Raw genomic sequence first — 71,353 nt, 5'->3', positions numbered from 1 at the left:
GTCCAGCCCTTCTCACTCCCGACACCTCACATCGTGCCTGGAAGCCTGGCTTCCCAGACGCCTTGGCTCCTTGGCTGCCCTGCCCTGCCCTGCCCTGCCCAGGGCTGCCCCGTGCCTGGCTTGCTAATGCTTCACACTCCATTTCCAGCAGATTTGCAGCTGCTTCGGGGCAGGGGTGTGTCAGTGCCCGGCTGTGTGGGGCCCTCTCTCGGACACTCACACGTGTCCACTGCCCTTTGGCTTGGAGGATACTTCTGTGACCCCTCCCCTTCCTGGCATGACCAACTGTACCTCTCTCAGCAGAGGGCTGGTCAGCGGGGCAGCCTATTCCATGGGTGGATGCTATGCTCTGGACACATGGCTGTGAAAACTGGCTGCACAGCAGGGCTGGCCATCAGCAGGCAGCAGAGACCTCCATCCCCTGGGCTCACCCCACTTGACTTTGAGGCCAGGCTCACACTGGGCCATGGTGGACACCTCTCCCCTCCTTCCTGGGGATGTCCTCTGTCTCAGGGAGGTGCCTCCGGGGGCTGCCGGGCAGGCAAGCTGCACCATCCTCCATGGCCACCCTCTGTGTCCTTGGACCACCTGGCCTCAGAGCCGGGGGCTGGGCCGAACTTGTGCTGAGCCTGGGGTGCAGGATCCAAGTTCTAAGATCCCCCAACACTCGATGGAAGGGGGGCGTGTGGGGCTGGAGAGGGCACTCCCTATGCCCCATTAGGAACTTTCTCTGGGCCCCACTGGCAGGAGGCAGCTCCGCGGGGTGAAACTCCGTCTCGGCCCCGTGAGTCCTTCCAGGGTGGACCTGGCTGTTTGGTCAGCCCCGTGCAGCCCTTGAACATCGACTCCAGAGGCACCCTTGGTCTGGTCTCACTCTTACCAAATAGCATTTTGATGAGTTAAGTGTGAGAGAATTAAAAACAACCCGATTAAATTTCCTTTATAAATACACATGGGTCTGGAAATCAAGGGGAAAAGCGGCTTTGGGCTAATAAAATGCCGCGTGCGTTTTCCCCACAAGTGTTAGGGCAACACGCTGACAAGCCCCCAGAGTCCAGCCCCCCAGGTCCAGAGTCTCTCAAGGAGAGCTCTAAGCCCACTCCCTGGCCTGGGAGGAAGGCAGCGCTGACTCTGGGGCTGGGGGACGGGATGGCTTCCCCTCTCCTACCCCCAACCCCTATGACATCTGCGGGCGCTGCGTTCCACTTGACCATCTCATCCAAGACCAGCGGCCACGGCCATGGGTACACAGGAGAGTGAACCAAGGCAGGTTCTGATGTGCCCTTGAGACTGATGTGCCCGGGGGCCTTGAGACTGATGAGACTGATGTGCCCGGGGGCCTCCTCGCCTGCGGGAGAGAGCCGGGGAGGGGCTGCTGGGCACACGGCATGGGGGTGGGGTCCGGGGCAGTGGAACATTTGAGGTCATTGGAAAGGCAAACAGAGCCATTAACAGCTCCAAAAATAACCCAGCAAGAGAGAGGTCCCTGAGGGATCCTCCAAGCAGTGGAGCTTGGATAAGGAGGGGCACCTGTACTGGAGTGCAGTGGGCAGGGCCCAGAGCTGGCCTGAGGCCGCCCAGGCCCCCAAGAGTCTCCCTCAGCAGGCCTAGGTGCCATCTGTGAAATGGGCCCACATGAGAGCTGGTGGAGGGTGAGCTCATTCATTTACTCATTCACCCCAATTTAAAGAACTTGGGGCAATGCCAGCATGTAGGGCTGTGTACTGTCCCACGTCAGGCACTGTCCTGTGTCCTTTCATAACAGCTCTGGGGGTCTTTATTGGAGCATAGCTGACATGCAGGAAGCGGCCCTGTTTAAGGCGTGCGACTGTAGCTTCTGACATAGGTGTATGCCTGAGAAGCCATCACCATAATAAAGACTGAATGCCCACATCAGCCCACAGTCCCCCTGGGCCCCACTGTCACCTCCTCACCAGCCCCCAGTCCGGGAAAGCACTGACCTGTGTCCTCTCTCTACAGCTTAGTTCATGTCCCCTAGAGTTCTGTCCAGATGTAATCACTCAGGATGGACTTCTCCTTGACTCACAGGAATTCCTTTGAGATTCACCCTGTTGTCACATCCACCTCTTCTTCATATCTTCTCTTGTCAACAGTTCCTTCCCTTAAATGTTTCTGGTGGCTCGAGTTGGCCAGTGATAAATTTGTTCAGCTTTTGTTTGCCTGAAAAAGTCCTTATTTCACTTCTGCATTGAAAAGCTATTTTCACCAGGTGTGGAATTCTGAGCTCAGGAGGTTTTTTCCTTCTAGGACTCTCTCCACTGTTTTCTCACTAGCATTGTTTCCGACAGGTACTCTGCCATCCTCCTTATTTTCCTGTTTCTGCATTTGTGGTCGCTGTTGTTCAGTTGCTAAGTCGTGTCCGACTCTTTGTAACTCCACGGACTGCAGCATGCCAGGCTCTTCTGTCCTCCACTATCTCCTGGAGTTTGCTCAAATGCATGTCCATTGAAACAGTGATGCCATCCAACCATCTCACCCTCTGTTTTCCCCTTCTCCGTCTACTCTCAGTCTTTCTCAGCATCAGGGTCTTTTCCAAAGAAGTCAGTTCTTCGCATCAGGTGGCCAAAGTATTGGAGCTTCAACGTGAGCATCAGTCCTTCCAATGAATTTTCAGGGTTCATTTACTTTAGGATTGTCTAAGAGTCTTTTCCAAATGTCTCTTTGTTTGATGCTTCTCAAACGTGCCCATGTCCCTGGTTTGAGCCACTTGATTATGAACAGATTCTCTATGTGTTAAATGGTTGAATTTTACCACCATCCTTTCAAATGAAAAGTAAGTAGATAATCAGAGATGACGGGTACCTGTTCCAGGTGGGCAGGTGAAACAGACACAGCCTGGGCCATGTCCACCTGTTTCCAGCACCTGAATTCTTGCTGGTGCCAGGCCTGGCCAGCATGTTTGGATCCAGCAGAGTCACCCCACTCTGGGGCAGCAAGCCCCCTGGACTAGTGTTCCTGTGGCTGTGGCTGCAGTCGAGAAGGCCTACTGGGGTCCTCTGCCATCTGTGTGGCAAATTCCGGGCAGACACTTTTTAATTTTTAGGATGAGGTTTTCTTCACTCTAGAGTCCTTTTCTCTCTGCTGTCTGCTCAGGCCGAGCAGGGCAGGAGCCACTGTGAAGGCTCCATTTGGAAAATCAGAGTGAGCCTGGTGTCTAGCACCAACCCACATGGCCGCTGAAGACCCCCTTCCTCTGTTCCTTCTTGGTCTCCTTTGGGCTGACAGGCTGGAGAAACGAAGGCAGGGTGTCTGGGTCCTGTCCCTGTAGGACACCACAGGGCTCACGCAGGTGGATGGCAGCAGGCAGACCAGAGAGAGAGGCTGAGTCTGGATGCTGACAGGATGCAGGTGAAGTCACCAATTCCCTCACCAGGGGCTGTGGAAGGTCAGCCCTGTCTGGGGAACACATGGAGTCCTGGCCCTGAGAGGTGGTCAGGGGAAGCCAGGAGAAGATTCCCTGCAGAAAGGGGCAGTGAGGCCAGGCAGGCCCACAATACCAGTGTTTCTCCACATACTGTCTGATGGGGTGGGAGCAAGCACATGGGGGCCCAGGGGTGAGATGTTCTAGGCCCCACAGAGGGGCTTCCCAGATGTCACTAGTGGTAAAGAACATGCCTGCCATGCAGGAGACGTAAGGGAGGTGGGTTTGATCCCTGGGTTGGGAAGATCCCTTGGAGGAGGGCATGGCAATCCACTCCAGTATTCTTGCCTGGAAAATCCCAAGGACAGAGTAGTCTGCCAGGCTACTGTCCACAGTGTCACAAAGAGTTGGACACGACTGAAGCGACTGAGCATGCACACACAGTGGGCAGCCCCCCGTCCCGTCCTGCCGTTTATCGCTGAAGCATTGCCCACCTCTGCCGGCCAGCTTGAGGCCCTGGAGAGCCCGCCAGCTCCAGCTTCCACTGGCAGCCTCCATGTGAGCCGAGCGCTGAGAGCCTTTTTTTGGGCTGGATTGACTCGGTTTTCCCCTCCCAGCTGGGCCTGTTCCAGGGACGGCGAGTATATGAGGCTGCAAGAGAAGAGGCATCTTTGTTTCGTTAATTTTGCCCGTTGGAAAACTCCGGTATTAATATTTATGAGAAATGACCTAATATCCACACCGCCTGCCATGTGTTTGCTTAACATATTTAACGCGATTTGGGGGCTATGTTGACTTTTTAACTGCCTTGGTAAGGGCGGCCTGACCCGTCTCCCCCCACCACGGAGGGAAGGCGATGGAGACTCCACAGCCTCCGAAGTTCACCTTTCAGCGGCTTTGGAAAGGCATCCTGGGGACCCCACTTCCCTGGCCCTCGGGAGGGGGCCCTGCTTGGACGGCCGGCGCCAGGTGGGGGTCCGGTGGGCTCCCCAGACATGCGCCCTCCCAGCCTGAGCCCGACACACATGGGGCAGAGAGAAGGTGGATTTCTCCAGGAAAAGAAGGAAAAACATTGAACAGGGTCTGAAAATAGCTCCTTGGTTAGTTATAAGACAGCAATTTAAATAAGTACTTCCACCCCGTTTCTCTTGAACATAAAGGTAATTGTCTTTGCCCTGAAGTAGATGCCAGTTTTATCTTAAATTGATTTTTTTCTTTAACATCCTCTGTGCATTGCATTAGCTAATACGGTGCTGCAGGCCAGCCCCGTAGGAGTGGCAGGGACCATGTGCCCGGCCTCGGCTTTTAGACCTGAAACCAGGGAGGGTGTGTCTGGGGGAAACCTGCTCAGCTGGAGTCCCAGCTCTGCTGCTGGAAGCTGTGTGACTTTGAACAGGTTGCTTCACGTCTCTGAGCCCCAGGTACCCCTGGCACAAGTGAGAACAAGAATGATTTCTGGCCTCAGGAGTTGTCCTGAGGGTTTGAAACAGCACCTGGTCTGGGCTCAGCCCTTCTACCAGGTGGGTAGACCCACTTCTGAGCCGTTGTGGGGACTGGGGCCCAGTGTCCAGTGGTGTTGCTCAACAAAAAACCCCAAAGCATGCTCACAGGGGCCGTGCTGGGCCCTCTAACCCCCGCAGGGAGCCCGGAAGATGCATCGAAGCAGAGGCTGACTGCTGGGCTCTGCCGGGTAGTTGCCCTGGAGCCCCTGAGGTGGGTGGAGGGGGAGCTCTGGGCAGAGAGGGACCCTCACCAGGCACAGGCTTCGACTTCCAGGGCCTGGCCCCAGAACTTCGGAGATTACAGAGGACGTGCTTGCCGGGAGCCATTTGTGAGCTCCAGACACGTGGGGGTCTCTGCCATGAGAGATTGTGGGGCACCCCTGCTGGGAGACCCACATCCTAAGCACTTGCCTGATAGAAAGTAACAGAGGACCTCCCAGGTGACCCCTCCCACGTCACCAGGTGCTCCTTCCCTGGGCACAAGCCTCGCCCTCTGAGAGGCGGGGATGATGCTGGAAGTGGGGGAGGGCAGGGTGTCCCATGCAACCTCCCTGCTGGGGGTCTGCAGCCAAGGTGGGATCTCCCCGTGATCCCAGAAACCCAGCAGGGTTGGGGCTCCGTGTTCTGTCCCGGGAGGTGGGGGCAGGACCCCTGGCCAGTCCCTTCCTGGGTCCTGGTGTGGAGCTGAGTTCTCCTGCTGCTCCCACTCCACCCTTTGAGGCAGGCAGTAGCTCCGTTTTACAGCCTCAGTGCCGATGCATCAAGGAGTGACTCTGATGGAACCCACCAGATCCACCCCCTACCCACCCTCACAAATGCACCTGCTCATTATGTGGCCTCAGACAGAAAGTAGACAGGACGTCTGTCTCTCTTTCCAGTGTGTGGGTGAGGCGGCCTGGACTCTGTCCTTCTCCAGACCCCACAGTCCCAGCCACAGCTGCCCTAATTCCCCATTGACCTTCCTCAGCCGCCCCGCTGTCCTGTGTGGAGAAGAAGCAGCAACTGCAGCCCACCCAGGAGCCAGGCTAGGAGGCAGGGCCGACCCTGGCAAGGATATGCCCGGGTGCCAACCCTGTTGTGCTGGTCTGAAACGTGACCCCTCCATGCTCGTCCACAGAGCTCTGCCCCATAGGGTGAAGATGCAGCTCCTGGACCAGGCGCTGCTGAGAGACATAGCCAGCTGCCCGCCGGGCCTGCTCAAGGCTGCTGGGAGAGGACCCCAGCACGCGTGATCAATCAGTCCCAACGATTCTTGACACGCTTCTCGAGTTACACACCACATGGGTGATGTCATAGCAGCCGCCAGCCGAGGCAGCGGAGAAAGAGGCCCCTCTGTTTCAAACCCAAGCACAAGGACAGGCCAGCTTCTTGTCTCAGAATTCCTCCCCCTCAGCCTTGGGAATGAGAAGGCTCGTGCTGGAATCATCGTCTATGTCAGATCCTGGAAGTGATGAGTGCTTGCTGTAGAGGATGTGGGAAGTCTAGAAAAGCAAAAAGATCTAGAAAATAATAAGAATTCCACTCCATTAATACTGACTCCTAGTATCTTCCATCACATAGCTCTACTTACCTAGCTACTCCTCATCCATCCATGGACCCATCCATCCATCATCCATCCATCCTTCAATCTATCCGTCCATCCATATATCTACCCGTGCACCCATCCATTCATCTACCCACCCATCCATCCACCCGTCCATCACTGATCCATCCATCAATCCATCCATCAACCCATCCATCCATCCATCATCAATCCATCCATCCACCCGTCCATCCATCCACACATCCATCCAACCGCGGCACATATATACACACACAGATTCATTACATCCATCATCCATCTATGCATAATCCTTTCTTCCATCCGTCCATCCACTATCCATACACATATATGCTGATTCGTCCATCTATCCATCTATTCATACATCCTTTCTTCCACTCGTCCATCGATCTATCCATCTATCTTTTCAAATACCCTTTCTGACTGAACACCTCAGTTTTCCCAGATGTGTTTCCTAGATTTGGTATTTAACCAGGAAAAAAGCTTATCATAAGTACAATGTGCTGGTCACTGTGGGGTGGGAGTGGGGATGCTGTGGCATCTACAGTTTTGTATGCTTAAGTGTGTGTGTGTGGGAGGTGGTTGTGTGTTAAAGTGTGTGAGTGAGAATGTTGGAGTGAGTGTGTGTGAATGTGTGCAAGTATGCTCGTGTGTCTCCAGGAGAGAGAGGGGTGTGTTGTGCCAGGCTGGCAGACACGGGTGTGAACTCTGCCCAGGCCTTCCATGAGAACTCTGGGTCCCACCATCTGCCCAGACGTCCATCCGCCTGGCCTCATGGAAGCTGCCCGCTTCCTGCTCCAGTGGGCGCATCTGCATCAAGATGGATGACAAGGCTATGCTTGTCACAGAGCCCACTCTGCCACACATGGTCCATGTTAGCTGACCCCCTTGTGTCCACGAAGCACCTGGCCCTGGTGGTCAGTCCCGCCCCTCCCCCGCCAGCCCACCACCACTTCTAATTGGGCCACAAAGCTGTTTAATGGTGTCTGCGCGGCTGCAGGGCTGCTGGGGCAGACAATGCGCTATTCATGTCCAAACAGAACACGAGAGATCGGGCTAATATCTTTAAGCTGAGAAGCGAGGCTTAATTGGAACAGATGCTGCAAATTCCAGTGCAAAAGGCCAGCTCCTCTGTGATCGAAACCAGGTATGTGCCAGGGGTTCGTTTTAATAGTGGCTTTTATTTTTTTTATTGGCATATACAAAACTCACTAATACCCTGCACAGAGACGGCAACGACCTCTTGGCAAATCTCGGCAAGACGCCCACCACCCGGCCTCTGTGTTCCGGTGGACGCTGCTCTTGCCTCTCCCCTGGACTGAAGCTTCAGGCCTCCCGGGGCATCTGCCCAGCCCTGCTTCGAGGCTGCAGGTCCCACAGATGTGGCCTCCCATTGGTCAGGCTGCCTCCTCATCCAGACACCCGCCGTGTTCCCGTGGATGCACTGCTGCTCCTCCCTTTCCTCTTCTGAGAGTGCTTCAGCTTCTCATATCTTAAAGCGAGTCTTCCAGTTCAGAAGAAAGCGCCTAAGCCAGGGCTGATGGTGCTCACACACAGCTTCCAGTCCGCTGCTGAGCTGAACTGGCTTCATTTGTCATGCCTCCTGCTTTTTCAGAGAAACATGCCAGGCCTATGGCTCCCAGGTTCTCTTGGGACCCAGAAAGAGCCTGTCTCCTGGTTGTCCTAAGGCCCCCACCTACCTGCCCCATCCTGCCAGGCTGGATGTCAGAAGACTGCTAAGAGGGAGCCTCAGATAGGGACCCAGAAGCCACCCAAAGGGTGCGCATTGAAAGCACGCCTGGTCTGACGGTCGAGGTCTGGAAACTGCCTCAGGGTCCTTACAGTGCTGTTTCCATCACAAAAGCTGAAACAGGTAGGCTTTCTGGCTGGCAAGGAATTCCATTTGCTAGCACTCCTGAGAGCCTGGGGGAACGGTGGGTAGGATTTATCTGAACAAATGTCTCAGGAGGAAAACTTGGCTTCAGGTAGAACCCAACCCTTCCATTCATCCTTCTATCCACCCACCCATCCACCCATCCATCCACCCACCCATCCATTATCCATCCATCTACCCACTCATCCGTCCATCCATCACCATGGTCATCCATCCACCCATCCTTCCATCCACCATCCATGAATCCATCCACATATCTATTCATTCAATTAGTACTTACTCAGCTCCTACTAAGCATTCAACTGGTGCATGGCCTCCCTCCCTCTTGGATTGGTGCACATGGAGTGGCTGGGTGGCCGTGCTGTGGCTGGTGGCCCAGAGGATGCCAGAGGACCAGGAAGTCAGTGCATCCACTTTGCAGGGGCACAGAAGTGAGATGAAGGGGTCCTCTGTCTGGGGCCGGAGGCCAGCACCTGGAGGCCCTTCCTGCAGGAAAGGATCTCCATGTCCAAACCAAATCCCCCAAGAAATCCCTTCTCAGGCTCAGGGCTCTGGAAAACCTCCAGATAATTAGTGGGCAGAGGGGAAGGGGTGCTTAACACCCGGGGAAGTGAGAGTCAGGGGCCATTAACCAGAGGTGGGCCAGCCTTCCTGTCCTGCCCTCCGAGGGCCCCAGGCCAGGGAAATGCAGGTCAAGCGGGGTGGTGGCCCTCCTGTGACTCTGGCCCAAGGTCCCTGCCGTGGGAACCAGGACCCAGCGTTCCAAGAGCTGCAGGGTCCTGCTGCCAGACCCTCCTGCATTCAGGTAGCAGAGGATGTGCCCAGACTCACAAGGGGGATTATCAGTGTCACCCAGGCTCACAAAAGGGATGGTCAGTGTCACCAAAACCAAGGCCCAGGCGGCCCTACCCTTGAGCTGGCTGAGAGCTGGCCCCATGGTCCGTCATCCCTTTAATGGTCGCAGAGCCTTTCTGGGCAGCGGGTACCCTGCTTGCCTTGCTGCAGGCGTCCTCTGGGTGGGCACAGTGAGGGGGGCCAGGGAAGTCACTGCGGGGAGGGAGCTGGAGACCTGGGGAGCTGGGATCAGAACTCAGGCCTGTTCTCCTGGGGAACAGAGCTGCCCCTTTAGGAAGCTACCCCACAACACACATCCCCTGGGGGAGATGAGCAAACTATGTCCCAGAGACCAGCTTGGACTGCAGTCCCAGGTGTGAAGTGTTAAGGGGACTGGAGGACTGGCCTGCTAGGGAGAGGTGCACCTCCAAGGATGACAGGCAAGGAGGGCTCCCCCAGGAGAGGGGAGTGGAGATGCTCTCTGAGGCCACCTTCATTTCCATGTCTGTTTCCGTTAGAGGAATGACGGACCATGGGGCCAGCTCTCAAGGCTTCTTCAAGGACTTTTCAGAAGCATGGAATCTTTCCAGAAAAAAGCATGGAGCATAGCATGCCAGACCCACCCCCACGCACACTGTCACCAGCTTTTTCACACTGGTCACAAGGACAGCCCTCAGTCTCGTTCTGAGTCCACCGGGATCTCTCAGTGTGACTTTGACCTTCCCCAGGCCTGGTTTGCATCCCCCTGTTGGGGTCACATGCTCAGTTTCTCTTCGTGTGTTGCTTGAAGGGCATGGGCTGGTGTTGGCTTCCCCAGCTGTGCTGCTGTGTGACGTTACAGGTCAGTGGGTGTGAGTGCCCCAACCCCTGTTCTCACCCTATCTCCTGGGAATGGCATTCGGGGTCCTTCCCAGGTTCTGCTGTTGTGAATGATGCTAAGATGGACTTTCTTGCAAAGATTCCTTTCTACATTCACGTGAGCTTTTTAAGAGTGAGGTTACTGGGCAGGTGTATCTTCACTGACAAAACTTGCCAAGTCACTTGGAGGTGTTGTGCCAAGATGGGTGACTCCAGCTGTGGGTGGTGTACCTGAGGTCCCCAGCACTGGTGTCAGTGGCTGGGGTTTGGGGGGCCTGTCACTCCTATTTTGACGAGCATCTCCCTCAGGGCTCATGATGTGGAGGGTCCCTGTCTGGAGCTCAGGCACTCATGTTACTGCCTCTATAAAAGCCCCTGGTGGCCTTTACCCAATTTTCTATTGGAATGCTTGGTTTCTTTTTGCTTTCTCTTGTGTTTTTTTAAATGAAAGTTTTATTAAAAGACGACATACATGCAGAAAAATGCAGAAGTTGTAAGTGTGCAACTGGGTGAATTTTCACAAAGTGGGCACACCCATGTATTCAAAGCCCAGATTGAGAAACAGAATATTCTGGTATGTCACCTTGGGTCCTTCTCATCATGACCCTGTCTTTGGCGCCAAAGGTGGTTACTATCCAAATGTGACATCAGGGATTTGCTCTGCATTTCTGAACTTCAGGAAGGAGGAATTATCTGGCATAATAGCATGGGTGAGGCTCTGGTTTCCTGTTGGGAGTAATTGCTGGTGGGTTCTTGTCCCCCTGAAGCATCCTCTTGTTTAAATGAGAGGTTTATCCATCCATCTAATACTGAGTTGTCTCGAGTCTTATGGTATTTTGATGAAGGGTCTTATCCACAAACCTGTGATTAACTGTGATACTCCTGTCAGGCATGAACGTGGGGTGGGCACCCTGGGCCACACGTTCGGTAGGTTCTTTTCAGCCATCTCTCCAAGGCTTTGGCCTGACGTTGGCCCTTCTGGCAGTGCGGGAGTGTTCCTATTGCTCCCTGTTCTTGCCAACACTTGCCTTGTCAGTCTTTCCAAGTGAGCCAAGCCAGAATAGCTCATGGTGGTCTAAATTTGCATTTTCCTGAAGGCTGAGACAGCTGGGACTGTTTCATGCTTCTCAGGCATTTGCTGCTTCACCTTCACGGGAGCCTTGCTCACATGTGGCCATGTTTCTGTAAAGTTTTCCGCTGGTCTCTCCTGCCTTGTGCATGTTCCCTGTGACTCCAGAAGCCATCCTTTGGTCAGTGACTCTGATGCAAAGGTCCTGGTCCATGCTCTTGCTTCTCTCACTCTTGCAATCATCTTCTATAATGGATGGAATCTTCCTTCACAACATATAGTTCAGCTTATTCATCTTCTCCTTCTGATAGTACTCTGGGTGCTGTGTTCAACATCTTGGCCTGAGGAGGTCAGGAACATAGTCCATGAGAACACTAGAATCTTAATTGTTTCCCCTTTTCCAGTTAGAGCTGCCCTCCACCTAGAATATATATTTTTTTTGTATTGTACGAGGTAAGGGCCAAGTTTCATGTTTTTGCTGTATGCCTATCCAGTTGATCCAGCACAATGATTAAAAATACCATTCTCTCCCTCTTCTACCCCACCCTCTTTGTCAGAGGCAGGTGTCTGTATAAGCATGCACCTGTTCCTGAACTCTGTTCTGCTCCATGAGTCTGTGAGGATGGAACCAGCATGGAGTTGGTCAGTTGTAAAGAGAGATGGGCAGTGTATCAGTCTCCTACGCTGTATAACAAATACCACACCCTTAGTGGCTGAGAACATCACCCAACATCTCAGAGCTCCTGTGGGTCAGGAATCTGGGTACAGTCCAGCTATTCTCTGCTCAAGGTTGCACAAGGCTGTGGTCCAGGTGTCAGCTAGGTTGGGTTTCTTTCTGAAGTTCTGGATCCTCTTTGGAGTTCCTGGCTATTGGCAGAAATCTGTTCCCTGTGGTCACAGAACTGAGGTCTTTGTTTTCTTGCTGGCTATCTGATAGGGTCTGGTCTCAGCTCCCAGTCCTCACTAGGTGGCCTCCTCATCCTCAAAACCGGCAATGAAGACCATCCCTCACATCTGACTGCTCCCATGCTCCAAATCTCTTCCCCATGAACAGCCCTGCTCCCTTCAAGGACTCATGTGAGTAGCTGAGGCCCATGGAGGAAATTCCCCCTCTACTGGTTTAGCACCTTAATCACACCAGCAATTAAGTTCCTATTCTTCCCATGTGGGTTGTGTGTGTCGGGGCAGGTGACATGTTTCCCACTGTTCTACCCAGATCTGGGTGGAGGAACACATATCACTGACACAGCCTGGGCTCTAAGATAGTATAAAAAGTAGATGGAAATTCATTTGCTCTTGCAGCAATAGAATTGGTGGTTGTGAGCTAAGCCAATGACTGTCCAACCTCCCTTGCAGCTGGTTGTAGCCATGACAACGTGACCCATTGGAGTGGAAGTGAATAGATGACTTCAGAATTGTGCACTTCAGTATGTTCTGATCTTTCTTGTCTTACACTGCACCCCTCTGTCTTACACAGACATGGGGGTGCAGTCTTGAATCTTCCTGGATCAGAGAGCTATGGGTCACACCTTAGAGGTGGGAGGACAAAATAGAAGGAGCCCCGGTTCTCAGACAACTTCCTAAAGGAAACTTCCCTGCCAGTCATGGATGGCCTCTCTCCACCCCTGGGAGAATTAAACCGTATGTGTTTAAACTACTGTGCATTTGACTTTTTTGTCAAATAGTTTACTAAGCCCAATTCATACTCACAGTATGAATTAAACTCTGTAATGTTAAACCAAGGAGGGCATGGCAACCCACTCCAGTATTCTTGCCTGGAGAATCCATGGACAGAGGAGCCTGGCGGGCTACAGTTATGGGGTTGCCTAGAGTCGGACACGACTGAGCAACTAAGCATGGCACACAGCAATGTTAAACCATTTGCTTTGCTCTGATAAATCCAGTTAGGGAAATGACATTTTTTTTCCATTTGTTTGCATGTTTCACGTTATTGGATTTAATTTTTGTCTGTGTTATTTAAGAATTTTTTGAAAAATCTCTGTTCATAAATGAATTTAGCCTGTACTTTTCTTACATTGCCTTTTTAAAAAGATTGTTTTTAGATAGGGACCGTTTTTTTAAAGTCTTTTTTGAATTTGTTACAATATTGCTTCTGTTTTATGTTTTGGGGGGTTTTTGTCCACAAGACATGCAGGATCTTAGTTTCTTAACCAGGGATTGAACCCACAGCCCCTGGATTGGTAGATGAAGTCTTAACCACAGGATTATCAGAGAATTCCCTTGTATTGCTCTTTTTTGATTTTTATTATCAAAGTGATTTTAGCTTCATTAATGATTTGGGAGGGGAATTTCCTTGTTAATTTTTGAAATTGTTTAGACTTTGAACTTTATAATTACTGAGTATTTTGGAGACTATCCTCTAACAGTGCTGTGATTCTATATTTTGTATTATCTTTAATAGTAAGGGATTTTTGCTGATGTTTATATTTCTTTTTTATTAAGTTTAAAAAAGGAAAACTAAATTCTAGGGAATTCTTTGGCAGTCCAGTGGACTGAGCGACTGAACTGAACTGAACCAGTGGTTAGGACTCCATGCTTCCTCTGCAGGGGGCATGAGTTCGATCCCAGCCCTGGAACTAAGATCCTGCATGCTGCATTTCCCGCCCCCCCCACCCCGGTGTGGCCAAAATAAAACACACACACACACACACACACACCAAAAAACAAACCTAAATTCTAGACCTCTTTAGGATTTCACAGGATTCCCACTGAGGTGACTTTTCTGCCCCAGGATCCAATCCACTGTGTTTGGTCGGTCTTCTCGTCCTGTGCTGTCTTCTTGGTCTCCTCCAACTTATGACTCCTTTGTCTTTCCTTGCCATTCATGGGCTGCAGCACTTTTGAAGAGTACCAGTTAGGTATTTTGAAGAATATCTACAAACTTGGGTTTGTTTTATTTTCTCATGATTTTTCATTTGTAATGAGTAAATGTTTGAGGGGAAATACTTTGAAGCTATACAAATATCCTGTTTGTCCTTAAACTTTTATGTACGAATATTAGCTTTTATTGGTGAATCCTGCTTACAGCAATTATTACTGCTGTTTCCTAATGGTGATTTTTAAATTTCCATCAGTTCATTTTAAACCTATTAATTGCAATGTTTCTATAAGTAAAAGTTGCTATGCTTCCACTTTCATTTGTCTATTTAATCATATGTTTGTGAACTCATGGATATATTCCCCTCTGGGTTTTAATATAATACTATGATTATTTATTAGAGATTTGGGCTGCTGTCTATGGGGTCGCACAGAGTCGGACACGACTGAAGTGACTTAGCAGCAGCAGCAGGTGGCACAGTGGTAAAGAATCTGCCTGTCAATGCAGGAGATACAAGAGACACAGGTTCAATCTCTGGGTCAGGAAGATCCCCTGGAGAAGAAAATGGCAACCCACGCCAGTATTCTTGCCTGGAAAACCCCATGGACAGAGAAGGCTGGCAGGCTACAGTCCATGGGGTCGCAAAGAGTCAGATGTGGTTGAGAGACTATGCATACATTTATTATATTACTCGAATTGTTTCCATTTTGGCCATTGAAAGCTCTTTTGATAGGTTCCCACATCCTTTAGACATGCACCTCCTCCCCATTTCTTCTTTTATTCTTCAAGACTTTTGATTATTCTGGTTCCTTTGCATTTGCATATGAATTTTAGGATAAGATTGTCAATTACTGTTTCAAAAAAAGCCAACTGGGAACTTGATAGAGATTTCATTGACTCTCTGGACCAATTAGGGGAATATTGTCATTTTCACAGTATTAAGTCTTCTGATCCCTGAACATGAATGCCTTACCATTATTTAGTTCTTTAATTTCCTTCAGCAGTGTTTTAGAATTTTCAGTGTATAAGTCACGAATATCTTTTGTTAAAATTTGTTCCTAAGGATTTCATTCTTTTTGAAACTATTATAACTGAAATAGTTTTCTTAATTTCATTTTCAGAGAGTTCACTGCTAGTGTATAGAAATGTAATTGCTTTTGTATATTGATCTTGTGTCCTGCAACCAGCTGAACTTGTTTATTAGTTCTAATAGATTGCTTGCTCCTCATGATTTTATATATACAGGACTATGTCATCTGTGAGTAAATATAGTTTTGCTTCCTCTCCAAAGTGAATGCCTTTTATTTCTTTTTCTTGCCTAATTACCCTAGCAATTATCCCTAGTACAATGTTGAATAGAGGTGATGAGAGCTGCCACCCTTGTTTATTTCTGATGTTAAGGAAAGATTTTTGGTGTTTTAGCATTAAGTATGATACAGTCAGCAGAAACAAGACCAGGAGCTGACTGTGGCTCAGATCATGAACTCCTTATTGCCAAATTCAGACTTAAATTGAAGAAAGTGGGGAAAACCACTAGGCCATTCAGGTATGACCTAAATCAAATCCCTTATGATTATACAGTGGAAGTGAGAAATAGATTTAAGGGACTAGATCTGATAGACAGAGTGCCTGAGGAACTATGGACAGAGGTTTGTGACATTGTACAGGAGACAGGGATCAAGACCATCCCCATGGCAAAGAAATGCAAAAAAGCAAAATGGCTGTCTGGGGAGTCCTTACAAATAGCTGTGAAAAGAAGAGAAGCAAAAAGCAAAGGAGAAAAAGAAAGATATAAGCATCTGAATGCAGAATTTCAAAGAATAGCAAGGAGAGATAAGAAAGCCTTCCTCAGTGATCAATGCAAAGAAATAGAGGAAAACAACAGAATGGGAAAGACTAGAGATCTCTTCAAGAAAATTAGAGATACCAAGGGAACATTTCATGCAAAGATGGACTTGATAAAGGACAGAAATGGTATGGATCTAACAGAAGCAGAAGATATTAAGAAGAGGTGGCAAGAATACACAGAAGAACTGTACAAAAAAGAGCTTCATGACCAGATAATCACAATGGTGTGATCACTCACCTAGAGCCAGACATCCCGGAGTGTGAAATCAAGTGGGCCTTAGAAAGCATCACTATGAAAAAAAGCTAGTGGAGGTGATGGAATTCCAGTTGAGCTATTTCAAATGCTGAAAGATGATGCTGTGAAAGTGCTGCACTCAATATGCCAGCAAATTTGGAAAACTCAGCAGTGGCCACAGGACTGGAAAAGGTCAGTTTACATTCCAATCCCAAAGAAAGGCAAAGCCAAAGAATGCTCAAGCTACCACACAATTGCACTCATCTCACACTCTAGTAAAATATTGCTCAAAATTCTCCAAGCCAGGCTTCAGCAATACATGAACCGTGAACTTCCAGATGTTCAAGCTGATTTTAGAAAAGGCAGAGGAAGCAGAGATCAAATTGCCAACATCCGCTGGATCATGGAAAAAGCAAGAGAGTTCCAGAAAAACATCTATTTCTGCTTTCTTGACTATGCCAAAGTCTTTGACTGTGTGGATCACAATAAACTGTGGAAAATTCTGAAAGAGATGGGAATACCAGACCACCTGACCTGCCTCTTGAGAAATCTGTATGCAGGTCAGGAAGCAACAGTTAGAACTAGACATGGACCAACAGACTGGTTCCAAATAGGAAAGGGAGTACATCAAGACTGTATATTGTTACCCTGCTTATTTAACTTCTATGCAGAGTACATCATGAGAAACGCTGGACTGGAAGAAACACAAGCTGGAATCAAGATTTCCGGGAGAAATCTCAATAATCTCAGATATGCAGATGACACCACCCTTATGGCAGAAAGTGAAGAGAAGAGAAGTCGCTCAGTCGTGTCAGACTCTTTGCAACCCCATGGGCTGTAGCCTACCAGGCTCCTCTGTCTATGGGATTTTCCAGGCAAGAGTACTGGAGTGGGTTGCCATTTCCTTCTCCAGGGGATCTTCCCGACCCGTGGATCAAACCCGGGTCTCCTGCATTGTAGGCAGATGCTTTACCGTCTGAGCCACTAGGGCAGAAAGTGAAGAGGAACTAAAAAGCCTCTTGATGAAAGTGAAAGAGGAGAGTGAAAAAGTTGGCTTAAAGCTCAACATTCAGAAAACGAAGATCATGGCATCCGGTCCCATCACTTCATGGGAAATAGATGGGGAAACAGTGGAAACAGTGTCAGACTTTATTTTTTTGGGCTCCAAAATCACTGCAGATGGTGACTGCAGCCATGAAATTAAAAGACGCTTACTCCTTGGAAGGAAAGTTATGACCAACCTAGATAGAATATTGAAAAGCAGAGACATTACTTTGCCAACAAAGGTCCATCTAGTCAGGGCTATGGTTTTTCCAGTGGTTGTGTATGGATGTGAGAGCTGGACTGTGAAGAAAGCTGAGCACTGAAGAATTGATGCTTTTGAACTGTGGTGTTGGAGAAGACTCTTGAGAGTCCCTTGGACTGCAAGGAGATCCAACCAGTCCATTCTCAAGGAGATCAGTCCTGGGTGTTCATTGAAAAGACTGATGCTGAAACTGAAACTCCAGTACTTTGGCCACCTTATGCGAAAAGTTGACTCATTGGCAAAGACCCTGATGCAGGGAGGGATTGGGGCAGAAGGAGAAGGGGACGACAGAGGATGAGATGGCTGGATGGCATCACTGACTCAATGGACATGAGTTTGAGTGAACTCCGGGATTTGGTGATAGACAGGGAGGCCTGGTGTGCTGTGATTCATGGGGTCGCAAAGAGTCGGACACGACTGAGCGACTGAACTGACTGAACTGACTGATGATATTAGCTGTTGACTTTTCATAGATGTCTTTTATCAGATTGAGGAAGTCTCCTTATGTCCCTAGTTTGTTGAGTGTTTTTACCTTGAAATGGTATTAAATATTGTCAAATGATTTTTCTGTGTTTATTAAGATGACCATGTTGTTTTTGTCCTTTATTCTATTAATTTGATGTATTAGGTTGATTTTCATAGGTCAGACTAGCCTTCTTTTCTTGGCATAGATTCTTACTTGTCATAGTAAGTTTTTTACATGTCATTGGATTCAAATTGCTTGTTTTTTGGATGGTTTTAGTATTAATATTCATAAAGAATTATAGTCTTTTTTCCTGGGTTCTAGTCTAGTTTTCTTCTCTTAGGATGTCTTTGTCTGGCTTTAATATCAGGACATTATTTTCTTCATAGAAAGAAAATATTCTCTTTTTTTGTTTTTGTAAGAGTTTGTACAGATTTATCTCAAATATTTGAAGAAATGTGAGAGCCAGGAGAGCTCATGGGTGTAGCTCCATGGACTGACAGGCTCAAGACCAGGAAGACCTATAGGAAAAGATTGACATTCCTTCTTGAAGGTGGTCAGGTTAAAGGTGTTCCCTCTTACTCACAGGAGGGTCAGACTTTTTGTTCTATTCAGGCCTTCAGCTGATTGGATGAGACCCACCTACTTTAGGGAAGGCAGCCTGCTTCACTGAGTTCACTGATTCAGACTTGAACCTCTCCAGAAACATCCTCACAGACACACTCAGGATCATATTTCACCAAATCTCTGGGCCCCCTATGGCCCATCAAGTTGACATGCAGAATTAACCATCATACCTTCCTCCTCTCTGCATTAAGTTTGGTTTGCACCTCTCTTTCCAGTGTATTAAGTTGGAAGTTTAGCTTAGTGACTTGAGAACTTCTTTTTCAATATTGGTGTTTTAGACTGAACTCTATTTGCTGTTTTGGATGCATCCTATAAGATTTTGGTATGTTGTTTTCATTTTTACTCTTCTCAAAGTAATTTCTAATTTCCTTTCTGGTTTTTTCATTGATCCATCAGTTATTTATAAGTGTGTTTTTTAATTTATTTCCACGTATTTGTGAGTTTCCCAATTTTTCTTCTTTTATTAATTTGTACTATCATTCCACTGTGATCTGAGAACATAATTTGTATGATTTCAGTCCTTTTAAAATTACTGAGACTTGTGTTATAACTTAATGTATGTTCTCTCAACATACGTTGTGGTGCTGGAGAAGACTCTTGAGAGTCCCTTGGACCACAAGGAGATTCAACTGGTCAACCCTAAAGGGAGTTGACACACTGAATATTCACAGGAGGACTAATGCTGTAGCTGAAGCTCCAATACTTCGGCCACCTGATGCAGAGCTGACTCACTGGAAAAGACTCTGATTCTAGGAAAGATTGAGGGCAGAAGGAGAAGCGGGTGACAGAGGACGAGATGATTGGATGCCTTCACCGACTCAATGGCCTTGAGTTTGAGCAAACTCCAGGAGACAGTGAAGGACAGGGAAGCCTGGTGTGCTGAAATCCACGAGGTCATAAAGAGTCAGACATGACTTAGCAACTGAACAACAACAAATGTTCTCTCCTGGAGAATGTTTTATGTGTACCTAGCAGAAAGTGTATTCTGTGTTGCTGGGTGGAGTGTTCTGCAGATGGCTGTTAGGTGTGGTTTTCTTAGTGTGCTTTTGAAGTTTTCCATTTCCTTAGTGATCTCCTTCCCAAGTCTATTCATTATCAGAAACTGCGGTACTGGAATCTCCACCTATTATTGTGATTGTCAGTTTTATCATTTTTTGCTTCATGTATTTCAGAGCTCTGGTTTTAGATACATATATGCTTTTGAACTGTGGTGTTGGAGAAGACTCTTGAGAGTCCCTTGGACTGCAAGGAGATCCAATCAGTTCATTCTGAAGGAGGTCAGCCCTGAGATTTCTTTGGAAGGAATGATGCTGAAGCTGAAATTCCAGTACTTTGGCCACCTCATGCGAAGAGTTGACTCATTGGAAAAAACTGATGCTGGGAGGGATTGGGGGCAGGAGGAGAAGGGGACGACAGAGGATGAGATGGTTGGATGGCATCACTGACTCAATGGATGTGAGTCTGAGTGAACTCCGGGAGTTGGTGATGGACAGGGAGGCCTGGCATGCTGCGATTCATGGGGTCGCAAAGAGTCAGACACGACTGAGCCACTGAACTGACTGACTGATGTTTATAATTACTGTCTTCCTGATGGATTCTTTGTATCATTAAGAAAATGTCCTTCTTTGTTTATCGTACCATTTTTGTCTTACATTTTGTCTCATCTGATATGAATACAGCCACTCCATCTTTTTTTGATTTCTATTTGCATGGCGTATTTCCCCCATTTCTTTACTTTCAAACTGTTCACTTCTTTGAATCTAAAGTTTGTCTTTTGTACACAGTGTATAGTTAGATTATGATTTTTAGAAATCTATTCTGCCAATCTCTGCCTTTTGATAGGAGGAGTTATTCCATTTACATTAAGTGTAGTTCAAATAATGTACAATTTGCTGTGATTTTACTGCTTGTTTTCTATATGTCTTATGTCATTTTTGTGGGCTTCTCTGGTGGCTCAAACAGTAAAGAATCCACCTGCAATACAAGAGACCTGGGTTCAGTCCCTAGGTGGGGAAGATCCCCCAGAGAAAGGAATGGTCCCCACTCCAGTGTTCTTGCCTAGAGAATTCCACGGGCAGAGGAACCTGGTGGGGTACAGTCCATGAGGTTGCAAAGAGTCAAACACGACTGAGGGGCTAACACTTCATATCATTTTTGTTCCTGTGTTCCTCCGTCACCACTCTTTTTTGTGTAAAATAGATATTTTCTGGTTTGTCTATTTAATTCTATTGTTGCTTCCTTTGCTATATTTTCTCAGTATTTTCTTTAAGGATTACAGTTAACATCTGAAAAGATGACAAGCCAGTTAGAATTGATATCAACTGAATTTCTTTAGTATGTACAAATTCTGCTTTTCTATATAGTTCTCCCTATTCACTCCCCCATTTGGTGCCATACTGTTGTTAAATTTACATCTTTATAAATTTTAAGCCCATCAGCACAGTTTTATAAGTATTGTTGTATACAGTTGTCTTCCAAATCAAATAAAATAAGAAAATAGTTACAAACAAAAAATACACATATACCATCTTTTATATTTACCTTTGTAGTTCTCTTTATAGTTTCTTTGTGTGGATTCAACTTACTGTCTAGTAACCTTTCATTTCAACTAGAAGAATTTCCTTTAGTGTTTCTTGTAGGGCATTTCTGCTAGTGATAAATTGCTTTACTCTATTTAACTTATTCATTTTTGAAGGATACCTTTTCTGCATATAGATTCTTGGATGATAGCACGTTTCTTTCAGAGTTTTGAATGTGTGAGCCCACTGAGTTCTGACGTAAAAGTTTCTCATAGATTGTTAGCTTTTCTTTGCTGCTTTAACATTGTTTCTCTCTCTGTCTTTTGGCAGTTTGATTGTGATGGTTCCCAGGGGGGAGCTCTTGGAGTTTATTGCACTTGGAATTCATTGGACCACTTTGATGTATAGATTAATGTTTTTTATTCCATTTGGGAAATTTTGGCCATTTTTTCTTCAAATGTCTTCCCTTTTCTCCTTCTAATTCCAGGTCTTCCATTGTATGTATGCTGCTGTGTTTCATGGCATTTCACAGTTCTCTGAGACTCCATTCATTCTTTTTTTTTTAATATTTTATTATTTATGTATTTTGCTGTTTTGTGTCTTACTTGGCAGTTGGTGGGATTGTTAGCTGTGGCTGTGAACTCTTAGTTATGGCATATGGGATCTAGTTTCCTGACTAGGGATTAAGCCTGGGCCCCTGCATTGGCAGCTCGGAGTCTTAGCTACTGGATCACCAAAGAAGCCTCTCTGTTCTTTTTCAATTCATTTTCCTTTCTGTTCTTCAGAATGGATTATCTCTATATACCTAACTTGAAGTTCACTGATTCTTCTGCCAGCTTACCTCTGCTCTTGAGCACGTCTCGTGATTGTTTTCATTTCAGTCATTATAATTTCAATCCAAGAATTTCTATTTGATTATTTTTTTGTAATTTCTACTGGTATTCTTTACATGGTGAGATGTCATTCTCATGCTTCCTTTTATTTCTCTAGACATGATTCCCTTTAGTTCTTTGAACATATTTATAGTAGCTGATTTAAATCTTTGTCCAATGCATGGGCTTTGTCAGGGGAAGTTTCTACTGACTATTTTTTCTTTTCCTATTATGGGCCACACTGCTGTTTCTGTACATGTCCCATAACTTTTTGTTGAGAATTGAGCATTTCACATAGTATAACAGCTCTGGAGATCAGATCCCACTGCCTTCATGTTTCTGTGGTCACTACTGTTTGTTTACTTAGTGGCTTTCCTGAACGAATTCTATAAAGTCTGTGCTCTCTGTCATATGTGGTTACTAAAGCCTCTACTCCGTTTGCTTCAGTTCAGTTCACTCGCTCAGTCGTGTCCGACTCTTTGCGACCCCATGAATTGCAGCAAGCCAGGCCTCCCTGTCCATCACCAACTCCCAGAGTTCACTCAGACTCACGTCCATCGAGTCAGTGATGCCATCCAGCCATCTCATCCTCTGTTGTCCCCTTCTCCTCCCGCCTCCAATCCCTCCCAGCATCAGAGTCTTTTCCAATGAGTCAACTCTTTGAATGAGGTGGCCAAAGTACTGGAGTTTCAGCTTCAGCATCAGTCCTTCCAATGAACACCCAGGACTGATCTCCTTTACGATGGACTGGTTGGATCTCCTTGCAGTCCAAGGGACTCTCAAGAGTCTTCTCCAACACCACAGTTCAAAACATCAATTCTTTAGCATTCAGCTTTCCTCTCACATCCTTACATGACCACTGGAAAAACCATAGCCCTGACTAGACGGACCTTTGTTGGCAAAGTAATGTCTCTGCTTTTCAATATGCTATCTGCTGCTACTGCTAAGTCACTTCAGTCGTGTCCGACTCTGTGCGACCCCATAGACGGCAGCCCACCAGGCTCCCCTGTCCCTGGGATTCTCCAGGCAAGAATACTGGAGTGGGTTGCCATTTCCTTCTCCAATGCATGAAGGTGAAAAGTGAAAGTGAAGTAGCACAGTCCTGTCTGACTCTGAGCAACCCCATGGACTGCAGCCTCCTGGGCTCCTCTGGCCACGGGATTTTCCAGGCAAGAGTACTGGAGTGGGGTGCCATCACCTTCTCCAAATATGCTATCTAGGTTGGTCATAACTTTCCTTCCAAGGAGTAAGTGTCTTTTAATTTCATGGCTGCAGTCACCATCTGATTTTGGAGCCCAAAAAAATAAAGTCTGACACTGTTTCCATGGTTTCCCCATCTATTTCCCATGAAGTGATGGCACCAGATGCCATGACCTTCGTTTTCTGAATGTTGAGCTTTAGGCCAACTTTTTCACTCTCCTCTTTCACTTTCATCAAGAGGCTTTTGAGTTCCTCTTCACTTTCTGCCATAAGGGTGGTGTCATCTGCATATCTGAGGTTATTGATATTTCTCCTGGCAATCTTGATTCCAGCTTGTGCTTCCTCCAGCCCAGCGTTTCCCATGATGTATTCTGCATGTAAGTTAAATAAGCCGGATGACAATATACAGCCTTGATGTACTCCTTTTCCTATTTGGAACCAGTCTGTTGTTCTATGTCCAGTTCTAGCTGTTGCTTCCTGACCTGCATATAGGTTTCTTAGTGGTCATTTAATATTTGGACAGAGATTTCCTTCATTATCTTTAATCAATAAATCCTTGAGACTTTGCTGAGGGAACTTCAGTGCTCTATCAGGCAGGTAACAACTCTGCCTTAGTCTTCAATTCCTCTGTGTACAGAATTTCAAGGTCAGCTGGAGGTGAGAGGTTAGGGCCTTCTCAGATTTTTCCTGGGCATGTGCATACCCCTACATATGCTCACGGTTTTCTAGATTAGCAGGAATGTGGAAGCCCTCCTCTAGTGCCCACTGGGTTGCTGTTTTTCATAGCTATTGTGATGGGTATGCTGTTGCTTTTCAGACCACCACACTGTTAGGAGTGGGCAATTGGATAGGTTAAGTTAACATGCCACAAAGCTTTCTGTTCTTGAGATTCAAGTATTTTATTGAACTAATTGTCTTCAAATTGTTGGAGGCGTAAGACACCTTGTCAAAAAAGTTTATTTTGACAATTTTTAAAAGTGGCTCCTTGCTTTTAGGGAGGAGCAGAGTTTTGGAGATCCCTACTCCACTATTCTGGAAATGCCTCTCTTCAGAGTTTAAAATTTTCCATCTCTGTCAAGGTAAAGACTGATAAGCTCCCTTGTAATATTTGTGTGCTGCCAAGTGGATTTTGTTGATATATGTTCCTTTTATTGAGTTGTATGGGGACCATAGCTTTATGTAGAAGTCTCAGTCCAAACAGTTGCCCCTTTGGTGCCCATGGGTTTCGTTCCCTGTCCTGGCAGCCCATTTCAAACCCCTTATATCACAACCAGCATCTGGGAACCAGCCCCCAGGCAGCCACAGTGTTAGCTCACCTCACCTACTATTTTGGGTCATGTTATTCATTTTTGTGCCCCTGAAAATTTCCATTACTCTTCTGCAACCTCAGCTCTCCTTTTGAAAGATGTGCCTGGCATTTCTAAGCTATTTTTTTTAAATAGGAATGTTCTCAGGTTATCTTGATTGGCATATTCCTGGAAAAAAGGAGCACGCTATTTCAAAACTCACATAAACATACACATTTAACCACCAAAATGCAGCAGGTACAGAGAGGAAACACAAAACCATGACAAAGACAGTGTGAATGTCTTGCAGGCAGATCAGAGTCTGACCTGAGTCCAGGGGTCTTCACTACCATCCAGTCCACCCGTGGTCCTCACTGGAGGTATTCGACGTGATGGGAGGGAAGAGTTTAGTTAGACTGTTGCTGACAGCCAGGACTAAGGGAGTCGCATCAGCCCTGAGCCTCTGACCATCCATCAGATCAGATCAGATCAGTCGCTCAGTCGTGTCCAACTCTTTGCGACCCTATGAATCACAGCACGCCAGGCCTCCCTGTCCATCACCAACTCCCGGAGTTCACTCAAACTCACGTCCATTGAGTCAGTGATGCCATCCAGCCATCTCATCCTCTGTTGTCCCCTTCTCCTCTTGCCCCCAATCCCTCCCAGCATCAGAGTCTTTTCCAATGAGTCAACTCTTCGCATGAGGTGGCCAAAGTACTGGAGTTTCAGCTTTAGCATCATTCCTTCCAAAGAAATCCCAAGGCTGATCTCCTTCAGAATGGACTGGTTGGATCTCCTTGCAGTCCAAGGGACTCTCAAGAGTCTTCTCCAACACCTCAGTTCAAAAGCATCAATTCTTCAGTGCTCAGCCTTCTTCACAGTCCAACTCTCACATCCGTACATGACCACAGAAAAAACCATAGCCTTGACTAGACGAACCTTTGTTGGCAAAGTAATGCCTCTGCTTTTGAATATGCTGTCTAGGTTGGTCATAACTTTCCTTCCAAGGAGTAAGCGTCTTTTAATTTCATGGCTGCAGTCACCATCTGCAGTGATTTTGGAGCCCAGAAAAATAAAGTCTGACACTGTTTCCACTGTTTCCCCATCTATTTGCCATGAAGTGATGGGACCGGATGCCATGATCTTCGTTTTCTGAATGTTGAGCTTTAAGCCAACTTTTTCACTCTCCTCTTTCACTTTCATCAAGAGGCTTTTGAGTTCCTCTTCACTTTCTGCCATAAGGGTGGTGTCATCTGTATATCTGAAGTTATTGATATTTCTCCCGGCAATCTTTATTCCAGTTTGTGTTTCTTCCAGTCCAGCTTTTCTCATGATGTACTCTGCATATAAGTTAAATAAACAGGGTGACAATATACAGCCTTGACGTACTCCTTTTCCTATTTGGAACCAGTCTGTTGTTCTATGTGCATCCGTAAAGGGACATAATTTTCCTGAAGCAGCAGCCTGGAGCTTCAGGGAATATTGTCAGGACCTCAGGAGGCCCACCGTCCTCATTCGCATTCAGAAATAGTGGGAGATTCACAGACCAATATTCAGTAGGAGACTACAGCAGGTGCCAGGAGATATTAGAAGAGACTGTAACAGACTGATTGTTCATGTCCTCCCCCAAGTCCATATGTTGGTACCCTAAATCCTAATGTGGTGGCCTTTGGAAGTGAGGTCTTTGGGAGTTGATTAGCTCATGAAGGTGGAGCCCTCATGGATGGAATCAGTGCCCTTATAAAAGGGACCCCCAAGGAGCCCCCTCACCCTTCTACCACCTGAGGACACAGGAGAAGATGGCATCCGTGAACCCAGAATTGAGCCTCCACCAGACATTGAATCTGTTGGCACTTTGATCTTCGACTTCCAGCCTCCAGACTCTGAGAAATAAATGTCTACTCTTTATAAGCCCCCCAGCCTGTGATGTTCTGCCAAGTGGTCAGTTCTGACCAAAGGCACAAGGAATTTCTCCAGGAGAGGCCAGAATAAAGTTGGTACGCCTGGAAGCTGATCTATTTGTATAAGGGAACTTTATAAACTGGGAATGAGGGTAATTGCTGGATTACCAAGGACTCTCCTTTGGTGGAAAGAATGCATCTATCTTACAGGTTTCAAAATCCAGCAAGGAGACATGTGTAGACCAAGGCCAGAGCAGGTGGCAAAATTGTTCAGAGGGTGTATGTCTTCTTAGGAAAAATATTTGGAGCTATCCCACTCATCAGGACATAAGTATCTCATTTCTCTCAGCCCCAACATTTGAATATACACATCCGCACAACTCCAGTTCTCTCTTTTTCCCCTGCTTTCTAATCATTTACTATTGTTGTAAGCTCTCAATTTAGAAATCCACAGAGAGTTGGGATCAGGTTCCAGGCATCGAGGTAACTGGGGTCCTGTTTTTAGAGAAATTTGTGAGTGGATGGAGTCTGAGCTTGTTGCTTTTGTTCAGTAGCTAAGTCAAGTCCAACTCTTTGTAACCCCATGGACTGCATGCAGCATGCCAGGCTTCCCTGTCCTTCACTGTCTCCTGGAGTTTTCTCAAACTCATGCCTATTGAGCCGATGGTGCCATCCAACCATCTCATTGGGAGGTAGAGCCAAATTTCCTCCCTATCGCTGTGTTATCAGTGACCACTGTACAAAGAGCACTGATCAAGAGCAGGTGCTTTACCAAGTGCTTTATGGGCACCGTGTTGGCCACCTGGGGTTTCCATTATCCTTCACATTTTGCAAAGAGTGAGAGTTAAAGAGGGGTGGGGCAAGTTGCTTGTGGGCCCCAGGGCTACAAAGTTGCAGACCTGGGATGTGAACCCAGGGTTTACTCCCTCTGGAGAGCATAGTGGTAATACCATGTGATAATATCACCATAGTGATAATATCATGGTTTTTCCTGACCATTTCCTGAAATTCTAGTTTCCCAGCCAGCAGCAAGTGTCTGCTCACATGTCTTCCTTGAGTCTGCTTCCTCAGATGCAGGTTGTGGCTGCATGTGTCAGGGATGTTCTCACCAGAAAAATCATGCAAGGGAGAAGTAGTAGCAGAGAAGGGAGGGAGATGGTCCCTTTTGGTCCCAGCAGTCTCTGGAATGTAAGGGGATGGGCTCTAGCTTATACATAAAGTGTGCAGTAGAGACCATGGTCTGTCCTTTTATACCCCTACATTCACTGGTCAGGAGTCTGCCCTGGGGGCTACATACCTTCCAGGACCTGAAAGCAGTTCTCTGGGAAAGGAGGTGACACAAACCATCGGCACCCACCATTGGGGTAGCAAGGAGATTGTGCCATTGATCCAGGATCTGTGTGGAGCCCCATTAGCATCTACTACGTTCCACCCTTGCCAGCTCAGAGTCACCTGTTTCTCAGTTCAAACCCAGCCATCCATCTATATGTTCTCCATGAGCCTGCTCTTCATTCCTGGGAAAATTTATAAGAAGAGGGTTAGTGTGATGAACTGCAGCCCCACAGCTACAGTGAAACTCACGATGCAACTGATTCATCATTTCCTTATTCTGGATCTCCTCCCCATGAACCCACGCTCCTTCTGACCTAGCTGACTTGACTAGTGAGGGGATCCACTAGATGTCATGGTTGCTTTTTCTTTTATGACCATAATTAGTGTACTTGTCCATTTACAGTTAACAGCATATTAAAAAGCAGAAACATCACTTTGCAGACAAAGGTCCATATAGTTAAAGCTGTGATTTTTTTTCCGGAAGTCATGTACAGATGTGAGAATTGGACCATAAAGAAGAAGGCTAAGTGCTAAAGCATTAGTATTTTCGAACTGTGGTGCTAGAGAAGACTCTTGAGAGTCCCTTGGACTGCAAGGAGATCAAGCTGGTCAATCTTAATGGAAATCAACTATGAACATTCATTGGAAGGGCTGATGCTGAAACTAAAGCTCCAATACTTTGGCCACCTGATGTGAAGAGCCAACTCACTGGAAAAGACCCTGATGTGGGGAAAGATTGAAGGCAAAATGAGAAGGCAATGGCAGAGGATGAGATGGTTAGACAGCATCACTGACTCAATGGACATAAATCTGAGCAAACTCCGGGAGACAGTCAAGGGCAGAGGAGCTGAGGTGCCCAGGAGATCCCACATGCAGGAAGAGCAAACCCACACTGATAACACACAACAGTCCATCAGGATGAGGCCCTGGCCTTTCCAGCAGGGAAATGGTTTCATGGAACCAACCGGCCACCGAGCAGCTGGTTGGCACCTTTGGGGGATATTGTGATGTCATGACAGAAATTTATGGTAAGTCCCTGATACTGAGAGCTATGCTATGCTATGCTAAGTCACTTCAGTCATGTCCGACTCTGTGTGACCCCATAGACGGCAGCCCACCAGGCTCCCCCATCCCTGGGATTCTCCAGGCAAGAACACTGGAGTGGGCTGCCATTTCCTTCTCCAATGCATGAAAGTGAAAAGTGAAAGTGAAGTAGCTCAGTCGTGTCTGACTCTTAGCGACCCCATGGATTGCAGCCTACCAGGCTCCTCCGTCCATGGGATTTTCCAAGCAAGAGTACTGGAGTGGGGTGCCATTGCTAGAAACACAGTAATAGTATTAATAGAATCACATCAGCCTTAGTGAGAAGAAGTCCATACGTTGCTTCAAAACCTATGGTCGTGACTACTTCATCCATGAGTCCAATGTCCTTAACAGAGATGGCTGAGGCCAGAGGCTGCCTGAGGACTGGCCACGCTGCCCTGCCCACCAGGTTGCCTGGGGCCTGGGTGGACATTGCCGTCTGACTGTGCTGTCCTCAGCAGTCCATCTGCGTGCCTCTTCCCCAGGGTCGCTCATCCCTCATCTCCTTGTTTGTTTCTGACTGTGCTGTCCTCAGCAGTCCATCTGCGTGCCTCTTCCCCAGGGCTGCTCATCCCTCATCTCCTTGTTTGTTTCCTCCTAGTCTTCCAAGAGACTTGAGAAGCTGGTGACCACTGCCTACAAGCGTGTTTGGATCCTCACCTGGGCCATGTCTCTCTCCACCCAAAGCTCTGCCCGTTAGGAAGTTACCCTCACCGTGTCCTCAAGGGCCACCTCCACGTGGAGAAGTACCACAGCTGGGGTCCCTCTGCAGCTGGCGCTGTGCTATGAGATGTGGTGTGTCCCCAAATTCAAGTGTGGATGTCCAATACAATGGTATTAGGAGGTGGAGCCTCAGCGAGGTGACTAGGTTTAGATGAGGTCATGAGGGTGGGGCCTCGGGAAGGGATTAGTGCCCTGATAAGAGGAAGAGGAGACCAGGGCACTCATCCCCTCTCTCTTTCTTTCTCTCCTTTCTGCCCTCCCTCCAACCGCATCTGCTGTATGGGGATACATAGCAAGGAGGCAGCCTAGACCAACTCAGACAAGTGGTTAAGGAGGCGTCTGACCCAGAAATCTCACCTCAAGGACTTTTTTTAAGAAGATTTTTTGATGTGGACCATTTTTAAAGTCTTTATTCAATCTGTTACCACATTGCTTCTGTTTGATGCTTTGCTTTTTCAGCCTGGAGGCACGTGGGATCTTAGCTCCCCAACCAGGGATTGAACTTGAACCCCCTGAGTTGGAAGGCAAAGTCTTAACCACTGGACCACCAAGAAGTCCCGGTGCATCAAGGATTTGATTGTAAGGAGCAGATGACACCCCTATGCAAAGATATGTGTGCAAGAACATCCACTGCAGCACCATCTCCATGGGAAGTTATCTGCTCCTAGGAGCCCAAGCTAATGACCAAATTTAATTCAGAAAACCTCACCTCTACTGGGCTCCTGGGAGGCAAGAGTGAATCAGGCTAGCAATCATGTGGGGTCCTGCTGCTTGGCTCCCTTGTAACTGACTCTCCAGTGGGGAGAGAACCCCAGCAAGCCCATAAACCCTGCCCCCTGTCTACAGTGTGGGGTATAAGCCAGGGTGCTGAGGCCACTTGACAAAGCTGTAGGCCAGTGGCTGTTACAGATGGGGTCCCCGGGCCTCTCTGTGGGGGTTATGGCTTCCCTTGGAGCCTCCTCCTTCAGAAGCCTAGGCCACCTGGCCACGTTTTGTGGAGAGAACCCTCCCTGACTGTGGGTGCACAGAGAAGGGGCTGAAGGCTAGGGAACCTGAGCTCTGGGGCTCCTGGCTGCTCCAGCCCAGTCCAGCCCTGACCTGAAGGCCTGGCTGCCCATCCCCGCCCCTCATCCACTGGTGTTAGGTGTGGGCCTTCCTCTGACTTAAGTCCACCAGATCAGGGCTGATGGGGAAACACCCTGAATTTGAGATCCAGTGTCTATGGTGAGCAGAGAACTGGGAGGGCCAAGTCCTTCCTGCCCCAGGCCTCTGCCTACCCTGCCCCTCATGCTGCTCCCTTGCCATGCTGGAATGTTCTGCAGCCAGGCCCCCATGGCGCCCTCTGCCTAGCCTTTGGGGTCTCAGCTCACTGGGGACATCCCTGACCACCTGTCCCTCTGCCCAATCTGTCCCCAATTGTTTCCTATTCTTCATGGCACGTACCCAGCTCTGACATCACCCGGAAAAGTATGCGTTACCTCGCCCCTGCCGACCCCACCACCTACCGAGTGTCTCCAGCAAACTCAGCCAGGCACTCGGTACATGCCAAGGTGGGGCCAAGGTGGGGACCCCAGGCTCATCCACACTAAACTTTTGAAACAGCATCCTCAAAGATTTGGCCCCTGAAGGACACAGGAAGGAGCAGCGCAAACCATCGCTCTCCCCGCAGCATGGCAGACTCTGTCCCAGGTTCCTGGCACCCGGCAGGCTCCCATGGCTGTCCGTCTGGCTGTTTCAGGCTAAAGGAGCTGCTGCTGATAACTTGGGAACATGGTGATAAGGGCTGAGCGTGGGTAATGCTTACCTCCCGGCTCTTGTGAGAACCGTGGGTACACTGGGGCTGTGTCAAATGTCTGCCGCGGGGTTTCCAGGGGTCCCTCTCCTGGGAGTCTGGGCAGACAGGCAGGGTGTGGGGGATGGGCAGTTTCCATTTTTAGGATGAATTCCCTTCTGGAAAGCTGCAGGCACGTCTTTGGCATGGATGCCCAGCCGGGCTCGCCGAGGCTCACATTCCCCCTTCGCCTGCCTCCTTAGGCTGGGATGGGGAGGGCTCTTGCACCCAGAGCTGCTCCACGTTTGGGGCTCCTTTGAGGAAAACACCAGCCAGACCAGCCGTAAGCATGCCCACCCCAGGGAGCTTAGGACTCTGAACCGATGCCTGTGAGTGGGCGCAGGCAGGTGGGGCAGCCAGGTTTGTAGACACAAATTCAAGACGCCCAGTTAAATTTGAACTTCAGATAAACCAGAGAAAATGCCTTCTGCAGGCAGGTCCTACACATGCAGCAACCCACCTCTGATAATAGGCTCTGGTCAGAAAACCCGCACACGGACGCACCCCTGATTCACCAGCCACGTTGGACAGTACTGGACGGGCTGCTCAGGAGTGGTCCTGGCAGGTGGGGCCCCAGAGAGCACTGTCCACAGACCTCCATGCCCTAGTGGGCAGGCCTGCATGGCCATGGCCAGCCTGGCAGCCACCAGCTGCACGTGGCTACTGCTCAGTGGCCTGGGGCCCTGCGAGTGTGGGCAGACATGGTCACAGGAGGCTGTGGCCCCCCTGCTGGACAGTGTGGTGGAGGTGGGGAACCAGGAGGCCCCTTTGAGTCTCCGGGAGTTCGGAGGAAATTCTCTCCAAACTGGAGAGATGAGGCACCCCAACCATGAGGAGCCCAAGGAAGGCAAGCGTGGGGAGCAGGGTGAGCCAAGGGAGAGGTGGGGGAGGGAAGGCAGGGTCAGCTGGTCTCTGGACACGGTCTGGACACAGTCTGGGCGGGGATTTATTCAGACTGAAGGACGGAAGCGGTGACGACACCAGCTGATCCTTCCCGGTCTCGGGCAGTAGGTCTGGCCAGGTGCTCGCTGTGTCCACCAGCCAAGCTGTGTTTCCTGAGCAGTAAGGTGGTTATCCGGAGAAGGCAATGGCACCCCACTCCAGTACTCTTGCCTGGAGAATCCCATGGATGGAGGAGCCTGGTGGGCTACAGTCCATGGGGTCGCTAAGAGTCGGACACGACTGAGCGACTTTACTTTCACTTCTCACTTTCATGCATTGGAGAAGGAAATGGCAACCTACTCCAGTGTTCTTGCCTGGAGAATCCCAGGGACGGGGGAGCCTGGTGGGCTACCTTCTATGGGGTCGCACAGAGTCGGACACGACTGAAGCGACTTAGCAGCAGCAGCAGCAAGGCGGTTATCAGCCCTGAGGGAGGTGGGCAGACAAAGCACCAGAGAAGGGGGTTGGGCCTGCAGTTTTCTCTGTGTTGGGTTAGGAAACCCCAGGTAGTTTGAGCCCAACCCCAACTACTTAGCACTAAGACCTCAGACCCTCAACCCTGGCTCTGCCCAGAGAGGCTGCTCCTGAGCACCCTGGAGGGTCTCCGCCCACCCCCACCCCCCCGCCTTTTTTTTTTTTTTTTTTGAGCATTTCTTTGAATTTTATTGAAAATTGACATGGACATTAGAAAGATATCAAGCTAAACAGTGCTGGGTTTGGGTTATTTCTCCTGGCGAAAAAAGCCCCAGAGGAGCAATGACTGGTCACATTTCTGAGCAAAAAGAACAAAGGGGAAGAAAGGAAGAATGAACCAGATTCTGGAAAACATGCAAAGAGGCTCTCTCAAGAGACACGGGACAGTAGAATGGCAATGGTTGTAGGGCTATATGGGGATGGGCACACTCAAATGGTATTTCAATGTAAGTTAAACCAACGAATTCAGGGCAGATTTATCAACATCAAAGCTCTCCCTCCAGGTCCCACATTGAGCAGAAACCTCTCCCAAAACCCCAACTGGCCTTGGAAGGCTGAATGGAGTAATTTTGCTCTCATTAAGCTTAAACTCCCCCATCTCTCCTTTCCTCGTCTCTTCTTTCCTTTCTCCACCTGAATGTCAGTAGATCCACTCACACCACTTGCTGAGGGGGTCTGCAGAAAGTCTGTGAATGCTGAAGAAGATATGAATGTTGCTTGACTTTCTCATCCATATTTAGAAATGTTTAGTAGTGGCTGTAGACAATCAACCCATTGAACTGGAGAATTGGTGTTTGAAAGGAAAAACAGAAAACTCAAATGAAAAACTTGCAAGCAATACTTTCACACCCATAGCTGAGCTCTCCTGCCTCAGTCACTTACACTTGGATGAGTCATCCTGCAGTTGTCTCTCTTAGGTTACATTGGGTCCATTCTCCAGCTCGGATGGATCTTTCCCTGCCTTGTTAGATTAGGACAAGTCACTTCCATATAAAATTCCATGTAATTGGGAGAAAGCTTCTTGCCTGGACACATGAACACTTGTTAAGAGTGTGTGTGTGTGTGTGTGTGTGTGTGCATGCACACATGAACGCGTGCACAATTTGGAGGGAGAAGGTGTTGGTTGGTTTCTGATTTGAGACAATATGGAACCCTAACTCTTCTATTGGAGAAGGCAATGGCAACCGAGTCCAGTACTCTTGCCTGGAAAATCTCATGGGCAGAGGAGCCTGGTGGGCTGCAGTCCATGGGGTCGAGAAGAGTCGGACATGACTGAGCAACTTCACTTTCACTTTTCACTTTCATGCATTGGAGAAGGAAATGGCAACCCACTCCAGTGTTCTTGCCTGGAGAATCCCAGGGATGGCAGAGCCTGGTGGGCTGCCGTCTGTGGGGTCGCACAGAGTCGGACACGACTGAAGCGACTTAGCAGCAGCAGCAACTCTTCTATAATGGTAATCTTCTCCTTTAGACTTAGTGTAGCTGCTGAAGACAAGATTATTAAAAGTTTTTCTTCTCTTTGTCTCTTTTCAGAGTCTGTGAGCCTTCAACCTGGGAGCCCTGAAACTGGAGCAGCTCAGCTGCCATTTTCCTCTGTTTGAAAGCGTCCACTTTGTCATCCAGGGATTTCTTCTTATCCTCCAGCTTCTTCTTCTCACCCTGGTGTAGTTTCTTCAGACGGTCAAGCTTCTAATGCAGCTCTGTCTCTGCCTCTTTAAGTTCAGCTTCTTTCTCTTTGACTCTCTGGACGAAAATCTTTCTCATCTCTTCTTTTTTTTGGAGCTCCTCTAGCAACTCATTCCTTTTGGCCTCATACGTCTCCTGTAAACTGAATGGTTTGCTGTCAGGGTCGGTGTCCTTGAAGCCCACCTCCTCCAGCTTACAGCGGCGGTACAGCTCACAGTGTGGGCCAGGGGTCTGCTCCTGGAGATCCTCCATGTTGCCTCAGATCGGCATATCCTGCAGCTTCATAAAGTCACAGTGGGCTTCATTTTCAACTTGCACCGTGCCCCAGGGATACCACCACACTTTCATCTTCTTACCTATCTTCCGTTCTTTTGTGCTGCCCTTGACAGCAAATGGCAGGTGGGCGTTCACGGTTCTGTTGATCTCTGCTGCTGACTTGTCATCTGTAGGGAACTGGTAGATCTGGATTCCACTGCTGACAAGCTTGCTGGTGATTTTGATTTTGAACTTGGTTAGCTCACTCTTAGAAATGGCATCTGATTTGATGATGATGGGGATGATGTTCCCCTTACTGTCCAGCTTCTTCATAGTCACTCGGTCCAGAGACTTCAAGGAATGACCCATGGGGGCGATGAAGTACAAGCGGGCACGGATGCGAGAGTCATGGTAGGTGTTCAGTACCCTGCAGATCCGCAGCTCCTCCTACAGGTAGGCCTCAAACTGGGCACCGATGAATTCCACGACGGACTCGTAGCTGTCCTCCTTGTTGATCTGGTCCCCGAAGCCCACTGTGTTAACAATTGTCAGCTTTAGCCCCATGTTGCTCTCTTGAAGGTCACAGGTATTGGACCGGAGCTGGACACCCGGCCGTGTGTGTGTGGTTGGCTCCCCCCGACCTTGGTGTTGAACAGGGTGTCCATGAGGGTGGACTTGCCCAAACCTGTCTCTCCCACCCACAGGATGTTGAAGCAGAAGCCCTGGCTGACTTATTCACCAGCTGGTTGGGCAAGCTGTCAAACCCCACATGTCTAGCCAGGGGACCATTCGGCAACCTTCACCCACCTGGCGAGCTATATCGGTCACTGCCATCGCTCCTGCGTCTGCCAGGGCTGCCATGGGCGCCACCACAATGAGAGCTAGAGCACAGGAAACAGCCAGGGTCTCCCTCTTGATGGGCCCATAATGTTTATTTCTACAAAAATCTTGTCTGAGATCCTGGCAGCCTAGATCTGTGTGGCTGGTGCCTAGAGTCTGACACTGCTGGGAGACAGTGAGATGTGACGTGGGACTGAGACGGGTTGGGGGGACCACCTCCCTCTCCTGAGAGTGCCTCCAAGATGCTCCAGGGCCTCTACCACCCAAGCCAGAGATGAATTCTGACAGGAGAGAATGCCTTTTGGGTACCTTTTAAGAGAAAGCCCCATAGATTCTCTTAAAAAGAAAAAGAAAGGTAAGTCAGGACTGGGGAAATGGGTCATTTTAGAAAGGCAAGCTGATGAGTGTTTTGTCCCCATGACATTCTGAGACTGTGGGAAAGCTGCTGAGAAGTGTGTCCACTGGCTCCGGGCACCTGCAGCCACTTCCAGACAGCTCCTGGAAAGATTGCAGCTCACATACGGGATGCTTTTTGTCACCAGTCATGACACCTGTGTGTGTGTGCTCAGTCATGTTCTTTTCCGTGCGACCCCTTGGACTGTAGCCCTCCAGGTTCTCTGTCCACAGGATTTCCCAGGCAAGAATACTGGAGTGGGTTGCCATTTCCTCCTCCAGGGGATCTTCCCGACCCAGGTATCTAACCAGCGTCTCTTGCGTCTCCTGCACTGGCACCTGTGTTTATGTAACGCCAACAGACGGAGGCGTGTTGTAACTACACAACTGCTACACAACTCAGACCTCTGACGTCATTCTGTGAATCTTCCCCCGATGTTGTAACAAACCCCCAGAATGTGGGGACAGGGGCTTAAAACAACAGAAATCTGCTCTCTCACAGTCTGGAGGCTGGAATTCTGAATCCAGCTGTGGTCTGGGCTGGGTACTTCTGGGGGGCTCTGAGGGGCTACCTGCCTCAGGCCTTTCCTAGCATCTGGTGGGGCCACAGACCTCAGCTTGTAGACATGTCACCCCTGCTTCGGTGATCATGCGTCTCTCCCTGTGTGTCTCTGGTTTTCCTTCTTCCTGGGACATCAATCATTGGAATTCTGGTCCATTCTAACCCAAGATGATCTGACTGCTTCTGCGAAGAGCCTGTTTCCAAACAGTCATATTCTGAGGTTCTGGGTGGCCTTGAATCTGGGCCGACACTGACAAAATACAGTGTTTGCACATCCTTCAGAACTGAGCCTGGATTCTATGGCCAGTCTCAGCCACCCATCCAGTCTCTTGGGATCATCTCCTGGTGGCCCTGGCTGTCTTCCTGATGTGTGGATGAGGCAGGATGGGGGTTATGCGGAATGGGGGCTCCCTCCTCAGATGGGCCTCAGCCTCCTACCATGACAGGGACCATGCCATGGGGCCCCAGAAGATTCTCAGGGGTGGCATGGGGGACTGCGTGTGCATCAGGATGCTTCCATCTAGAAATCTGAGCTGTGGGTAGGGACGAGCATCGTCAGAGAAGGGGCTTGTGAGGAAGCAACCTCGCCGTGGACAAAAATCCTTTCACCTGGAGTCAAAACTCCAGGAGAGGATAAATCGTGTTCCCTCCTTGTCTGGCTTCAGCACCGATGCCACTTATAGTATGAAAAATGCTGGTGAGAGGGCTGGAAGCAGCACATGGTAAAAAGGTTAGTCCCAAACTTTGGGCTCCAGCCTGTCACCCTGCCCCCACCCGGAACACAAAGCCTTTTCTTTCTCCAGCTGGAAATGCGCACGGCCCATGAATGCAAAGAGCTCTTTCAACATTAGATTTTAAATTATTTGAATTAAATCTGGGATCCTTCCGGGCCCTGTGCGCTCCGGGTTATTTATCACTGGCTAAATGCAGAGGTCTGCCGGGCCTCTCCAGGGACGGCCCCCACTTAGATGCTGCCTCTGAAATGTTATAAACTATTTAAAACCGAAAGCCTGGCTGTGTCCGGCTGGCGGGGCGCGCACAGAGCCTGCTCTTCCGAGCTCTTCGGGAAAACGAGCGACTCACCACTCTGCACACTTGTTCATTTGCTCTGCTTTTCCTCTGGGTAATCACTTTAATACACTTGAAAATAAACCTTGTCCCCACTGAGTCAGGGTGATTTTTTTCCCCCTATTTAGCAAACATTGATTTTTTTTTCCTCCCCCCTGGTGTCCTGCTTGCATGAAGCTAACAAGCCTCCTTTGTTCCTGCGCCCCGGCCCCGCCCCCGCCACCCCCACCGCCCCAGATCTTTCTATTGGCGGTTCCAGCAGGGCACCGGCAGGGGGCGAGAGACCCCTTGTCTGAGGGCCACGTGGGTGAGGGGGTGCCAGGCAGCTCAGAGACTCCAGGGTCAGGAAGCAGGGGGTGGGGTGGGGTGTGGAGGGAAAGATGTCCCCTAGGTCCCGCGGGATGTCCTAGATCAGGAAGGAGCATTCTGAAGCAATAAGAAGCAGCCGTGTCAGAGTTTTACATAAGCTACGCTGCCAGGGAGGGGTCCAGAAGAGGCTGTGCCCAGCTGGGGTGTTCCTGCTGGTTGACCTGTGTCCCCCGCTCTCCCAAAACAGCCACACACTGCTTTCCACTGAACTCCATTAGTGCCCTGAGTGACCAGCAGAAGGCAGCATCTCTGCTGAGCTGAGTGGGTCTGCACTGGCAGCTGGTGACCTTCCCTCCAGTCCTGGTGCTCTGGTCGGTGCCCAGGAGGGCAGCCTCCAAGATGGCCCTCAATGACCCCTTCTCCAGGCACCCCTCTTGCTCTGCCCTGGGCTGACTCACTCTGACCAACAGGAACAGCAGGGGGCGTGATGAGACATCATCCCGAGATCAGCTTAAAGAGAATGATTCTGTCCTGGGTGCCCACCCCCAACTGCTTCACTAAGAGAAGCCAGCTGCTGTGTCATGAGGCTTCCTGGGATGGGGCCCAGGTGATAGTCTGAGGCCCGCTGACGACTACATGGTGAACTGGGAGCTGGAGCCCTTCTCACCTCCCCATCCACCCTTCAGATGTGACCACAGCCTTGCCAGCAGCTGAATGGCCATGTGATGAGGGCCCAAGCCATGGCTCCGGGTGAGCCACGCCCAGATTCCAGCCCCTGGAGCTGCGAGGCAAGACACGTCTGTTGTGAAAGGCCTTCGGGTGTGGCCCTTTGTCCCTGCAGCTCCAGGAGACTGCATGGCAGGAGCTGCCGGTCTAACCATGCCCCTGCCTCTGATTTTCCACGTGGCAGCTTTACAGCACCTGGACAGGAGAGTGACCCTTTAGGACTCTCTCCGTTGTCCTTCAAAAATGATGCCTCAGGACTTGTCCTGGTCTTCTAGCTTGTTCATTGTATTGACATAGAGTTGCTAGTAGTAGTAGTAGTGTCTTACGATCCTTTTATTTCTGTGGTGTCAGTTGTAACTTTTTTTTCATTTCTAATTTTATTGGTTTGAGTCTTTTCCCAAATGCCCATCAAGAGCTGAATGAATGGTTAAAGAAGATGTGGTATATATACAATGGAATATTACTCAGCCATTGAAAAGAATGAAATAATATGCTTTGCAGCAACATGGAAGGACCTAGACATTGTCACACTAAGTGAAGTCAATCAGTCAGAGAAAGACAAATACCGTATGACATCCCTTATGCTGCTGCTACTGCTGCTGCTAAGTCGCTTCAGTCATGTCCAACTCTGTGTGACCCCATAGACGGCAGCCCACCAGGCTCCCCCGTCCCTGGGATTCTCCAGGCAAGAACACTGGAGTGGGCTGCCATTTCCTTCTCCAATGCATGAAAGTGAAAAGTGAAAGTGAAGTCGCTCAGTCGTGTCCGACCCTCAGTGACCCATGGACTTCGGCCTTCCAGGCTCCTCCATCCATGGGATTTTCCAGGCAACAGTACTGGAGTGGGGTGCCATTGCCTTCTTTTATATGTGGAATCTAAAAATATGATATGAATGAACTTATTTACAAAACATAAACAGACTCACAGACCCAGCAAACAAACTTATGGTTACCATTTGGGATAGGTGGGGGGATAAACCAGGTGTTTGGGATTAGCATAGACACACTACTATATATAAAATAGATAATCATCAAGGACCTGCTTTAGAGCACAGAGAACCCTATTCAATATTCTGTAATAACCTACAGTGGAAAAGAATGTATGTACATGTGTAACCAAATCACTGTGCTGTACACCCGAAACTAACACAACATGGTAAATCAACTCTATTCCAACATAAAATAAAAATTAAATCTAAAAAACGGGGCTGCCGACCCTGGCAGCTTCCCCCCACATTGTAAACACGTGCAGTCTTCCCTGTGTGGTTCCAAGTTAGCATCCAGTCCTCGACCACACCATGGGGAAGGAGAGGGTTGTGTGGGGAACGACTGAGACTTCATTTGTGATAGTTTTTTTTAAATCTGAAAAACGTCAATAACTGAAAAACTCTTAAATGGGAAAGCCTCGTTAGAGATCGTGTGGAGGAATTCGGTCAGTTGGATGACAGGTCACTAAGCAGCACTGAGAAGGTCAAGGCCATGCTCCTCAGGCTTGGGGACAAGGGCACAACACTCCCCGGGGAGGGCAGAATGGTGTGTGTGGCGGCATCTGTTTCGCAGAAAAAGCCTGTTTCTGGGTGTTTCCAGGTGCACTTGTGCCTGGAGAACATCTGGAAGATTTTGACCCAGCAGTGACTGTAGTCACATTTGGAGAAGCACCTGGATTGGCAGGGGTGGGTCCTTCCCAGGGGGCTCAGCAATGAAGAATCAGCCTGCCAGTTCAGGAGATGCAGGAGACGTGGATTCGATCCCTGGATGGGGAAGGAATTGGCAACCCACTCCAGTATATTTCCACTCCAGGAAATTCCATGGACAGAAGAGCCTGGCGGGTTACAGTCCAGGCTATGACTGAGCACACTCATCATCACTTCACATCTTGAGGTGGGGATGTGAGGAAGGGTCTTCCTCTGTCACTTTACAATGTCCGTCGCCTCAATGCTTCCATCAGTGGCCTGTTACCTTTGGAGCAAAGCCAAAAGAATAAAAGCAAAAGGAACAGCGCACATGACGAGGCCATCACTCTTCTACCCCAGCCGAAGGAGCCTCTTAGGCTTGCCAAGCCGACCAGAGGCTGGTTCCAGGGCTGCCTCTGGTCTGCTCACCTCTGCTGCTTCTAATGGTTGCAGGGCCATAGCCCCCTCCAAGCATATGCATTATCTGGAAGGGGACACGTTGGGGCCCTGAAGTTTCCAAGTCCAGGAGGAGAGGGAACAGCTCTGCCTGAAAGCCTGTCTGTGGTTCCTCTGGAGGTGGGTGAGGCTCCTGGCTGCCCCAGCCCCCTCCACTGCTGTCCTCCCCTCTGGCTGCCTCCTCCTCCCTCTTCCCCTCTCCCCTCTGGCCTCCTGGGCAGAGACTCCTGCATCTCAGCACATCTAGGCCTCTCTCTCACCCTCCTCTGTCCAGGATGGAGGCAACTCCGACATGCCCTGTAGTGAGGTGAACCTGCCAGAAGGCTGTGAGGGCTGAGTCGCTGATGGCTTAGGCCCCAGTGACCTTGCCCACAGAGCAATGCTCTTGCTCTCTTCTGTGGTGGGATGGACAGGACGGCCCCTACTATTGGCTGAATGTGTCCCCCCAGTGCCTATGTGGAAGCTCTGACTCCTAGTGCAATGGTATTTGGAGGCGGAGCATTTGGGAGGCAATTAGGGTGAGGTAAGGTCAAGAAGGTGGGGACCCACGATGGATTAGCGCCCTTAGAAGAACAGCAAGAGACCCCAGAGTCAGCCTTCTCGGTCCCATGGAGATACAGCAGGAGCCCGGGAAGCTGGACCTGACAGGATCTTGGATGTCCGACCTCCAGGCTGTGAGGAGTAGATGTCTGCTGTGGCAGCTGTCCAGCCTGGGGTATTCAGTCATGGCCGCCAAGCTGTGAGGGCAGCCCAGCCCCGCCCCCCCTTACCCTGCCCAGGTGGCAGTGCTGGGTCTCTGGACCACCCTGGTCTACACCGGGAAGGCCAGCAAACCTGTGTCCACACTCCTGAGATGTGGGCTTGGGCCACTCAGCATTTCGGATGGCCAACACGCAACTGACACCCCTATCAGGAAAGGTTGCCTTCCAGATCTGCTGAGATCCGTGGGTTCCTTGAAGAGCCCTGGATCTGCTGTAGAGAGGTGTTGTTCTGCTGGATCCAGAACCTTGGTCCCCAAAACCTCAGTCTTGGAGTTCCAGCCTCTCTGTGTCTCCTGCCAGGTGGGGACTGGTCCCCTCCTGCTGGCCACAGAGGTACATGTCCTCTGAGGCTGTGATTGGTTTCAGGGCATCAGCAGTCTAGACACTTACAAGGCTCGATGGGTCAGCTGGTCACAGTGTGACCCAAGGTTCACTGCTCGCCAGCCACAGGTCTCCACCATGCTTAGGAGTAAATGTGGAGATAATGCAGCCAGATGGTAAACTCTCCACCCAACACTCCCACCTACATGAAGAGGCCAGTTGTTACTTTGGAAGGACATGATCAGGGACCTGTCACAACAGCAAACAGGAGGTGACAATGGGGTTGAGTAGGGAGAAGATTAGAAAGGAGAGTGGGAGAAGTGCAGACGTCGGGGGCCAGGGCTGGAGTGCAGGGGTGGGGGACTAGGGTGCAGGAGGCCAGCAGCCAGAGCAGTTCTCCCCTGCCACCTCCTGCTCCTGCAACTAGAGGTGGCTGAAGTCCCAGGGTCTTGCCTGTCTTCCAGGAGGGGACCCCAGACTACCTGGCCCCTTGAAGCCCCCGGAGAAATGCTGGTGGTGCTGGGCCAGGAGCACCAGCAGGAGACTGTGGTCACATAGGGCGCCTCTGTGGGGGATCTGACCAGGCTGACCTCCACTGAAGAGTCTGGAGGCCGGTTCTGACCCTCAGGGAGCCTGCTGCTGGCTCTGCCCTGGTGGGGGGCGGGTGCTCTGGAAACCCCACCTAGAAGGGGAGGGGAGCTGCCCCAGGTGAAGTCTGAGGTCCCTCCACATTCTCCTATCACCACTGCCCACCTCTACCTAGATGAGTGATGAATGAGGAAAGCCCTTGCCCTTGGAGCTGTGGACACACCTACAGGGTCCTACTATGACTGGTGATGAGTGATCAATCTCAGATATTCTCCCATAGCCCTGGGGCACTTGGCCCCTGAGCCAACAGCACCCCCAGTTCAACGCATGACCAAGAGCCCCTGAAATACGAGAGAAACCCCACCACCCAAGAGCCTTTCATGGGCTCCAGATGTGGGGGCTCTGCTTGGCCCCTCTCCAGGGCTCTGATGAAAGCTGCTGGGTTGGCCTGAGCAGTTGTGGCCAGGGAAAGTGAGGCAGGCAGGGTGGGAGGGATGGAAGCCTACGGGTCCCAGCAGGGAAGCACGGACCCCACAGAAGCAGCTCTGCGAGAACTCCAGCACACCGGCAGGATGCGGAGGATACGGACCCCACAGGACAGTCAGACAAGGCATCATGTGAGAAAGTGGGCAGTCGGACATAGATACGGCTCGTCCTCCTTGGATTTTGAAATAGAAAATCCCAAGGAGCATTCCAAGATATGAGCAAAGTGGGGTCACTTGTACTTAATATCTGCTTTGCAATGCTTTTCTTGTGTTTCCCAAATTTTCTGTCCATCCATCCACCAACCCACCCACCTATCCATCATCTATCTAATTATCCATCCCATTTCAAGATTTTAAAAAAATTTTAAGTGCTCAGGACCAGGGTTCCATAAAAGTGAAGGGCAAAAAGTAGAAAGAGTTAGTCACTCAGTCGTGTCCGACTGTTTGCAACCCCATGGACTGTAGCCTACCAGGATTCTCCATCCATGGGCTTTCCCAGGCAAGAACACTAGAGAGAGTGGGTTGCCATTTCCCTCTCCAGGGGATCTTCCTGACCCAGGGACAAAAAGCAGTGGTGGGGGTAATTGGTGGTCTGGCCCCAGACTTCCTCTCCCCTAAACAGATCTGCCTCACTTGACACTTAGTGGGGTCTCCACTAAGCCATGCTGAACCGTGGACAGCCCCACCGAGGGCTGCTTTACTAAGGTCCTCAGAGCATGTCAGCTCGGTGCCAGTTCCTTCTTATGCTCCACCAACACTGGCTTTCACTAGTGTCATGTGACTGACATCCAGTCCAGGTTAATGAGCCAGCCTCATGGGAGTCTGAGAGAGGAGTGATCTAGGGTGTTGCTCCTTTCCCAGCTGGCTTGAAGAGAACAACAGAGCAGATAGGACTCCTGGGTGCCATGCTGAAGCTCAAAGTTCACCAAGAAAGGAGGTGGACAGCAAGACTGGATGCACAGCTCAACTACTAAGAAGGGGAAGGTGGGTGGAAGGGCAGGAGGGAGGGGAGAAGGGAAGATAATTACGCAGGAGACTGGGTGGATGAATGGATGGAGTTGGTGAATGAGTGTGTGGGTGGGTGAAAGGGTTGGTGGGTAGATGGATGGTGGATGGGGTAGGTGAATGGATAGACGGATGGAAGAGTGGATGGTGAATTGGATGAATGGGTGGGTGAGTGGGTGAATGGATGGATGGGTGGGTGGGTGGATAGATGGAGGGATGGATGGTGGATGGAAACCTGGATGGGTGGATAGGTGATACAATTTCCATCTAAGAGATTCAAAGGGACTAGTCTCCCAGGAAGAGTGCCTGGGTCCCTGGGCTCCTCTGGGAATGCCTGGGACAGAGCAGTGGAAGAGAAGTCATCCTTGGGCAGGGGGCTGTACTCCCACAAGCTCCCTCCAACACATCCACCATTCTCTTTCTTGCATAAGCAGTGACTGTCTTGCCATCTACAGAGTCCTCCTGTTCCTTCAGGTTGGCAGCTGACACTGGTCCAGACCTTCAGCAAGCAGGGTCTGGCCACCAGATGTCAGCCAGCTCCAATGAGCTCAGTCTGCTGGTCACTAATTGGCTAAGACTCTGGGCACTGGTAGCAGAAGGAACGAGGGATGGCAGGACAGACGAGGCCCTGGCCCAGGGCTCAGCTGGCCTAGGCTCAGTAGCCAGAGCAGTGAGCAGCAGGGTGCCCAGCAGATCCAGGGTTAGCCATTCCCAAGGTCTAATGCCTGGCAACTGCCCAAGGCTGCCCAGTTGCTGTCCAACTCCCATTGAGGGCATGGGCTATGTGGGGGCTGGGGGGATGCTGCTGGGTGTGACCACTGGAGCAGAAACCAGACCAAGCTTTCCTTCACAGGATGGAAGTGTGCTCTGCAGAGTCACCATGGTGTGAGCCTTGTCTCACGGAGGGAGATGGAGTCATGGCCAGTTCTCCCGTAAACTCAGTCAAGTGATTTATGAGGCATGGCTGGCACGGGTTGGGGACAGGGCGGCCCTGGACAGAGGCTTCTGACTGGAGCTGGAAGAGGGGCACCATCTGGGATTAATATCAAACACAACCCCACAGTGACTGCTCAGAGCATCGCAGCCACCGAAGGGGCTGAGATAGCTGCGGCCATCCATGAGGACATGTGCACCGAGATACCCATGGCCCCTCCCCGACGTCCAGACCAGGTGGCTGGAGGGATGGGCGGCAGACAGGGAGGAGGAAGGAGGGCTGGATGGAGCCTTCTGGGCACCTGGGCAGCATGAGCTGGAATTTCTGCCCGGAGGGGAGCTTGAAACCAGCAGAACATCACATAGCTCATAAACCCACCGATTTTCCCAGTGACCACATGGTGTCACCCCTCAGAGAGTAGCCTGCTTCTTGGCAGTAGGGTCTTCCTGCCTCTCTCCAGGTGATGGACAATCTGTTAGCAGGTCAGACACTTTCAACAGTGGAGACAGAAGCCTTCCCAGAGCCTGGGACCGCTGAAACAACACACCCAGGAGTGCGACAGGGGAGCTGAGTTCCTGCTGTGGTCCTTTCAGCCACATGCAGAGGCGAGTACTGCAGGGGTCCACTCTGCAAGGCATGTGGCCCCCAGTGGTCATGACCATCGTGGGTGGTCAGGAGTGAGAGAGTCTCAGATCCAGGGCAGAGGGCTGTTTGACTCTCAGGCCCAGCGGGGCGGGGCGGGGGAGTGAAAACATTTAGGAAGCGGAGTCCTGGATCTCCTTAGACAGCTTCACTTGGAGACACGGCCTCGCGGCGAACCCAGCCGTCACAGCTCTCTCCTTGAGGGTCTGAGTTTGTCCGGGATGGGCAGGTTGATGGAGGGATGGACCACTGCCCACTACAGGTCTGGCAATGGTGGGAGGACCTGGACCTGCCAGGCAGGCCATCGTGCACACTGGGCCTTTGGAGATGGTGGGGGCAGTGCGGTGTGTGTCTGTGGATCTGAACCGGGGCGCTGGCCTGTGCATCGCTATGCATCATGCTGTGTCATGCGACCTCAGAACACCACCACCCAGCTGGTCAGTCCAAGCTCTCATGAGCATTTGTCCTCCCTGGCTCTGTTCCCCCACAAATGCCCACACCCCCGCCAGCCCTGGGCTCCCAGGACACAGCTCAGCCTTGGCATTTGACCTCTGCACCTATCATGCTTATATCACCACCCATGTGGGCCACTTTTAGGGCCAAAATCTAGAAATCTTGAGGTCACACTCCTGATTCAGCGTGGAGTGTTTGGCAATAATGGGAAAATTCTAGCAAAGCCTGAGAACCTGAGTGCACTGGGCTTTGTGACCCAAGCAGGCTGGAATCCCCAAGACACTGCATTCTCTGCCCATCCCCGGCCCAGCAGCCTCCAGGCACACAGGCTCCGTCAACATGAGAGCTTGCATCTTTGAGGTCCCCACAGTTCTGGGCTGTGTGGCTGGGGGCGGGGCGTCACCCACCATCAACCCCGAGTGCGTGTGATTCTGTCCTCAGGGGAGAATCTCAGTGACACCAAGTCTCTACTGATCCCTCCCAGGCTCAGCACTGGGGCGCCCACAAAGCTGGTCTACACGATACGTCTACAGCACACACCCACACCGTGCATCGACACTACGTGACTAGCACCTATTCCCTTTTTGCTGGTGGCGGTGGGGGGAGGTGCTTCCTTTATGGCTCAGCTGGTAAAGAATCCACCTGCAATGTGGGGGACCCGGGTTCAATCCCTGGGTTGGGAAGATCCCTGGAGAAGGGAAAGGCTACCCACTCCTGTATTCTGGCCTGGAGAATTCCACGGACTGTATAGTCCATGGGGTCACAAAGAGTCGGACGTGACTGAGCGACTTTCACTTTCACTTAGAAGGGTCAGCGAGACACATAGAGAGGGCCACCCATGGAGGTGGGGGTCTGGAAGGGTGGTGGTCCCCTGAGAGAGCATTCAGGAAGGGGAAGGAGCCTGCAGAGGGGAGGGGGGTGGTGATTGTGGAAGTGACAGAATGTCAAGTCAGCATCCTGTTCACCAAGATTGGCTCCACCCTTGTCAAGAAAAAGTCAACCCTGGGTCCCAGGTCTGTGCTCCCTTCCAGATTGCTCTCCCAGCTGGAAACAGCCCAGGGTGTGAGCTTGGGGCTTTGGGACCAGGTGGCCCCCATCCAGCCCCTCGTGGGCTTGGCTAAACCTGCAGCCTTGCCAGCCTCGATGACCTGGTCACTTCTGACTATGCTTCAGTGGGCTTGGCCAACTGTGTCACAGACCAGTAACAGAGATGTCTCAGGCTTTGATCAGGGCTGCCCCACCATGAAACCTCAGACATCTGTCTTCACAGGTCATTGGGTTCCCAACATCTCAACCACTGGATACTGTTTGTGACAGTGCTTCTGGGGCTGCAGAGGGCAAGGAGGGGCCCTGACATCAAACTAGAGCAGGGACACATGTGCCTGGAGAGAGAGCTATTAGGCCCAGAGGCCTCTGCTTAGCAGCTACCCTGTGAGACAGGGTCAGGGCTCATGGGGCAAAGAAAAGAGAAATCTCCAAGAGCTTCCTGGAAGAGTCTGAATTCCAAAAGGACATTCTGAATGCCTGTGGTATAGGAGGCTTAGGCACTGCCCCTCCCACCTGGACCTGCGCCAGGTGCTTGGTCATCCCCTTTAGCAAAGTGGGTGTCTGTCACCCTCCAGACAGCAGCTCCTGCCAGACAGAGGGCCAGAGACACCAGTTTTATGGGCTGGCCCTGGCTGGGCTGCTCCACTGGCTCTAAGGCCAGTGGGTCACAGACCCGCAGGAATGGCTAGGCTTCCTATCTGGAGTCTCACCAGTTGGGGCAGGGGAGGTGTGTGCAGAGACTCTGGACCCCCACCCCCAAAGGCCCTCTGATGTTGGCCGAGGACAATCGTTACCTTGGCTGGATTGTTACATATGGGCCGTCATCTCTGAAAAGGCCTCAGCAGCCAGGCTTCCTGAGAGGAGAGTAGCTCTGCGAGGTGGAGATGGAGAGTTCTTGGGAACCGGCCGTCTGCTAGCCCCGCCTGGGAGACACCCCAAGACTGTGGAATCCTGTGCCTCAAAACTTCTAGAGGAGCCTCGTATGTCACAAAGTGGCCTGAGGGGCTTCCAGCTTATTTGGGGGGAGCGCAGATGAGGATGCTGCAGGCATGTTTGACCCGCACATATTAGACTCCCCAGCGGTGATTTTTGACAATGGATCCGGGCTTTGCAAGGCAGGACTATCTGGAGAGATTGGCCCCCGCCACGTTGTCAGCTCTGTCGTGGGACACCCCAAGTTTAAGACGCCTTTGACAGGGGCCAACCAGAAGAAGTACTTTGTGGGGGAAGAGGCCCTGCACAGGCACGAGGTCCTGCAGCTGCACTACCCCATCGAGCGCGGCCTGATCACAGGCTGGGAAGACATGGAGAAGCTCTGGAAGCACTTGTTCGAGTGGGAGCTGGGAGTCAAGGCCAATGACCAGCCGGTGCTCATGACAGAGCCCTCGCTGAACCCCAGGGAGACCCGGGAGAAGATGGCCGAGGTGATGTTCGAGAGCTTCAACGTGCCCGCCTTCTACTTGTCGGACCAGGCCGTGCTGGCCCTCTACGCCTCGGCCTGCGTCACAGGCCTGGTGGTGGACAGCGGGGACGGGGTCACCTGCACTGTCCCCATCTTCGAGGGCTACTCCCTGCCCCACGCTGTCACTAAGCTCTATGTGGCGGGGAGGGACATCACGGAGCACCTCACCCGGCTGCTGCTGGCCAGCGGGAGGACCTTCTCGTGTGTGCTGGACAAAGCCCTGGTGGACGACATCAAGGAGAAGCTGTGTTATGTGGCCCTGGAGCCGGATAAAGAGCTGTGCCGGAGGCCAGAGGAGGTCCTCCGCGAGTACAAGCTGCCTGATGGCAACATCGTTCCCATCGGGGACCAGCTGTACCAGGCGCCCGAGGCCCTGTTCTCGCCTGAGAAGCTGGGCATCCAGAACCCGGGCCTGTCCAAGATGGTCTCCTGCAGCATCACCAAATGTGACGCTGACATCCAGAAAACCCTCTACGGGGAGATTGTGCTGTCCGGCGGCACCACGCTCTTCCAGGGGCTGGACGACCGGCTTCTGAGGGAGCTGGAGCAGCTGGCCTCCAAGGGGACCCCCATTAAGATCACGGCACCACCTGACCGCTGGTTCTCCACGTGGATTGGTGCCTCCATCGTCACTTCTCTGAGCAGCTTCAAGCAGATGTGGGTCACCTCTGCGGACTTCAAGGAGTTTGGGACATCTGTGATTCAGAGAAGATGCTTCTGAGGGCCCCAAGTCCAGGGCAGCCCTAAAGGTGGGACGTGAGTTCACTGTGTGGCATCCTCAGGATGTTCAATAAAAGACGATGGTGTGGTGTTTGGCTGTGTCAGGCTTGGTTCATTCTCGGGGCACCAGAACAATTTCTGACCCTGGTGGGGAATCTGTTTTCAGTAGTTCCATCCTCTGGCCCCCTTTCTCCTGAGAAAGCCCTGGGTTATGAGTTGAGTGTCCTTATGTAGAGTTTGTGCCCAAAGCAAGGGCCCAGGGCTCCTGCCCAGAACCCGGAACCTGCATTTTAAACATGTGTCTTAGGTCTGTCGGGGCTGAGAAGGGAAACGAGCAGGAATGCTGTGCTGTTCTGAGGTCACGAAATCCTCCTCTGAGATAGCACCACAGGATTTACACTCTGCCTAAACCTGGGATGGGCAGCTGAGTGAGGTGGAAACCCTTGCCTGGGTGGAAGGATTCAGGAAGGAGCAGAAATTGCCATCGGTTTATGGCTCTGTGAGTGTCCTCCTCCCAGTGGTAGTTTAAGAATCACTGGTTGATTATTGTGATGTTTCTGTTTGTTTTTACTTTCAAAGATGTTTATAGCATTGTTTGGGGGTAAATACTAGAGACAGAGTTAATGGCCATCGATAAAATCTCATTTGAATAAATTATGCATAGAAGGAATTTTTTTTCCACATTGATGGTGTGGAACTCTCTCAAAATGTTATTGGGAGAGAAGTAGAAAATAATAGAGATTTCTTTATAAAATGAATCCCCCCCTTTTTGATAAAGAAAGCCATAACACTTTAGCATGTATACCTGAGCAGGTTAGTATGTACAGGCATAAGTAAATACGTGTTTTCTGGGGTTATAAGCACATGGGGAAAAGAATGAAGGGCAGATACCATGTGCTGGTCAGGAAAGGAAGGAATGAGAGGTAGTAGAGCGGGAGAGGAAATCTTTCCTTTAGGAAATTTTACTAAAGAAATTCTGCTTGAATGAAATAAACCCATTTATCTAAATTGTGTGTGTTTGTATATTTAATGTTTGCCTGGTATATCTTTTCCCATCCGTTTACCTTCAGATTACCTAAGTCATATTTGAAATGTGCATACAGTATATCGGAAGATAGCACATAGTTGGATTGTGTCTGACTCTTTGTAACCCCATAGACTTTAGCCCACCAGGCTCCTCTGTCCATGGAATTCTCCAGGCAAGAATACTGGAGTGGGTAGCCATTCCCTTCTTCAGGGGATCTTCCCAATCCAGGGATAGAACCCAGGTCTCCCACATTGAAGGCAGATTCTTTATCGTCTGAGTCACCAGGGAATCCCACTTTTAAAAATCCACCAATATCTGTTGTTTTTTTAAAAATAATAATTGGTATATGTAGATGTTATATGTAGATGGTTTACATTTAAGGTCCATCTTAAGTCTGCTGTTTCATCATTTTGTTTCCTCTTTATTTTTTTCTTACCTTTGAAACCATGTCTCATGGCGTTAAAAGAAACACGACTGGCAGAAATTCTCGAGCTTGTCTTAGAGCTTGTTAAAAACCCCTCTGCTTGCAGCCTGCCTTCACTTAATTATTACATTGCAGATTGCATGCCCTCCAAGCTTCAGGTAGCCCAAACTATAAGATATTTGCCCTAGTTGTTTGCCAGGAGCTTTGAGTCAGCTGCGTCTAATTCAAGGTTGAGCCAGCTAAGACTTGTTGGGACCACTGACCCTAAAACTAGGCCTGAGTAGGTGTCCTACAAAGAACTTTTTGACATCAGAGGGCCAATACCTCCCTGTCATATCCTAAGCACTGATATTTTTGAATATGCATCCCATGAGGAAGCAGGTAACTCAGATACACCTGCACAGAGCTCTGGTTAAAACTTTTCCAGGCACCTTTCCTCACACGTAAGACCACCCCACTTCTTTATCCCACAAACATCTCAAGCCCCTGGCCTTTGTGTGGGGGAGGAATCTGAGACTGGTTCTCCCATCTCCTCATTTGGCTGCCTTGTGAATAAACCCTTTCTTGGTTGCAAACTTCAGCATCTCTGCATTTGACTTGCTGTTAATTGGGCAAATGATCCTGCTTCAGTAACCCCTTCTTGCAAGTTACTTAAACGTTTTTGGGGGATTCCATCTTGATTTATTCCATATTTATTTATGGCTTTGTATTGATTTTTTGGTGGTTGCTCTGAGTAAACACCACCCCCTCCCGGTATTACATTTTACTCCTCTTGGAGTAAAGTGTATTTAGGTCTCCTTATCCACCCAACTTTTAAATAGAATTGTTTTTTCTTCATCCATCAAAGTGAAAGTGGTTGCTCAGTCCTGTCCGACTCTTTGGGACCCCATGGACTGTAGCCTACCAGGCTCCTCTGTCCATGGGATTTTCCAGGCAATAGTACTGGAGTGAATTGCCATTTCCTTCTCCAGGGGATCTTCCCAACCCAGGGATCGAACCTGGGTCTCCCGCATTATAGACAGACACTGTACCATCTGAGCCACCATCAAATGATTCCAGAAATTCAAGAGAATAGTCTAATATGATTACTGCTATTTTTACCCAATCCCACATTTTTTTGCCCTTTCTGGAGTTTCAAGCCATCCTTCGTAGGAACTTCCCTTAGCAGTTCTTTTAGGGTAGGTTTGCTAGCAACAAATTCTCTTCGTTTGCCAACATTTGAGAGTGTCTTTACTTCCCTATCATCCCTAAAGGACATTTTCGCTGGATATAGAATTCACAGTTAGCCATTTTCTTTCAGCACTTGAAAAATATGGTGCTGGTTCATTCTCCATCACCTCTGTGGGTTTCAGATCAGAAATCTTATTATTTGATTGGTGTTTTCCTTCAGGTAATGCATCATTTTTCTCTGGCTGCTTTCAAGAGTTTTTTCATTATCTTCAGTTTTCAGGAGTTTAGTTGCGGTGTGTTTTGGCATGGGCTTCTTTGGATTTATCCTGTTGTTGTTGCTCAGTCGTTAAGTCCTGTCTGACTCTTTGTGAGCCCATGGACTACAGCATGCCAGTCCTCCCTGTCCTTCACCATCTCCTGGAGTTTGCTCAAACTCATGTCCACTGAGTCAGTGATGCTATCTAATTATCTCATCCTCTGTCACCCGCTTCTCCTCCTGCCCTTAATCTTTCCCAGCACCAGGGTCTTTTCCAAGAAGCCAGCTCTTTGAATCAGGTGGCCAAAGTATTGGAACTTCAGATCAGTACTTCCAATAAATATTCAGGGTTGATTTCCTTTAGGACTGACTGATTTGATCCCCTTGCAGTCCAAGGGACTCTCAAGCGTCTTCTCTAGCACCATAGTTCAAAAGCATAGATTCTTCAGTGCTCAGCCTTCTTTATGGATCTATCATTTTGGGGATTTATCCAGCTTCTTGAACCTGCAGCCATATCTTTTGTCAAACTTGGGAAAGTTTGTGCTATTATTTCTTCTAATATTTTTGCAGCCCAATCTATTTTCTCTCCTTCTGGGTCTCAGTCTTTTTTTTCTGTCCATAGGCCCCTTCCTTAATCATTTTCAAGTTTACGTTCTGTGTTTTCAGATTGAATAAATTCTCTTCACCCATCCTGAAGGTTTCTGATTCTATCCTCTGCTATCACACTATTTTTGAGCCTTTCCAACACATTTTTTGAGTTATGTTTTACAGTTTGATAATTTCCACTTGGTTCTCGTCTTATAACTTCTAATTCTTTACTGAGAGTTTCCAGTTTTGTATTTGTCTCAAGGGAATTCATCATTGCCTGCTGAAATGTTTTTATTCTGGAGCCTTTAAAACCTTTACCCAGATAACTCCAACATCTGGTCCATCTCCATCTGCTCTGACAATCACATCTGCTGATTGTCTTTTCTCTTTCACATTATGATTTTCCTGGTTCTTAGTATGATGAGTGATTTTCTGTTTTGCCCTGAACATTTTGATGAGCCTCTGGATCCTATTTAATCTTTTTGTAGCATGCAATCACTCCTGTGGAGGCGAAGTGTGAGGGCTGAGTGGGTAGGTGGGACCCATGGATATCTCCCCATCAAAGTGGTCACATGCACCCTTCTTGCGGACAGGTGGGGTGGAGGTTCAGCTTCCCTCTCAGCCCCACTAACCCCTCCTGGAGAAAGTGGGCTCTAACTAACACCTCCTCACTGCTCCTGAGTGGGAGGGGGGTAAATGCTCAGCTCTCTGCAGGGCCACAGTGATGCCAGTGGAGGGGGAGGCAGAGTGTCAACTAGCCCACCCCTGCCAACTTTCATCTTGTTCACTCTGAGTGGGGTGGACAGTCAGACCTCTGCATGGTTCCACAGATACGGAGGTGGGGTAATGAAGCAGTACTGACAAAACCCTGCTTACACACCTCCCCCAGTCTCACTGCTGCTGGGTGAGGCTGGGGCTCAAATCATGGTGGTGATTATCATGATGATGATGGTGGTGCTGCTGCTGATGGTGATAGTGATAAAGCTGAAACTCCAATACTTTGGCCATCCGATGTGAAGAGCTGACTCATTGAAAAGACCCTGATGCTGGCAAAGATTGAGAGCAGGAGGAGAAGGGAACAACAGAGGATGAGATGATTAGGTAGCGTCACCAACTCAGTGGATCTGAATCTGAGCAAACTGGGAGACAGTGGAGGGTGAAGGAACCTGGTGCTCTGCAGTCCATGGGGTCACAAAGATTTGGACACACTTAGCAACTGAAAAACAACAACAATGGAGATGATGGTGATGATGATGGTGATGGTGGTGATGTTGATGATGACGATGGTGATGATGGTGGATATAATGGTGATGACTGTAGGTTTCTGACCTCTAGGTCATCTTGAGCACTAAGTTTGATGTGCTGTTTGGATGTGGACAGGGAAAGTAACTCAAGTCCCTGACAGAGTTTATATCAGAAGCTTTGAAACTGATCTGGCTTTAATTCTGGCTTCCTTGAGCAGAGTGAGAGGTCCAGGGAAGTGTCCGGTAGGCTAGGCTGTTGCTAACGAGGGAAGAGAAATAGAGCTTGGCCCCTGCCTTGTCTATACGAAAGACCAGGGTTTGAGAATGAGGTAGGCTAAGTCCTGGAGGAGGAGGAGGAGCCCTCTGGCTTTGGGCTCCTTAGACCTTGCCTGCCAGGAGGCCAAGAAATGAATCTGCGCCAGTTTCCCATTTCTGAGATATGGGCTCCCACTCCCCACATCTTGCAGAGGCTTCTTCCGACTGCTTCTCATCCCCTTGGTCCTGGGCAAGATCTTTCTGTGAAGCAACATTTAGATGCAAGATGAGATGAAATGCTGCAGGCAGGCAAGGAAGACGTAGAGAGCAGAGCCACGTGTACCAGAACATGACCCTGGCTCTGAGTAGACCGACCTACTGGTATCTCCAGTGGGGACCATATGCTGTCAATTTCTCCATCACCCTGCCAAAGGCCTCTCTCCTGGTGCTGGGAGAGGTGACCACTCATACCTCAGAGACCAGTGATATGACTTTGAAGTCCAGGCCCCTCTGTGTCCTGAGGACGGACCATGCTCAGGGCCACCCCATCCTCTATAGTGGTTCCTACCATGATGTTCAATCTGTCACCCCCAAAGCTCAGCTCCCACTCTGGACAGCAGCCTCGGTTTCTTCAGGGAGCTTGGGAATGAGTTCCATGAAAGATCCCACCAGTGACTGTGGGATACCCACAAACCATATGATGTGGCGGGAACCAGACAGGAGCAACGCTGCCTGTCAGATAACCCCCATCAGCCACCCCATGGCACTCCCACCTCCTGAGACATTGTGGAGGAGATCCTGAAGGCATCTCTGTCACCAGGGCTCCTGTGGCCCCAGACTCTTGATTAAGAGTCAGGAATCCAGAGAGAATGGGGCCATTGTGAAGCAGGTGCTTTGGGGAACCTGGTGCGTTAGGGCCCTTCACCCCTTGGCCAAACCCAAGGCCTCATTGTGGATGGTGTGGAGGCCGTGATGGCCACTGTGCATGTCCACTAGGACAACGGCCTGTCCCTCCATATGATGTGAGCCAGAGGGCGAAACACCCCTGGTACCTGGGTCCTGCCGGAGCAGGGACGCCCTCTGCAGGCTGGACTGAGGATGCACTTGGGCAAGACACTAAGCGGATGGTGTCAGCCCCCAGAAGGGACTCAGGATGATGTGTGTGACTATGTCCTTCTCAGGGGCCACCCCACCTGGAACATAGGACCCGAATTCACAGCCAGTCCCAACAGAGGGACCATGTGCAGCCAAGAATTCTACCAGACCTGCCAAGGAGCTGGACCAGGTGTGCAGGCGTGCCCAAACCGCCCAGTGCTGCCCTGGCTGCCCTACTCTGTGGGGGCTCTCTACTCAGGTGTGGTTCACCCCTCAGGTAGGTATCACCCTTGAGGAGCTCAGTGCAGCCCTTCACCCTGACAGCACTTCTCCCAGGCAGGACTGGTCATCAGCAGGCCCCGAAAGTCACTCGTTCATCCCACAGACTCACCAAGTTCCAGGCGGGCTCCATGTGCCTGGGGTCCTGCAGGAAATGGCCACACTTCTTTGTCCCCCAGGGGTAGATGTGGCTGCTGAGGAGGAGACGGGGCCTTGGGCAGAGGTGTGAATTCAGATTGAACCCCAGACCCCACCGTGCGCTATGAAGGACACCTCAGGGTACAAGTGAGAGGGCTGGGAAGGGCAAGGGGCATTGCACATCTGGCAGCCAGCAGGCTCTGCATACAGACCCCCACCCTGATGTGGCTGTGGGCCCAGAGCTGTGAGCAGTGTCCACTGTGTGCAGTGCCCACCCCCTGCAAGGACTAGCTGCGTCCAGCTCTTGAGCACTTCAGAGTCGCCTGCTTTCAGAGGCCCTGGCTCAGCGCCCCTCCTGCCCCCCGACTCTGCCCTGAGGTCTGAAGACTGGCATGAGATCCTCTCCCCAGGGCCTCCGGGCAGAGGGGGCTGCCTGGGAGGGGTGCCAGTCCTGGAGGGGGCAAGCAGACAGGAGCAGGCTGAGCCTCCACAAGGCCCTTCCAGCACGGAGCTGGATCCTGAGGCCCCACAGCCAACAGCTGAGTCGGGGGCCTCGGGGGCACCTTCAAGCCCTGTGTCCACCCTGCAACCCCTATGCTCCCCTCTACCCCTGCTCTTTCCCAGCGTGTGCGCTGGGGGGAGGCTTCTCTGGCTCCAGGACAGCAGATCCCAGGCTCCCTGCCAGCACAGGGAACTTGTAAATAGGTGAGGTACAACTGCGGACAGTTAGAATATCATAAGGCTTGCTAGCTTCCACGCAAGGGGGATTTACGGGTGCTTAGAGCTTAGCTTCATCCTCCAGGGACCTGACAAGAGAATCAGAGGGCTACTGGTGGAAATGATACCACTGGGAGGGTGCCCAGGGTCCAACACACAAAGCCAGGACCCTCGGCCAGGGTGACCTCATCCTGACAACACCCTCTACGCTGTTCTGACCCCCTCCGGAGGCCCAGGAGTGGCTCCCTTCTCTGTAGGGAGCCCAGCCACCCCGGGAACACCAGGCCCTGGGGTAGAGGAGGCTGATGGCCTAGACCCTCAGAAGGGATGTGCTGGACTCTCAGGCTGCCAGCTCCCCTGGTGCCCCAGGTTGTGGGCACACATAGTAGTACTTGGGTGGTGGCAGCCTGGGCCAGGCAGCCCAGTACCCAGGCCCACAGGGATAGCAATGGAGGGCTCAGCAAGGGACGAGAAGGCAGTAGACATGGGGCTGTAGGGGCTGAATGGGCTGCACAAAGTCTGGTGCTTCCAGGAGATGCCATCAGTGCTGAGGTCCTGGGAAGGAGAGCCTGGGGTCCAGGCAGGAGCCAGGAGCTGGACAGTCTTGCTGAGGCCTGGATCTGGCCTCAGTTTCCTCCCTTGAGGGCCAGGTACCAGCACAGAGAGGCTGTGTTCTGGGGAGTGTGTCTGCTTCTGGCCACCATCTCATCAAGGGCACGGGCCAGAGAAGGTGCCTGTCCCTGGGTGAGGAGGTGTGCTTGAAGCTGCAAAGAGGGGGAGGGGCACAATGCTCAGGGCTTGGTTGGGGTGGGGGAGCAGCAGGGACAGAGTCAGGCTCCCCTGCTCCCTACCTCCTGCCCTCCTGACCTGAAGCAGGATATGGGGTGTCAGGGCCAGGACAGCCTGCACGGGGCTCAGTCCTGCTCTTTCCATGGCTCCTAGAATGTCTGTCTGAGCGGGGATGACAAGCTTTCGGTTGGGCTGATTGGAATTTGACGGTGCTGAGCTGACTGGTGGGCCCCCAGGTAGGGTTCCCCTGTCCCCGCCATGTCCTGGGGGAGGGGTGGTTTTGGTCACCTGGGGACTGGTGGAGGGGCAGGGGCTCTGCAGCAGAGACCTGGCTCCCTGGAAGATGGTGGGGCTTGGTCCCCTGGGACCTGGTGCAGTGTCAGCTCTCATCCTAAGAGGTGACCTCCAAAAACAGCTCCTGGATTCCTGGGTCACTAGCCTGCTCTCGGGCTGGGGGTCAGAGCTGGCTCCAGCCTCATAATTCCATTAAAAATGAAAACCCCTTTGCCCCCACACCCAAGGGCACCCCGAAACCTCCCACAGAGCCCTCCCACAGCCCCAGGAAGCACTGTCACCCACCGAGCTATGAGGTAGCACTGTCAGCACGGGCCAGTCCTCCTCCCCCTCCTCGGCCCTCAGCCCAGGCCCAGGCTCTCATCTTTCTGGGGATGCCCTGAGCCAGCTTCATCATCCCACTTTCCCGTGCATGCCAGTCCGCGTGTCTGGGGCTCCGTCCCCCAGTGACAATGCCCCACACTGGGAACAATGATCTTATTGTCACGGCCGGCCCTGGCTCGGAGCTCAGAAACGTTAGACGCCACGTCCCTGGTTATCACGCTCACAGGGAACAGGGCTGGGTTCCAGCTCACACGAAGACATAATAATTTTCTCCCATTATTCAAATCTCCTGTTTCCCTTGCCCCACCTTTGGCGCAGCAGCCGAGGGGAGAGGGTGGCTGGGCGGTGAGGGCCCAGGACCCAGGGACGTCTTCGCACTTGGCAGCTGGGCTGCGTTGAGGTCCCACTAGGTCTGCAGCCGGGTTGCTGCTCACGAGGGGCCTGGCTGGAGACTAGGACACTGGGCAGAGTGCAGAGCACTTCCAGAATCGGCTCCCTCCCCACAGTTGTCTCTTGACCAGAGGCCCGCTGTGCTGGCAGGGCCAAGGATGACGCGGGACAGAGATGCAGTCAGAGGGTGGAGGCAACCCCGCCACCCGCCGCCACCCATGCTGGCCAACTCCGCTCAGAGGTGACCGTTCCTGGCCCGGAGCTGGGGGCTTTGTCCACCGCTGCCAGCCTGCCTACCGGGTCGGGGGCTGCCACAGGAGACCCCACCCCACGCCTGGCACGAAGGGAGCACTGGAGGCTGGTCCGCCCACCGCGGCCCCCGTTCGGGCCTCGCTGACAGGCGTCAGTGAGAGTAAGTGGATACCTCCCAGTTATGCAATCCGGGGTCGGCGAGGATGGGCCGCTCGGGCAGCCAAAACAAGCACCGTCCGGGCTCCAGAGTGTGAAATTGTTGGGCCCTATTAAAGGGAGCTGGGGAGGCAGGCTAGGGGCTGGACACGGATCACAGCCTCCCTGTGACAGGCCTGTGCTGTGGGGTCTGGTCGAGGCCAGCCTGGCCCAGGGCCATCGTAACACCCTGGGGGGGATAGGGGTGGGGCTTCCAGAGTCTTCTCCCCTCCCCCTGCTAGACCAGGACATTTCACCCACAAACCCTGCATGTGTGTTGGGGGGGTCGGATGGAGATTTTTCTGCCTCCCTTTCTTTGTGCCCCAGGGACGCTTTGTGGCCAGTCTATTCACTTAACACTTTCTTGTCCAGCAGCAGCTCTGTGCTGGGCCAGGAGGGCCCTAGAGGTTCCAACAGGAGCCAGGGCAGCCCTGACCCCAGGTTCACAGACCCTCCACAGTGGAGGGTCTGGGTCACCTGTGACTCGGGGAAGACAGGGACCCCACCCTCCCTGAGGTGACCGAAGACTGGTAAAGGCCTGGAGCAAGGAGGATGCCCCCTAATGGGCCACTAAGTGGGGGGAATACGCAGACAATGGGGGGAGCAGTTCAGGCTTCAAGTGAGGATGGAGAGGAAGGCCTGGCAGGAGGGGTAGACAAGAGGAAGCACCCTTGTCCTGGGCCCTTAGTGTAGAGGGAGCTCCCACCTTCTGGCCAATGTGTTCCCAAGCCTGAGATGGGCAGTAGGAGCCACAGGACCGGGTGAGGTATTGCCCAGGCCTGGGGATGGAGGGGTGGTGTCCTGCAGGGTCAGCAGGAAGAGGGGGAATGCAGGGGAACACAGGGCTCCTTGGGCGCCACCAGCCCCCTGGCCCCAACCCCAGGCTGGAGTCCTGCCAGCAGGCTAAGGTGGTCCCAGCCACAAGTGCAGCCCCTGCCCTCCGCCCACGCGGGAGGCTGGCTGGGCCAGGAAGCAGGGCTTTATGAAGACAGATGAGGGAGGAAGGAGACACTCCATCCCGCCGGAGAGGGCAGGCCTTTTATCTCACGGGGGCTTGGAGAACGCTTCACATAAAACTCATCCACAGGAGCATCAATCAGAAAGTGGAAGGAAGACTCTATAAAGACCTGAAAATATTGGCTGCGGCCTGTGCATGTGGGCGGTAAGGCGCTTAACCAGAAAAACCTCTGAGTCCCTGAGACATTTGTTTCTAAGGCCCCAGGGAAGCGGGGAACAGCACGCCCTTGACCTACGCCAGAGTTGCTCTGGGTCTGTGGGCATCTGCTGGGCGGCAGAGACTTTGGCCAATGTGGCTCCTGCCCTGAGTTACTCCAGCCTCATGTCACTCCCCACCTGATGACTGAAGCTTGGCGGGGAGCCTTGGGGGGTAGCAGCAACTCCCCATCAGAGCCCCTATCCTGGCAGGAGCCCTGGCATCTCAGCTCCAAGCAGGCCCAAGGCTAATATGTCCCCACAAATTCTCCTCAGCCTCCGTGCTCAGAGCCAATTGCAGCCCCCCTCAGAGTGGGGGCAAGGGCGCCAAGCAACCTCTGTCCTCTTTTAGCAGAAAGAGGGGCGCTCAGAACCCAGGAACCTCCCAGACCAGCAGCTGTGTACAGGGAGCAGAAATGCACCCACACTCCCCAGCCATGCACTCAAGCCAGCCCTGCAGCCAGAGATGAGGCTCCTGGGCTGGGAGCGGTGGGCAGGTGGGCAGAGGCGACAGTGGACCTGGGGACGCCCCGGGAAAGACTGGGAGGAGGGCGGTCCTCTTGGATCCAGGCACATCCCTTCATAGAGAACCCTGGCCCTGGGTCCAGCCCCCATCATAGAGCTGCCACCCCAGGCTCTCGGTCCAGGGCCTGGCCCACTCTCCCTATGTTACTCTGGTCAGTAGCTTGGGCATCCCTGGTGATACAGCAATGCTGGCAGGTTCTGTGAACCACTTTTGAATTCTCCTGGAGGGGGCTTGTGGGCTGGAGCAGGGGGATGTATTAATACCTCCCCAGGGCGGTTTCCAGGTTTGCTTTTCCTTCCCAGCTGTTCAGACAAACGTTGGTGCGTGCCGTGAAGGCTGCAGGGTTGGGAGTAGGGTAAGCGCCACTGAAGACCAAAGGTTCTCTCTGCTACTAGAAAGACACACCAGTGATACATTTACCTGGTATCTCTGTCTCATGGGCTGGTCTCATGGCTCCAGGCCCAGTGCCCAGGGTTCAAGCTTCCCAAGGCTTGAGCCCTTCCTCTCGTCGTTCCAGGGAGGTTGTTTTGGGGAGGGAGCTGGGGAAGAAGGTGTCAGGTTCTCCAGGGAGGGACAAGCACCCCCATCCTCTCCCTGCTGGGACCACCCTCCTGACCAGCCTGGAAAGCTCTTCCTGACCCTGCAGCCAGAGGTCCCCAGGCCAGGGTGCCAGGCCTCCAGGGCTGGTCAGCACACTTGTCGACTGCTGCCTTTGTTTTCTTGGGAAGCTCGGTGCTGACTGTGGAGCTCAAAACACGTTTTCTGCTTCTTACGTGTTGGCACGTCAGCAAGGAACTTGTGTCCCTTTGACTAGGCCACGGTGCCCAGACACTGGGTCCCACGTGGGTCCAGATGTGCTGGGATGGCGTTTTGTAGTAAGAGCAACATCTCAGTCAGTGGACTCTGAGCGAAGCCAATTGCCCTGCGGACTGTGGTGGGCCTCACCTGATCGATTGAAGGCCTGACTAGAACCAAGGCTGACTTCCCCCAGCAGGAGGAAGCTCTGCCTGCAGATGGCCTTTGGGCTTGAGCTGCCCAGTTCCCTGGTCTCCTTCTCGACACACACCCTAACACACACCCTAACATACACCGTAACACACACAAAGACACACATACCCTAACACACACACACACACAAACCCTAAAATACACCCTAACACACACAAAGACACACATACCCTAAAATACACATATACCCTAACAGACACCCTAACACACACATACACACACCCTAACATACACACACCCTAACACACACACACACCCTAACATACACCCTAACACACAGAAAGACACACACACCCTAACACACACATACCTGAACACACATATGCACCCTAACACACACACACACACACACACACACACACACTATTGCTTCTGTTTCTCTGGAGGACCTGACTAACACAGATTACAGTGGAAAATGTTTATGATTTTAGTGCAACTTGCTTTCTGCTCAAAACGTCCCCACTGGCCAGTGTGTCCCGCTAGCAGGGATGTCAGGGGCGATTCTGGGAGAGCCTTGGGCCTGAGCTGGGCAGAACCAGCATCCAGGCTCTGCTGCACCCAGGTTTGGAGGTCGGAGCGTGTGCTTAGCAGCTGGGGTCCCTCTTCTGATTGTCAGCTCCCTGCTCACCGCTTGCTGCCAACCTGCTTCACTTGGCACTTTGGCTGCGTCTTAGCCGTGGGCATTGCAGACACGTGGCCTGTGTGCCTCCATGGGCCAGGCTCCTCCCATTTGTGCTCAGACCCCTGAGTCTCCAGAAGTGCCTATGTCTGAGGGTGACACATGCAGGAAGTGATGTCCGGTCACTGAGGAGTCCAGGGAGGGGCTGGACTTCAGCCATCAGGCGCCTCCCAGCCCTCTACGCCCCAAGCTCCTGTTAACAAGCACACAAACCTCACAGCACGTGGTCCAGCCCCTTTGGCGGGACATAGGAAACCAACTCGCTTTTCTGAACGCAGATGGGTAAGAGGCAGGTGTCAAGGTTTCAGAACACAGAACAAACATAATTTCTGCAACAAAACCAAAGCAAAGCCCAGGTTTGGGGGAAATCACTACACTGTTCTTGAGAGTGACCCACGAACCTGCTTTGCCATGGACCTGGAGAGCATGAACCGAGCAACCTTTGGCTGGTGGGTCTGCAGTGACTCAGCTCCTGGGCTGTGCCTCTGGCCCCAACACTTGTGAAGACCCAGTGGCCCCTGACCCTGAGACCTGGTCCTCTCGCCCGTCACCTCCTGGATCTCGGGGGTTCTCCTGTTGTGTACGGGTATGTGTTGCAGGCTGAGGGGGGGACACACATGCAGATGCACATTTACATACGTGCACACACATGAGAGATATACACGTGCACAAGTGTGTGAGGCATACAACCCATATATACACGTGTGCACACACACATACACGTGCACACACGTGTAGCTGCAAACATACAGAGACACATGCCCACAGGTATGCACACACCAAGGGAGCCCCCACAGCAACAATCAGCTCCATGTCCTAGTCGCCAGGGTTCCCCCCAGGGCCTGAGAGGGCATCCCTTGCAGTGCAAATAAAGTGCCTTAAACTTGCAGGCTTGATGCATGTGGCCAGCCAGTGACAGACTCCTTGGCCTGAACCACCCTGCACAGGCAGGGTTTCCCAGACAAGCCCAGAGCAGGGCGGGAGCTGTGGGCCCCCTGCACTGGGGCAGTGCATGGCATCACCTAGCACATGCGTGGGGTCCCCCTCCCATCTGAACTGGAGCACATCGTGGGGGTCTGGGGGGCCAGCAGGTCAGGGATGCCCAGGGTGGCAGGACCCCTAGCCCGGATACCCACAGAGGAACAGTGGGGACTAGTACGCAGACCCAACCACGTGTTCCCACCCGGCTTCTGCCCCATGTCTGGTGGCCCTGGGAGGGGCAGTCATGGGGGGTGTGCTGACTTGGGTCAGGGCAGGAGGTGGTTGCCAGGAGCCCCGGGTGCTTGCTGTGCAGACCTGCTTTCAGGGTGGGGGGACTGAGAGGCTGGGGGCAGAATGTGGGTGGGGGCGTCTCTGGTGGGGAGCTCAGACTCATGGCTCACAAAGCAGCCGCAGCGGCCAAGCCAGGAAGAAGTGTGTCGGGAATGGTAAGCATGGCCCTGCTTTGTGCTTGAATCTGGTTTCCAGGAGAGCTGCTTAGAGTAGGAGGTCTCTTCTCATGATGGGTGTTGGGGGGTGCTCCTGAGGGTGAAAGTTGCTCCTGGCCCCCTGGGGTGCTGCTTTGGCATCTGGCCTGAGGACCTGAAGCAGACGGTCCCAGCCTGTCTCTCCACGTCCCTCCCACAGAGCGTCTTCTCATGCGGGGCTTGCTCACGGCAGTTAGTCAGGGGCTGAGGCATGGGTGAGCAGGGGCTGAGGCATGGGTGAGCAGGGGCTCCCGGAGACCATAGCCATGAGGGTGCTGTTGGGCTGTACCTGACATCTCACTGCTCCAACCAGCCTTCCAGAAGCCACATATGAAGGCAGAAGAGAACCCCCACCCAGCTCTGTGTAATGGTGACTCTGGGACCCAGTGTGTCCTGCCATCCCGTGGGCCCTCTCCTCCTCACCCCATCCAGTTGGCCCCCTCCCCACTGGAAGCACGTGTTCAGGTAGAGTCTGAAATGACTCCAGAATTTCTGCTGGGGTTTACATGAGACCAAAATCACTCTGCAAGGATCACACAACTTCTTTTATTCTAAATGCTTCTCTCTGTCCTGGGTGTCAGGAAACCTCCAGTTCTTAAAGCTTTAGCTGGAAGACAGAGGCTATTTCATGGGACAAAGCCAAGGGGACAGATGCAGCCTGGTCCATTTCCAGTGTTCATGCCCAGATGAGGTTCTTCACCTCTGGAGGGACCCGTGCCCGGGGTGCTGGAGTGGGGGCAGCTGATGTGTGTCTGGAGGGGGCCACAGGAGGGTCATGGAAAGGTGATGGGATTCTCTGCCTGCTGATGAACTGCGAGAGTCGGACGTGTCCCCCAAGAAGAGACATATTTTGAGGGCCAAAATGTGCTTTGGGAGTTTCAGAGATGCCTGGAGGGGAAACACGGGGAGAGATGGGAGTCACCCATTGGTATACTGCGGAAGGCCTGTGGCGGGGCTGCTGGCTGTAGGGTGGGGGGTCTGCCATGCTGTGTCACAGAAGCCTTGGACTTGGGGCAGCCTGGTTGGGCACCTGCAGCCAGGGAGGCGATGTTTAGGCTCTTGGGGGACCTGACCCCTTCTTGGGATGCCTGAGGCTGTGGGAGAAGTCACAGCTCCCAGCAGCTCTGGGTCTCAGCAAGACCACATCCAGGGGCCTCTTCCTGGGGTGGGAGGATGAGCGGGATGGGAACCCAGGCCCACGGCAGAGCAGGGAGGCCCCCCACACACACCCAGGATTCCATCCTTGACTGGACTCTTCTGGGCCTTGGCCTTGGCCTGCCGAGCCCAGGTTTAATAGCATCCCCTCCTTCTGGGTGCTTAACCAAGCTCCCCTTGGGAGCGCCCACCCACTGCCCTGTTCACCCGCCCGTAGCCTCCGGACCCTGCTGCCCCTGCTGTGCGGTGCCAGCCCTGCACTGCAGTCTTGCCCACGGTGCGGAGGGGAGGGGGCACAGAAACTTTGTCCTGCTGACGAGTATCAGGCGCAATTTCTCTGTGACACCCTCAGACCCTAGACCTGGTTTGAGCATCAGAGTCCAGTGTGTGGCAGGGCTTCTCACAGTCTCTACTCCCTGATGCACCCTCTCTGGGGACCAGGCCTCACTCCGCCCCTCATCATTCTGTTTGCAGCTCACACGAAGGCTGCCCCACAAGGCAGTGACAGCGGAGCTGAGCCCAGAGCAAAAGCAGGAGGAAACAAGTGAAGGGGGCGGGAGGAGCACGTGCAGAGAGCCTAAGGCAGAGGGAACTGCCCCGAGTCTCGCTTGGTTCCCCTTCTCGCCGCACAGCCTGCCCAGCATCTGAGCCTTGGTGCCCCTCCTCAGTCTGTAAGTCAGTGACTCCAGCCTTCCTGTGTCTTCCTATGGCCCTGCCCCCTGAGACCCTGGGGTCCCTTCACTGTCCCTATTGACCCTACTTTCCTTACCTGCCCGGGTGACTGAAAGCAGCTAAGAATCCAGTGTGGGGTCGGCCAGCAGCCTCGTGTCCAATGCTAACTGGCTCTGAGACCTCAGGCAGGTCAAATGGTTGCTCTGTGGCTCTGCCTCCCCATCTATGAAGGCATAGAAAATCTAGAAATTGTGGGAGACAGACTGAGAGCAGGTGAGGATGAGCACAGAAGCCATGTCACTGCCAGTCACACTGAGGTTTCAGGTCCTTCTGCACCTGTTGGACTGCCCAGTGAGGGCCAGTTTGAGCCCCAGTTACCAGGGTATGGGGGTGGCGGGGCATCTCACGGTCCGAGTTCCCTGTCCCTACCCCTTCTCCCATGCTCAAAGTCTGGACAGGTCAGGAGCCAGGGCCCTGAGCTCTGTCCCCCAGAGGAGTCAGGGCTGAAGCCAGGGCATGTGGATGGGCGGGGCCCAAGGGAAAGCTGGCACCTGCTGAGACACACTGCAGCAGACTGGCCCTTTGGCACCTTACCTACTGCTAAACCCGTGAGCCCAGAGGAGGCACCTCCAGCCCCGGGAAGCAGGGGCCTATTTTCAGGCTTTGTGCTGCACGTGGTGTGTGCATGAGTGTGCGTGATGCGTGTTTAATTTACTCCTGCCCTGTTGGTTTCACATAGCTTCATGTACTTTTCAATCACCGGCATATTTTAAAAGATCTATCCGCCTGGCAGCACCGACCCCCAGACTGCTGTCTCTGGCAGTTCAGTGGTTTTCCTCCCTGCTCCCCACAGAGGGTACCCATGTCCCCCTGAGACAGGCACCCCCACTGCCCTGCATGGAACTAGGAACAGGTCTCTGGAGCGGGAGACAGACGATAGAGCAGTTTCACTAAGCTCTGCCCGATTCTGCTCTGGACATGTCCACTTACAGGACAGGGGTCCCTGTCCCTACACTCTCTTCCTGCTGAGTATTATTTGACATTCAAATTTCTGCAAACTGGTTGTCTGGGAGGTGGAAAACCTTTTTTAAATTTTGCATCTGTATGATTGCTATTGAGTCTGAAAAATCTCCATGCAAATGTTGGCCACTAAAGTTTCCCCCATGTGGATTCTTTCAGTGGTAGCCTGTCCTTTACAGTCTGAATTAATCACTCAGTCATTTTAGCTGTAGCCTCTCCATGCCATGAACTTTCCCCACCATATTCTCCACTAGACCAGATATCTTTATCTATTTGCCAAAGAATTAATGCTTTCGAATTGCAGTATTAGAGAAGATTCTTGAGAGTCCCTTGGAGAGCAAGGAGATCAAACCAGTCAACCTAAAGGAAATTAACCCTGAATATTCTTTGGAAGGACTGATGCTGAAGCTGAAATTCCAGTACTTTGGCCACCGATGTGAAGAACCAACTCACTGGAAATGACTCTGATGCTGGGAAGGATTGAGGGCAAAAGGAGAAAGGGCAACAGAGGATGAGATGATTAGATAGCATCACCGAATCAATGGACATGAATGTGAGCAAACTCCGGGAGATAGTGAAGGACTGGGAAGCTTGGCAAGCTTCAGTTCATGGGGTTGCAAAGAGTCAGACATGACTGAGTGACCGAACAACAACAAATTTTTATTTTATATCTGTTTAAATCTCAAATTACAATGGAGCCAGATCCCTTAATTTCCAGCTACAAGGAAAGAATTTCCAGGTACAAGGTCTAATGTAAGAATTTATTACTGCCCCCAAGATGACAAAGATATCACCCCCACATTTCCTTCCATTAATAAAACTGATATAGTTTTATCATTCACATCCAGGCCTTGATCCAACAAAGAGCATGTGTGCAGGGTCCCTCCCACCCCTACAGAGGGAGTCTGTTTTCCAAATGCACCCAGGCCACTGTCTGTCCCTTCTCCAGAATTGAGACCTGTGGCCACCTATACCTCTTTCTGAGCTCTGTTCTCCATGCCACACTCACACCATGATCTCGTTCTGGCTTTATTCCTGTAGTTTCGCAGCAGTCTAGCTTAGTGGGCTTTCCAGGAGGTGCTAGTGGTAAAGAACCCACCTGCCAATGCAGGTTAGAGGTAAGAGACTAGGGTTCAGTCTCTGGGTCAGGAAGATCCCCTGGAGGAGTGCATGGCCACCCACTCCAGTATTCTTGCCTGGGGAATCCCATGGACAAAGAAGTCTTATGGTTTACAGTCTGGAGTCGCTGGACACGACTGAAGCAACTTAGCACACACAGTGTTTAGCAGCCTTGCTCTTCTTTTCAAAAATGTCTTAGCTGTTTTCAGCCACATCCCTGTTGGAATAAGTTAATGAGATCCTCCAAACACACTGATGAGATTTTGATTGGAATTGAATCAACTCTAAAGACAAAACAAAGAACTGCTGTCCCTACCATGTTGAGTTGTCACATCCATCTCACTTTTAGTCATCACATTTCATGCTTTTTAATAGCGATCGAGCATTTCCCTGAAAAGTCTTGTGAATTCTTTATTAGGTACTGGGGAGACTTGCTTCTACTGTGAGTGGCATCTTATGTTACTTCTTCTGATTGATTGCTGTCAATGTAGAGGAATGCTCTGAGTTAACCTGGAATCTCACTGAATTCACTTATTATTTTGTTGTTGTTGATGTTGTTTGTCTTAAGTTATTTAGAATTGTTATTATGAGTGACCACTATATAATCATTCTTGGTTTTCTTTTTTTGTTGTTATTCTATTTTATTCTTATGCATAACAGTAAGTCAATTCCTTTCTTTCGTTCTTGATGCCTTATTTCTTGTTTGCTTATGATTGCAGTGTAAGGAACTTGAATAGTCATGGAGGGGCAGAGAGGATTCCGAAGTCTGTGACATGAGAAAGCTGCTCTAGGTTATTTGAAGACCGCCAAGTCAAGAAAGCTTCTTCTTATTTCTAGTTCTCTAAGCAGTTTTAGAAAGACCTGAAATGCTAAAGCTTCACCACATGCTCTTTCAGCACCTGTTAGCTTTTCCTTAAGCCCTTAATGTGAATTGATCAATTTCCTGAGTTTAAACCATCTTTGCATTCCTGGAAGAGATAAACCACATTTGATCATGATTTATCTTTCCCAATATTTTATTACAAATATTTTCAAATATATAAAAAAGTTGAATTTTCCATTGAACATCTATACACCTGCCATTGAGATTAATATATAACTAATAAAATGTACTAATATTGTATACCATTTACATTGATATTTGCTAAATGTCCTTTATTACATAGCTATTCATCTGTCTTTCCCTCTATCCATCCAATAATTCATTTTATGTTTTGATACATTTCAGCTCACTTTCCCCTAAATATTTCAGCACATATATCCTTAACTTGTCATGGACACGACTTAGTGACTAAACCACCACCACCCATAACTTGAGTTCAGTATTTCTGAAGGGTCCTTTTTATTTCTTTTGTAGTAAAATTTATAAGTGACTTTTCCAAATGCACTCACCTCTGTGTGTGACCCAAATACAGGAGATGCAGAACAGTCACCCCCAAAATCTCACTCACATTCCTATCCAGCTTGCCTCCCCAGAGGTAAGCAGAGCTCTGACTTTTTCACCCTAATTAGTTTTCTTGCTCCAGAACTTCACATAAACTGAAGTTATGTAGTAGGTACCCTTTTGTGTCTGGCTTCTTTAGTGGACATAAAGGTTTGTGGGTTTGCTGTGTCTTTGGGTGGATCAGCAGTCCAACTGACTTCATGGTTTTAAGGAGAGTGTGATCCTCCCACTGATGGACACATGAAATGTTCCTGGCTTTTTGACGTTATCATTAGAATTGCTATGAGCATTCTTATGTTAAGTCATTTTTTGGACATGTTTTCATTTCTGTTGGGTAAACATCTTGAAGTGGAATTTCTGGGTCACGGGGTAATTACATGTTTAGATTTACAAGAAACCACCAGATCTTTGCCCCAAACACCCACCAGCACTGTTGGGAGTTCCAGTTACTCTACAGTCTCACTGGCATTTGGGGTTCAGTCTTTCAAAATTCAGCCACTCTGTTGTGTGCATTTTAAAACACTTGGTTGAATCCAGGGAGCCAATATTTTACTCAAGAGTTTCCTGTCTCTGTGTAAAAAGATTCTAAGACCTTTACTTCCTGCCTTTTTGCTGTCCTGGACACTAAACTGACACCTGTCTCTTAAAATGAAGCAGGTTGCTTTACCCCTTGTATTATTTTCTAGAAAAGTGTATATAAGAATCATTTGTCCCTTGAAAGAACTCATCTGTAAACTGTCTTGGTGAAACGCTCTTTTTTAAGAAGGGTAAGGACTTTGATTCCCATTTTTGAGTTAAGTTTTCTATTTCTTCAGAGGAAAGGCTTGGCACTTTGTATTTTCCCAGAAACCTGCCCATCTGATCTCAAAGTCTTCCTTAAATCCCTTGCCTAATAACTCAGCTGGGCATAAAGATAGACCTGGGGACTCACTAGGTGACAGAAGATCAGGGGTAACTGCTCCCCAAGACCAGTGTGGCTCAGAGGAGGGCAGGAGGCCTCAAGAAGGTGGGCTCTGAGCTCCAGGATCCTGAGAGCCTCCCAATGCTTTGCCCTCTCCCCAGCCTTGGAGGAGCTGAAGGGTTGAGCCATTTTCCCTTGAGGAAATCCAGAAAGATGCCTGCACTCTATAGCTCTGAAGTCTGTGTGAACTCCCAAAAGGCTCCTCAGGGGCCTTGCCTGGGGAATAGGTATGCAATACTTGCCTCAGGTGTGTGCAGGGAACAAGGTGGGAATTGCGGTACCTCCCTCAGGTGTGTACACAGGTCAAGGCAGACTGTGGTACATGCCTCACATGTGTGCACGGGACAGAGTAGATTGTGGTAGCTGCCTCAGGTGTATCCTGGGGACAAGATAGACTCAGTGAGATGAAGGTGAAAACACACCTTAGAGCAGGTGTGCATTTCACACTCATCTCCTGACTTCCTCCCTCAGGAAATACAGTGGTAGTGAGGCTCTGAAGGTTTTCATTCCTATTTTTAAAGCACAAAGGAGTAAGTCTCTGGTAACATGATTTGACACTATGTGACCCTGAGTGGGAGGTCCCTGGAGCTTCATGAAAGTGAAAGTGAAAGTCGTTCAGTCGTGTCCAACTCTTTGCAACCCCATGCACTATACTGTCCATGGAATTCTCCAGGCTAAAATACCAGAGTGGGTAGCCTTTCCCTTCTCCAGGGGATCTTCCTGACCCAGGAATCAAATCAGGACCTCCTGCATTGCAGGCAGATTCTTTACCAACTGAGCTATGAGGCATGCCCCTGGAGCTCCTGTCACTTCAGTCATGTCCAACTCTCTGTGACCCTATGGACCACAGTCCGCCAGCCTCCTTTGTCTATGGGATTCTCCAGGCAAGAATACTGGAGTGGGTTGCCATTTCCTTCTCCCGTGATAAAGTATGAAGTGAGTGAAGTGAAGTCGCTCAGTCGTGTCTGATTCTTTGCGACCGCATGGACTGTAGCCTACCAGGCTCCTCTGTCCGTGGGATTTTCCAGGCAAGAGTACTGGAGTGGGGTGCCATTTCCTTCTCCACTGGAGCTCCATGGTGCTCGTCAAAATGTACCACCTGCCCAGACAGGTGTGAGGTACTCTGTTTGTCTGAGTTTGTAATGAATGTATGATTCCTCCTGCCCAGCTCACAGTCTGGAGAGAGTTTCCAGGCTGCAGGGCAGGGCAGGGAATCTAAACAGAGCCCAGAGTTTCTGGTGAGCTGAGAGATGGGTTCTGAGTGTCCCACATTCTCACAATTGATGAAATTCAAGTGAAAGTATAGATAAGTCAATAGCATTGTGTCAAGATGATATTCCTGGCTTGCACAACTGTGTCAGGGTGAGGTACAGTGTTAACACAGGACAAGATGAACAGAGTGTATTGGAACTCTGTGTGCTGTTTTGCAACTTCTTGAAGCATGAAATAAAATATAGCTTTATTTTTAATTACCAGACATGAAAAGAAGTGGGAATATATGCCTCATGACCAAGAGAAAAATCAATAACTAAGAATAGACCCAGATTTTACAAAAATGATAGAAACACAATAAATGAGCACTAAAGAAACTAGTGTAAGTATAACCTATGTCATCAAAAAAGCAGAGGAAAATATAAACGTGATGAGGAGAAAATAGAAGAGATAGAAAAGACCCAAAATGAGCTTCT

General features: G+C 50.7%; 1 protein-coding gene and 1 pseudogene across 1 annotated transcript; one reads left to right on the top strand and one right to left on the bottom strand.

Annotated features, from left to right (window-relative positions):
- Positions 1–32,651: 32,651 nt before the first annotated feature.
- Positions 32,652–35,655, bottom strand: LOC783289 (septin-6-like; annotated as a pseudogene).
- Positions 35,656–47,640: 11,985 nt separating this feature from the next.
- Positions 47,641–49,056, top strand: ACTRT2 (actin related protein T2). Its single transcript, NM_001038115.1, is given in 1 exon segment — positions 47,641–49,056. A coding segment is annotated over 1 exon segment (1,134 nt). The 5' UTR covers positions 47,641–47,833; the 3' UTR covers positions 48,968–49,056.
- Positions 49,057–71,353: the final 22,297 nt, after the last annotated feature.

Source organism: Bos taurus, chromosome 16 (assembly GCF_002263795.3).
Source record: "Bos taurus isolate L1 Dominette 01449 registration number 42190680 breed Hereford chromosome 16, ARS-UCD2.0, whole genome shotgun sequence".
Classification (NCBI taxonomy): Eukaryota; Metazoa; Chordata; class Mammalia; order Artiodactyla; family Bovidae; genus Bos; species Bos taurus.
This window is presented reverse-complemented; position numbering and strand designations above follow the sequence as displayed.